Consider the following 72,089-nt stretch of genomic DNA (forward strand, 5'->3'; position numbering starts at 1 on the left):
CAAAGAACTTCAAGATTGTAAAATTGATTCAATGTTCATAACCTTGAAAGCAACATATTTTATTTCAAAATACAGAGAAAGGAACAAAAACATATCCAAACAAGATGCTACAAAATGAAAGGTACATTAGTGGTAGATAACAACTTCCATTGCCTTATTTTTCCTTGGATGTTGGGTGTATAATCAGACCAGGATCTCTGTCTATATTTGCCCCCCATTTCTTAATCATTTTTGGGTAGCTTCTTTAGATGAGCTTTTAAGTACACAAATTCCAGCTTTCTTCTGAGCTATCTCTTGATCAAATTCCATCATTATTTTTCCTGATTGACAATTGGGTTCAGTTTGAATTTCAGTATCAATCTCTTCGGTGACAATGGTTGTATCTTGATTTTGAATGCTTCTTGAAGCTGTGATTGGAGTAGCATTCACTAATTGCCCATTGTTTCCCTTGATTTTAAAAAATTTAACGTAGGTAACTCCAAGGTTATATTTGTCTCGTTTCTTTTTAAACCTGTAGACTAGGCTCGAATTACCTTTCCTTTTGCTTTTTCATTTCTCTTTTTGCATTTTTTAGTTTGAGAGAAGTATCGAGAGTTAAATTTGTCATACATACTTCATATTTCTTGGCTTTGCCTTGTTTCATTGACGCTATCAACTTTATTCTTTCAGTTGACTCCCAAATATTTGATCAAAATGGATTGACTATTGGCATCCACTTCTATAACTTTGTGAGTAAGAAAATCTTGAACTCCTTATTTGAAATTGCTATAATTTTAATAGAGTGTCCTTGGATTCCAGCATGATACTCACAAAAGACCCTTTTATTATGCCATCTTAGGTAAGGTTGTACCAAAGGTTTAGCTAGACATGGGGCAATAAGTTGGGCTTCATGTAATTTAGCATATAACTTGTTGCATGAGATTGAAGGAAAACATGGTAAAGATTCCCTTGAAATGACCGTTTCCTTGCTATTGCTTTCCTGAAAATGTTTGTTTTGAATGTCTGACTTTCGACCATCGTCTTGACTTGAAAATTTCTCATTTTCAATCAGCTTTGAATTTCAGAGGGTCTTAGGTTTCCCATTTTCGAAACATAACAACCCTTCTACCATAAGGTCTTGAACCTTTAATTTTAGCATTATGCAATTTTCTATAGAATAACCAAAATCTCCATAATGATAATTGCATGGATTCTTGATATTTTTCCAATTTGGATGTAAATAAGTACTAGAAGGAATGAGTGTCATAAGACCACTTTCAAATAGAAAGGGTAACAACTCTGAATACAAAATTGGAATTGGAAAGAGATGTGCCATCATTTTTTTCTTTCTTACATTTTTTATCCATTTTCAATGGGACTTGTTCCATGTTTCTCTTCTTTGAACCAACTTCAATGTCCATGTTATCTGTCATATTTCCTGATTGTAAAAATGAGTTGGATTTCTATATTCCACAACAGTTCTTGGTCATTTGTCATCATATCATTGAAATCCAGACTTTTTCCTGAGGCCTTCATTTTTCATGCTCAACAGGGTCTTTAACATTTTCCCCATATAATAAAGTAACCATCATACCCATTATCTTAGACATTTGTTCCCTGGACTCAACTTGTAATTTTCTTGTTTCTTCAAGCATTTCTCGTTGGATTTCCATAAGTTGTTCTTAGATTTTCTCAATCCTCCCAACTCGAGCTAATATTCCATTCATTGCTTTCAATCTTTTAAAGACCTGTCCTGATTTTTCAGAACTCCTGGTTCCAAAATATTTCACTGATTATTCCCATGCTTTCATGATTGATACATGCTATCATGCTATGCAGAACATGATTGTGAATTCAAAAGTGTATATGTAAATGTATGTATGAAAGGTGTAATTCAAGAGTAATTATCTTAAAACAACTTCCATTGAACACAAAAAGGGCTTTTCAATACATCCAGAGGATCATTACATATAAGGGATAGCTTTCCCTCCTAGTTTCTCTATTTCCTTAAAAAGCCAAGTTAATTTCCATTTATGCTCAAGAATCATATTGACATCCTGCTTCAGTTCACTCGTGAAACCAGCTAAGTTCATCAGCTTGTGGGCTACCTTACTTGCTTGAGCAGCAACTTTCTTCAAGTCATCTTCTTTTCTCGAACCTTGCCTGTCATTTCCCGAAGTTTTAGACAATATTGTTCATTTTCCTTTATCAGATAACCTTTATGTTCAAGAAGTTCTTGTACCAGATCTCCATAATCATCCACTATTTTCAGTAATGTGTGAATCTGAGCTCTAATGGATTTAATTCAACATTAATTTCATATTGATTGATAAGATATGAAGTTTCCATATTGGTTATGTTCTTCTTCAATATCTGGTTTTCAACTTGACATTTCTCCAAATTGGTGATAGTTGCATTGTATATTTCTTCAGCAATTTGAAAATCATAGGAGAATTTATTTGCTTGATCCTCATGTATCTTTTTCCAGTAACCAACATCAGTCTTCAGTTTAATGATTTCTGTCAACCATTCTTCAGGAGTACCTCTGAGTCCAACATCTTTGAAGGTTTGACTTTTCAAAAATCATCAAGCATGGCTTCGACTTCTGTGCTCAATTTCTTATTTTCGTCTTTCCAAAAACGTGCTTTAACTTCATAAAAATTCTCTCCCTTATGACTACTCCTATTGATGCTTTTACCATAAAATGCTTTTGGCACCAGTCTAACATGATTTTTGCATGTGTATTCCTCCATTATTTTGAAAGCTTCTTCCAGGTATCCTGCTTTGGCTACTTCATAGTTTATTTGATCATGAAACCCTTTATCCATAATGAAAAACTTTAATTATGATAATCACTCTTGAATCAACACCCTTAATAAAAATCATATCCTAACCTCATGCTTTCTAGTTCCATGCTTTGTTTAGGAAAATAATAATAAATAAAAGACTCAACATGTTTTATAAGACCAATCAGGTTAAGCTCCATTTAGACTTCAATTCTTGGTTTGCTATATGCTGTTTTGGTCTAGAGTAAGAAGGGTCAACGAATTGTCCTTTGTTGGTGTCCCCTTGGACTGCCAAGCCCTCAATCCTGGTCCATTACTACTTTTGGATTAAGTTCAATTCGAAGGAACACACTTCCTTAAGTCCATACGGAGGTGAAAACCACACGAGGAACATAAGGTGTTAGCTCAAAGAATGATCCCCTATCCCATACAAAGGTGAAAACCACACGAGAGATTAGTTTCTCATTCACTTAAATAGGATAAGAGCAGGGTTTTAGCTCATGTCATGAATACAGTGCATAATGGGTGAGCATAAAATAAAAAAATATACTACCTATTATTCTATTTTAATGACCCAAAATAAAATTTGGTTACACATAAAAAATAAAAGTTAGTAAAATAATAAATATAATTATAATAAAATTAAAAAAAATTATTATTTACTACAAAGACATATAATTAATAAATTGGTGGTTGGACTCTTATTTAAAAAAATTCCCAGCAAAGTCGCCAAGCTATCGAGACGTTTCTCTGCCCTGGCGACGGAGAGTGCAAATAGTACACCCCATACGGTGTAATTAGTCTCAAAAAAGTAAGTGTTTATCCTCCATGAATCAGATGAAACCAAATTGTAGAGTCGCCACCAATCTTTTAATTTGGTGAGATTGGTCACCAAAATGTCATATTATTTTAATAAAAATTCCTAAGAATAATATTAAAATAATACAACTCAGGTATGCTTTACCAGAAAAATGAGTTCGGGAGTCGGTTACATATGAAAAAGAATTAGCATTCCCACAATGCCCAAAATTAGTACCGGTATTTATTAATTAAATGTCTTTGTAGTAATTATAAATTTGTTATTAAAAATTTAATTTAAAAATAATATAAATATTAAATAATTACTAAAAAATATTAAACATGAATATTAGTAGTCCTATTATTATAATTAACATTAACTATATAAATCAAATAATAAACCTAAAATACTAATAATAATCAATCATATAATAATTTTATACTTAAAACATATAATATTGAAATTAATTAATTAGAATTAATACTATAATTATGTATTAATTATGTAATTTACTCTAATTTACTAATAAGGTTAAAATGTAAACTTATTAATATGTAGGGACTAAATATATAATTAACCTAAATATACATATATATAAGGACCAAATTATAAATATACAAAATACGAAAACCAAATTAAAGAAATGCAAAACCTGATTTCAGGACCAAATTGTAAAGCTTACAAAGCCAATGGGATTACGTGCGTAGTTGACCCATGTAGAAATTACAAATATACCCTCCCAAAATGACGTCGTTTGGGAGAGGGTATATATAGCCCAAAACCGCCCTCTAAGGACATTTCTCCCATTTCTCTCGTCTCTCTCTCTAAACCGAGAGAACCCTTCATTTCTCTCTAAAGAACCGTCGCCGGCCGGCAGCCTTCCGCCACCGCCGTCCGTCACCGTCGGCCACCACCCACGGTGGCCGAAATACACCAAACTTACCCAAAATAAAGATCCGAACCCCCTCGTTCTAAATCTGGACATACTTTTTCCTAAAACTTAGCCAAACGTCGTAGATCTGGCTATTTACCTTCGGTGTTTGCCTTCTCTGGTGGCGCGTGGAGGCGCGCAGTTACTCTGACTACGATGGTAAGGTTTTCTTTGCTCTCTTTGCTTTCGAATACCGTTGTGGATCGTTGTGGTAGCCTTTTGTTTGTTGTCTCTGTTCTATTTGGTTCCTCTTTCTTGCTCTCTGTCTGTGTTTGTTCTTCTCTCTCGTTGTTGTTGTTTGCTTGCAGGTTCGATCGAGTCCATATAGGGCTCAGTGGTGCTTCCTTTGACCGGTCACAAGGATGTACTCCGGTGAGTCATCGGACCTATGGTGGTGACTCACCATAGAGTGTTACGTTGTGCGGACCTCCTTGATCTTCTGGAGCCTTCCATTGAGGCGGTGGAGTCGTGACAACACTGGATTGGAGCTATAGAGGCGGTGGCCGGAATAAACCCTAGGGTTGCTGGAATCATCTGGAGCAATCTGGTGCGTCAATCTTCATCTGGATCGAACGATGGAGAGCTGTGCGACGCTGAAACAGTGGATGGAAACTCTAGCAGCTGGTGGGTATCTCACGTGGGCTTGCTGAATTGGGCCTATGTGCCTTGTAATCGGCTGCGTGCCTTTGTAATCGGGCTCCCAAATTATAAATTGGGTCTCCAAACTTGTAAATGGGCCTTCGGACTTTTATAAATAATAATATTTATAATATATTATTATATATAATAACATATATATAATAATCGTCACTCGAATGAAAACAACCGTCGACATTCTCAACTTGTCTTCTTCCTCCTCGATCGAAACCCATATTTCCCCCTTAATCTGATGGCTTTGAGCTACGGTATTTTGGGAGAAAAGTGGTGAGACAAGTGAAAGCGTGGAACAAGAGAGTTAAATCAAGGAAGGGGATTGTGGTTTGGGTTTGAGATTTGTGCAAATGATTATTCCATTTAAGGAAATTATTAACCTGCTTTGAGAGAAAGTGATTGAATTTGGAGAAATGGAAGAAGAATTTGAATGGGTTGATGAAACACTGTGGATTTTGTGGTGGTATTTAATGGTGAATGATGAAACTTGGTCGGTTAATGAGGAAGTTGCACGTATGCTACGAAGAAACATACGGAGCTACATATTGAAATGTAAACTGAGATTATTGCTAAAAAGCCTAAAGAAGCTGCATATTCCCTCATACATTCAAGAAAATTTCCAAACCACATCGAAATTTAGAGAAAATTCAAGGCAAAAGAACAAAATGAGGGATACAGAGGTAAACGTTTAGGATGTTTGCATTTTGGTCACCCAACTTTTGAAACTTGCAATACAGTAATCGAATTTTTAATTCATTTTAATTTCTATCAATGTCGTTATCTTCTATTAGTTTTTGTTGATGTGATAATTAACTCCGTTAACTCTCTGATGTCGCAGCTTCTTCTTTTGATTCTCCTCCACCTAAACTTGCCTTTCGGCTCTTTCTTTCTCGGTTTCTGCTACTGCAAATCCTCAAGCTTTTGGATTCTGTCTTCTTCCATGGAAGAAGGTGAAATTACTGCAAAAGGCTAAGGTTCTAAGCTTCAATCTTAGCACCTTTTAACTTTAATCTAATTTTTTTTCTCAAAAAGAAAGTAAGCATTATTCATTATTTACTTCTCAAAAGATGACGGGATGTTGGTTTCACCATTTTGGGCCACGCCGCTTTAATAGTTTCAACAGATTTTCATTTTCAATTTTTGGTTCATGAAAGCCAATTGAACTCTTTTTACTTGTAAAATTTTCTGGTGAAATTAAGCCTATGATTTTGACTGTTGAAAGTGTGGTTGTGGATTATGGGAACAGGGCCTAAGAATTGTGTCTGCAAATTTCCATGAAGCTTTCCTCATGTTATCATAGTTTTGATCGCCTACGACCTCTTAATCTCATCATTTCACCTTCTTCCATGGAAGAAGAAAGAACCCAAAAGCTTCATGGAAATTTGTAGACAATAGTTCTTCTTCTTCTTCTTGTCATCGAATCTATAACTTCATTTCTACTTTTTTTTTTTAATTTTTAGCTAACTTTTTCTTATTATCGTCTGGTTAATTTTCAACACATATTGCCATGGATTCTCCAAACTATGATAAACAAAAGGTATACTATATTGATGATATCGTATTTTAGTTTTTCAAGTGTAATCTTAAATTTTTACCCATATTGCATTAAAAAAAGAACAGCAAAAATCAGTAAGCAGCAACAAGTCATGGCCACCATCTCCTGCCATTACCGTGACTGCCATCCCCATTCCTCTACCACTACCTACTCTAACAATTCTAAAAGATCAGACCAACAATCACACGCAAAAAAAAAAAATGTAATCTTTTATTATTTTTAATTTTAATATGAGTTATTAATTACCCAAACCGGCAATTGTAAAAGGATCTTTTCCTTCCCCAATATTCGAATACAACAAAACCTTTAAAGGTTATTCTCTTTCTTTCTTTTTCATATCATTTTGGTAGCATTTTTGTACTTCATTTTCTGTTGTCGAAACAAAATAGGAAAAGGAGTATTTGTTTACCTGAGCCGTCGTGTCTCGCCGAAACTGGGATCATTGAGAGGAGGAGTTGAAGATCGATGGTCATCAAGCCGATCTAACACCAGTCAGATTATATTTATCGGTGATCGGTATATTTCCCGATCTAACATCGACCATATTATATTTCTCGATCTAACACCCGTAGTAGTAAAACGCACCCCCTGAATCGCGCTATATGTTGATTTGGTGCCACGTAGGGTATAGCGCCCCCTGTACCGCGGTATACGCTGACATCGGTTACACGTGTGTATGCGCGCCCCCTGATCCACGCTATAGGCCACGTAGGGGTATAGCGCGACCGCGCTATACCGAATTATATTTAACGCGGTCCCTGGTCCGCGCTATATCTTTTATCTGAATAATTACATATAGCGCGGTGCAAAGTACCGTGCCTTATATGGTTATAAATATCCTATTCCGCCGGTTAAGTTTCTCACATCTCCTCGCATCTCTCCTCTCAACGTATAAATTAATACAACAATTTCATCAACGAGTAATAATTCTGGCAATCTTCTCATATTTGATTCAGAAGTTCGTGCGATTTTTCGTTAGAAGGTAATTTTGTTATAATTTTTTAATTATACTTATTGTTTATAATCATTATTTGAAAAAATATTATTCTAATTATTTTCAATTAATTTTTATGTTTGTAAAATTGAAAAGCGGGAGCATACGTCGAAATAGTTTTGCGGTGCAAGTAATAATATAAAATTATATTATTTAATTTATTTACGTTGATGTGTAAAAAAGTTATTGTGTTATGTTTTCGTTCATATATAATTTATATAATCAGGTTTGTTTCAGTTATTTTTTTTGTAGATATAATATTGATGCACTTTTAAACTCAAAGAATGGCGCGACTTTCAGCTATGTTTATTATGATGGTGAAATTTGAGAAGATGAAACCAGCGTTGTTTTCGTATCAAATGAGCATGTTAAAATATCATTCAAGAGAAACATAACTCTTGAGGAGCTGATAACGAAGATTTCGAGGAAGATTCATGTTGGAAGTAGTAGAAGAATGTCGTCGTTGTAGTACAGATTTCCAACATCATTGTTCCCATTAACTTATACAGCGTTCGAACTTTCGAACAATGATGATGTTCAAATGATGGTTGAAGCTCAAAGTAATTATTCAGACGCCCGCTATTGAGATGTATGCACATTTTGTTCAAGTGCGTCCTGTTCGGGGTCAATCATGGGCTGGCTGAACAAGTTGACAGCCCAACTACAGTAATGTGTAATGATTTTAATGCCATAATGGGGAGACATTCATCCGCAACTCCTTATGATATGTACCGAGGTGGGTCCACGAATAATCCGTATAGCAACACCGCGTCCAGTTCAAGGGGAAGACATTCATCTACAAATTTCTTTGACCTTAATATGGAGATGTCATCGACGCAACAATCTGTGCAGTTTCCATTTGACACGATGGCTTCAAGCTCCAGGGAGAGGCATTCGACTGCGAGCTTTTTCGATCTCAATGTCGATATGCCTTCTAGTTCAAAGGGAAGACATGCAAGTAGTAGGTTCTTCAACCTAAATGTGGAGCGCATGGAGGAACCATCATCTCCACCAGAAGAACCGCTTCGTGAGTCTGGTGCGGATGGTGTTGAGACTGGACTATTCATTCACCCAGAATCACCGTAATTCAACTCCGATGATGATGATGTAGATGAAGTTCCAGGAAATGTGACCTAAACTGACCCTCCTGCACACATGTATAAAACTGATTATGGTGCAATGTACGAGCCAGAATTTGCGGATATGCCTATCTCGGTGACTATGGATATTACTCATAAATAATGGTGAGTTATCTTTAGGCATGGAGTTTTCAAGCAAAGAAGAAGCGATGATGGCTATCAAAAATTACAATATCCGTAATTCTATTCAGTCCAGAGTTAACCGATCGACGACCGAAAAATATGTATGCTACTGTGCCCAACTGGAAAATAGATGCAATTGGATGGTTCGCGTATCAAAAATGAAGAGGAAAAAAACATATGGGAACTAACAGTATACAACGGTCCTCACGCATGTTGTGCTGGAGGGGTCAACCAAGATCATCCCAACTTGGACTCTAAAATGATATGCCAAGCCATCATGCCCATGGTAAAAGCAAGCTCTCATATAGTTGTTACAGTGTTGATTTCAGCTATACAATCGCAGTATGGGTCCACTGTCTCCTATAAAAAAGCTTGGTTGGCAAAACAAAATGCCATTGTCAAACTTCATGGCGAATGGGATGCATCTTACAACGAACTTCCAGGTTGGTTTAGGCTGGTGTGGACGTTGAATCCTGGGACTATTGTGGACTTCAAAACCTCCTATGCATACCATAATGATCGAGTTCTTCGCGATCGAAGCCAATTCTACTGGGTTTTTTTGAGTTACCCATAGTGCATTAATACTGCCAAATACTGCAAGCCTGTGGTCCAGATCAACGAGACTTTCTTGTATGGAAAATACAAGCAAGTTTTATTATTGGCAGTTGTCCTAGATTAGTTGCAGATCTACAAAAAAAAATTGTTGCATCAAATGGAATGTCTGTAACAAGCTTCTCTAGAAGGCATGAAATGTATCGTGTCACAGAGTTACCGCGACCTCTTTAAGGGATTGAATGTCGTTAAGAGTAAATCTAAGGGACAAATGTGCGACAGTGGGTTTTTTCAAGCTCTGAAGTATCCATGCTCTCATGTGATAGCGGCTTGCTCGCACACACGTCAATACTATAACCATTTTTTGGATCTCGTATACCTATATATATGAAGTTTTTAAGGTATATGAATTTGAGTTTCCCCCCATAGGTAATGACAAAGACCCTGATGAGGTTCAAGATTGGCTTCCAATTGTACCAAATCCGAGTTTATTGAGGGAGCGTTGTCGTCCAAAATCTAATCGAATTCACTGCGATATGGATATTCGAGAATGATCTAGACAAGATAGAAGATGTGGGAATTGTAGAAACCCATGACACATGAGAAAAACATGTCCACTTCTGTTGTCATCAAGTAACAATTGATGAGGAAATGATGTATTTGTTTATCAAATAATAATTCTTGTACTTTAATTTGCATTTACTTCAAGTTAATGATAACCAAATTAGTATTTGAATATAATTTTAAATACAAAAAACTTACAATAAGTATTAAATGGTAAATGATAACCAAATTACAATAACTAATATTAAATGGTAATAAACAAAATTAACTGAAATACATTAAAAAAAGTCTAACAAATTTAACAAAATAAAGTAAGTATTAAATGAGAAATAATAAAAAATTACAATTTAACAAAATAAAGTAAATACAAATATAATAAAAAAAATCTATCGATGCATGCAATGCGAATGTGTTTCGCAGGGCGGTGGCTGTCGGTCTCGAGGAGGATTTCTTCGTATCACTGGTTCTGAATCCTCGCTGTCATTATCATCACCGTCATCGTCGTCATCGTCCTGAGCAGATATATTAGGTTGATGAGGAGCTGATGACGATGAAGCACCTCCATAGAATAAGGACCCTGGAGGTGTATGACTGACTATCCCACCGCCTTTAAAAACTGGGAAAACTGGGACATCGTTGAGTGTGTGTCTGTGCTGCGGCCATGGGTGATGAGGATGAACCCACCAAATATCTAGTATATGAACCTTAAGTCGGATTTGCAAACATAACCCTAATAGCCTCCAGAGGGGTCATCTGTGACGGTGGCGGCGGCGGGGTCATAAAACCAGGTGAAGGCGGTGGCGACGACATCTGGTAATGGAAATGCGATGGCGACATCATATATGGTTGCGATCATAAATGGCAGCGGTGGCTGCTGTGAAGGTCCTGCTGGTGCAGCTGAGGATGAACCGGAAGCACTTGCTCTCCGTTCAAGAGTCGAGGGACGATGGTGCTGTGTCGGTGAACGTCTCTGTCGACGTCGAGGAAAGGTCCGCCCTCGTGCATCATTGGGAAGTAGAAATGGTTTCCCGTTACTGTTGAACCACTCATAATAACCCTCAGCAACCATCAAGAAGTCAGTAAAAATAGACTCTCTACGGGGAAGGCACCGATGTCGTTCCTCCCATAACATGACCCACTCATGATGCCTCACCAGCCAATCTGTATCTGTCTTGCCGCGTCTATCTAAGCTATGAAACTCGTCCATATTGCGAGGTGCTTCCGGAATTGGTTGAAAACAACCAAAATGTTGGAGCATGCGATCAGTGGAGTTCCACTCGACGGTCGCATAACAGATCAGAGGGACCATCGCCATCCAACATCTGATGGACCCCTCAACTCAGGTGGGATCACCGCCCTCACATCATCAGTAGAATATGACACCCATTCAAACTAAAACAAATAATATATAATTTTTATCTAAATAATAATCTAATTATATAACTATAATCTAAAATCGATTTTTAAACATTAAAATTCATACCTGTGCGCCAACCTTCTGATCGATTAGCACTCTAATTTTTTCTAAATCATCAGGTAGCTCTGATGATTTTTCCTATCAGTAGACCACCTATTCAAGGAAAAAAATTTATTATACGTTGTATAAAATTATTAATATACAAAATCAGTTTTATAATTACCTCGGAAGTAGTGGAAATATGAATGGGTTCTTCACAACGGGACATAAAAAGGGCAATCAATACCATGCCCAAGACTGCAAAAGTAGGAGACATCTCGATAGCATTACGCCTGTAGTCAATGGCTCCACACATCTCCCTGTACAGCAAAGCCAAAACTGCCAAGCCCCAATTGAATGATCTGGCGAGACGAAAGTCGCTAAGATGTCGCAACCACATGCAGTGAACTAGGTTGCGCGATTTGTCCGGCATCAGCAACCCTCCTATCAACTGCAATATGCATGCCCGTGCATACATCTTAACCTCATCCTCAGAGGCGTTATGCTCAACTCCCGAAAATTGGCATCTAACCAATTTAACGGTATCCTACCTCGATAAAACTTTCCTGGACACGTCCTAGATTATCCTGGAACAAAGTAGTCCAAGAACGGAAGCTATCCCTGATATCACATCTCCATCCACCAGAAGCCCAGGTGCATAGAAACATCCTCAACGTGATGCACTTCCGTACGGAAGATGAAATGTGGGTCTCCGGCCTCCACCGCTCTACTAAGGTAGAAATAAGGTCGGTTCTATCTTACAGTGACCCTGATATCTACCTATGTAACCAAATCCAGCCTCTACTAAATACGCAAGACACGGCTAGGTATCACTAACTTAAGATTCCTAATAAAAGGATCTAATACACGGTCTTTCTCCTAAAAATAAATAATTACAAAAATTAATTCTTAATCTAATAATCATGCATTAAATAAATCAACTAATTATTACTAATAATTTAAATTAAATTAAAACGTTAAAATGTTACCGTATCAGCAAGTGTCGAGATATATGATTTCCATCAAGCGAAGTAGACTGCCTTCATTATATATCTGCAAAAGAATTATATTAGTAAATATTAAATAAAGTAAAATACTTAAATAAATTAAATACATAATATTAAAAATATTATAAAATATACTTTAAACAGAGAGAGTATTTGAGAGAATTTGAGAGAATTTGGTGTGATGAAAGTGATTGAGGATGGGGGTATTTATAGGGAGGATTGGGGTGTGTAAGGGTGGGTAATTAAAGGTATAGCGCCCCCTGTACCGCGCTATACCTCACGTGTCAGATAACCAGGTATAGCGCGGCCTCTGATCCGTACTATACCCCTACGTAGCATATAGCATGAATCAGGGGCCACGCTATACCCACGTGTAACCCATGTCAGCGTATAGCACGGTACAGGGGGCTCGCTATACCCACGTGGTGCCAAATCAGCATATAGCGCGGGGCAGGGGCGCGCTTTACTGCTACGGGTGTTAGATCGGGAAATATAATCTTACCAGTGTTAGATCGGTAAATATACCAATCATCGGTGATTTTTCGGGAAAAACTCCCCAAACTATGATAAACAAAAGGTATACTATATTGATGATATCATATTTTAGTTTTTCAAGTGTAATCATAAATTTTTACCCATATTGCATTGAAAAAAAAGAACAACAAAAATCATAAAGCAACAACAAGTCATGGCCACCATCTCCCTGCCATTATTGTGACTGCCATCCCCATTCCTCTACCACTACCTGCTCCAACAACTCCAAAAGATCATACCAACAATCACACGCAAAAAGAAAAGAAAAATGTAATCTTTTATTATTTTTAATTTTAATATGAGTTATTAATTATACCCAAACCGACAATTGTAAAAGGATCTTTTCCTTCCCCAATATTCGAATACAACAAAACCTTTAAAGGTTATTCTCTTTCTTTCTTTCTTTTTCATATCATTTTGGTAGCATTTTTTTACTTCATTTTCTGTTGTCGAAACAAAATAGGAAAAGAAGGAGTATTTGTTTACCTGAGCCGTCGAGTCTCGCCGAAATTGGGATCATCGAGAGGAGGAGTTGAAGGATCGATGGTCATCAAGGCTGATTAAGGAAGGATTATCCTGGATCTAGGTTTTGTTTTTGGGATTACATATAAAAGGGGAGTTTTGGTTTTGCCCTAGGTCGGTTTAGGCTCGTTTGACTATCATGGGCGGAGTTTGGAGTGAAGAGCACCACCATGGCAGTGTTAGGAGCTCGTTGGTTAGGTGGCTTTATCGAGGGATGCAGCAGCATGGCCTGGGGAAGAAAAAGAAGATAACGTGGGTTATATTAGATTTAGTGTTTATTTTACATAAAAAATTAGAAAGTATTTAGCTAATACATTGAATTTTGGGATATTTTTTCTCAAGCCATTATACTCTTAGCGACAATTTTCATTTTAATCATTAAATAATGTTTAATCTTGAATTTATTCTGAATTGTAGACCCTTTATGAAAATTCCTCCCTTTTGTTTCCTTTGTAATTACTCTGATTAAAAAAGAGAAAATGGATCTAGTACCCTTGAACCTTTAGCGTGCTTTTACACTTTAGTCATTGATCTTACTTTTTAATTTTTCAAATTTTATGTCATGATTGTGTAAATTTACCAAATTTCTTATTTTGTTCTGTAATCCATTTAGATTTTTAGGTTGAATTAAGATATAATCCCTCTAATTTACCCGTATTTTTGCAGTTAGATCATTTTCCTAATTCTTATCTTTTATGTTTGATTTCATTTTTTATTTTAATTTGGTTCACTGTCTTGCAAATTGTCTAATTAACTTAGATCTAGTCCTTGAACTATTTTGATGTTTTAATTTAGTCCTTATATTAATTTTGTTAAGTAAATTCATGTTGTAATTTGTAAATTATAATTTTATTTCTATAATTTTAATTCATTCTTGCTTGCTTATTGATTCTTTAATTTTAATTGTTTTAATTATTGCCTTTAAGTTTAGTATATTTCTTTAATTAATTAGACTTTAGAATGAATCTTTTAGATTTAATTCTCCTTAATTTAGTCCATAGTTGGAGCCTTAGACTTCAAATTTAAACCTTTGAACTTAGATTTCACACTTCAATCCTTAAACTTAAAAATTAGGGAATAATCTGAATTAGCTTCCACATTTAACATGCCCGGAGGATCATTTCAATTATTCGATGAAATAATATGTAAAATTAATTAGGTTATTAATTAGAGACTATGCTTTAGGTTTAATATCACTTTAGTCCTTTAATTTAGGGAGTAATCTGAATTGGTTTTATGTTTAACATGCTCGGAGGGCCATTTCGATTATTCAACTAAATAATTGGTTAAAATCAATTAGGGTTAATATGAAAGATTACATTTTCAGGTCTAGTCCATTGGGTTCTCTAAATTTCATAATTTGACACTTTAAGTTAGAAAAACCTTAATCAACTCGCCTAGTATAATTAGGTCATAATTGGTTGCTTGATTGCATTTACTTTTAAAATATAATGCAATGTTCACTTATTATGGAGTTAATTATATATCTCCCGCATGATGCTCAAGGTGACTATTGGTAATTCTTGAAGTAGGTCAACATCATTTTCAAAAAACCTTCACGATTCTTTAATTCCTGAGGCAATGTTCGTTTTATTGGGGTCAATAATTGAGCTTTTGCATTCATGCTAGGAGACCTTCATGATTATTTAATTCTAAGGCAATGTTCGTTTTATTGGGGACAATAATTGAGCTTTTGCATTCATGCTAGGAGGTGAATATTATAGGTCTCAATAAATGAATATCATTTTCTACTTTGCATCCATAATAATTTTTAGATTAAATAAAATTTTGAACTCAAAATTTCCAATTTTAAAATATAGGGTAATCGACTAAGTACCAAATTTTGGGCGTGTAGGAGTGCTAATCTTTTCTCACGTACAACCGACTCCCAAACCCGATTTCTAGTTTTTGTAGTACTCAAATTTGGTATTTTTGATAAAAAAAATGTTTTATTAGAATTACCCAATTTTTGGTATTCCAATTCACCTTAAAAATGATTGGTGACAACTCCCAACATTTCATTTCAAAAATCTCATATTTTCTAATATTTTCAAAAACCATCATTTCTCAAAAGTCGAACTATTTTTACCTATACAATTTAAAAAAATGGTGTCGACAACTTGACGACTCTACTTGGGATGTTTGTTTTCTAAAACAAAAATTGAGATTTGATGCATGAGTTGATTACCCTATATTCGTGATTTAGAAATTTTGAGTTTGAATTTATTTATTTTACAATTCATTATGTTCTTTTTTTAAAGAAAAGGGAAAATATTTTCTCTTTGGTTAATGCTTTCACTTGTGTGAATATATTTAGAACTATTGAATATCATAACTCTATACTCGAGCTCCGTCCCATTTCACCTAAGTATGGGAAAATGCCACACTACCAAGAAATACTGGTTTTCCTCATGTAGGTATGGTAAAGTACCTCTGGAAAACATTCTAGGTGTCTATTCGGATATTGGTTTTCGTGACACGCATTTAGTGGTGTTATCCCCTAAATTGAATTTGATTCGTAAAGTCTCTAATGGGCCAGAATCGAAGTCTTTATTAACCTTATAGGTTGTAAGGACAGTTTAGGAACCATTTTCTAGAACCAAACTTCATATAGAGAATTTAGCAACATCTTTCTAGAAACGTGTGAAAGCCCTAAGAGAATTAGAATGCATGTGGTTAAGAATTTAATTTCTTTTGCATGTTTTATTTACAGTCTCATGATGAGTTGTATTCAATTATTGTTTAATTTTTAGTAACTCATATTTCTTTAATTATCATTTTTACTAACTTGTTTTTCTTTTGTCATGTTTCGTGTTTTGTTGTGTTTTCATTTTTGCATAAACATGACATTTCACTCAAAGGTATTGTTCTCTAAGATAACTGGTGATTTAGAAGGTTCTTGAAACGACAATGTCTTTCATTAGGTTAGGTAAAATTTCAAAGATTCCTCCGTAGACAAAACAAAAGTAACAAGAATCAGGATAAGAGTCCACCTACTGAGGAGATAAGTCGGACTCAAGATGATTCAACACCGAAGACAATAGCTAAAGGTCATGAATTGGCTCAAAAAACTTCACCATGGGAGAGAAAGTATAAGCTCTACAAATTTTAGAAGAACCCAAGTCTGACGAAGGACGATGCACCATCCAGATACTCGCAGAAGTTTAACAACTAGAAGATGGACCAAATTTATCTATAGCCTTTGATTTTTGTTTTCCCATAGTACCGAGACATTGTCAGTTCTTCAAGAATTGTTCTAGGAATAGTTATTTTTTTGGACCAGTATCTTTTGCATTTGCATCATGTATTTGTATTTACATTGCATGATATTATTTAAGCATTTCCACTTGCATCAATCATAAAAATATGGGAGTAACTCATTGAGGATTTCGTGACAAAAACCCTAAAATTGAGTTGAAGCCATTCTGATTGTACTTAGAGAAATTTGGAACAATGAATGAGATATTGGCACGCGTCAGTAGGATCAAGAGACTCCATGATTAACTTTTTAAGACTCAATAAGAAATCATCGATGAAGCAAAGAAGTTTCAAGATGAATCTAGAGAGAAGATGTCCAAATTGATGAGGATGATGAATGTTGTGATCTATGGAGAGAAACCAATAGAGGATCCCATTGTACAAGAAAAGGCAAAATCTTTGAGTGAGAATTTGAATGTTGGTTGTTAATGAGACATCAGCAGATAATCAAAGGACTGTTAAGACATAAGGCAACTCTAGTCAACTTTAGAAATCAAAAGTGTTCTTGAAAGACGCTGGTAAAGTGATAATGAATGAGAAAGCAATGAAAGATGAAGATCTTGTCGTAGGAGATAGGCTTCACACGAAGAAAATGGGCATAAAACATTTAAATGCCAATAAAGAGGGCTAGAAAAATAAATAAAAGGAAGGCACCACTTATCCTAATCCCGGGGACATATTCAGATTTGCTGGAATTTCTTCTCAAGAATTGCCTTTTAGTTCCAATTCCACCAAAATCTCACATTTATCGGTGTCCAAGTTGGCAGGGTACAAAAGACTCATGCGGATATCACCTCGGTTTTATTTAGTCATTACATGGAGGATTGTAGGTCCGTAAGATTAAAGGTTCAAGGGCTCATTTCAAATGAGCTATTATGCTTTAAAATGGAAAACCTAAACTCTCTAGAAGTTTGAAATTTACCGATGAGCCTAAGGAAACAAAAGAGCGAGGTTAAGCACTTGTAATCAACTGTTTTGATAGACCACAAATGATTCAAGAAATGAAACTTCAAGATCAATCTCCTTTATCTCAAACCCGTCATTTTCCAGGTTCTCTAGTGTGTCATGATGAGAAGAAAATGAAATCCAAAAAGCCTTCATTTGATATTTCTTCATTACTGTACAATGAGAGATATTCTAAGTTCTTTGAAGCTCAACTAATTATACCACGTCTGTTAAACCTCCAATGCTCCCATTTCTAAGGTGGTACAATGAGAAGATTTCTTTTAAGTATCACTCTAGAGTTCAAGGACACTCTATCGAAAGTTGCAATAATTTCAAACGATAAGTCTAAGTCCTTTTAGATTGTGGAGTTATAGAGTTTGATTCCAACGATAATTCTGTTTAGTCAAAAAATTGGAAATCAATCATAGGTTGAAACAGAAGAAAAAGAATAACATGGAAGAAGAGAAGAAGAAGAATAAGAAATTGAATATTGAAGCTAGAAGGGTAAAGATGAGGTAGTCTGAGATTGCCCCATGCTACTAAGTACGAATTGGATTGAAGTAACCAGAGAAATAAATCAAACACCCATATGTATGATGAGTAATTGGAGATTTTGATGTGAACCAATAAGAAGTTGTTTCATCCACTATCAAGCATGTCGGTAATTTGCATGAAAGCATATTGTTTTGTTTAAATTTGTCTTTTGTCTTATCTTAGTTTATTTTTATGCTTTAAGGATGTTTAAACGAACATGTGTTATTTTTTGGGTTATGATCAATGAACAAACTTTAATCTTGAAGTTATTTAAATATCATTTAAATTAAATTCTCTCTTGAGAATCAAAGTTATAGCCTCTTTGGAAAGTGACAAGTTTAAAATCTCGTAAAACAATGACCATTGATCCTACTCCAGAAAATACACCAAAATATCACACCATTTTCTTACAAAGATCAAGATAAGCCTTCTCCTCTCATGAAGAGATGATTGAATGACTTGACATTCAAGTATTTATAAGATCAGACAAAATGGGCACTTTGCATATGAGGTTGCAAAGCTATTGGTTACTACTACTATTGAGGCGTTCGATTATGATCAAAATCTTTCCAGATGAAATAGTGGAGTAGATGAATTTAGTCTAGGTCAGTTGCTTACGAAGGATAAAATTTTCTGACTCTTAATGACACCTACACTATAACAGATTCTTCTCGATAAATTTAAAAAATCTTGAAGCTTAATGCTCAAAAGTTAATAAGCGAGTGTAAAAAAACGGGGTCACTCCGCTGAAAGAAATAAGATGATAAATTGGAAATAAATTCAAGCAACTATTGAGGTAAATCTAAGCTTCATGAAATGGTTATATTCAAAATGTGACATTAATTACGATGTGATGAATTCCCCAAGGTAAGGGAAAGAAATGAAAAAAAAAACAAAAAAAGAGAAGAGAAAGAAATGATGATGAGTTTATGTAGTTTAATAAAGGAGGTAATGCCTAAGGTTTAGATTAAGGTTGAGTTTATGAGGAAGATTGACTAAGGAGTTGAGAAACACCTTTTATAGTCAACTTCACACTAGTACTCATGAATTTTGTTTTTAGATCACTATTTTTGCACTACCTCTGCCGAAGGAGTATATGAAGCTTGAACAAATGAAAGATTTCAGAGAACTGAAATAAAAGTTCTCTAAAAGGTCTAGAAATTGTATGCTAGTTGCTTTATTTTGTCCACATCCATTTAAAATACCAAGCCAAGAAATAGGTGCATATCACAATATTCACAAAGACAAAGAAACAAATGAGGACTCGATGACTAAAACTTTAGAAAAATAGGAAGCCAACTTGAAATCGACCCATCAATCTTGATACTTGTCAAATGATCATAACTTGAAAATTTAAAGAACAATTGATTCTTTTGATATTCAGTGAACTCATGTTTTGATACTTGCTTTAATTTGTGAGCCTAAAAGGGGTATTACTTTGTTTTTTTAATAAAATTTTCAAAAAGAAGAAAATATTTTCAAACAAGATAATTTTCCCTGGAATGATACCTTGGAAAGGTCTCTCGGAATTAAAGCTCAAAATCAGAAAATGGGGGAAAATGAATTGAATGCTAAAGTAATTTGTCACGGGATGAAGACTCAATAAAGAGAAAGAATCAAAGATTTACATAACAATAAAATTTATAACACTAAAATAACATCATGAATATTTAGGTATTTGAAAAATAGGAGCATACACATTCATTTTTTTGTTAATCTTGAATACTTAACAGGAATTTAGAAGATAAAAAAAGATTTCATTTCACGATTTTGTTAGAGAGAAGAGGATTTCAACAAAGATCCAGTCCACACTTTCACCATTGAAAGAAGAGGATCTAAGAAAAGAATTAATGACCTTGAGTCACTTCCTTTGGGGACTTTGTATACATATCAATGACATATAATAATATTTTACAAGTTTAAAATTCTTCAAAGAGAAAATACACCAAACATTTCAAGTGGAAGGGTTCATAATGAGAAGAAGTTCATAATGAGAAGAACTTGTTCAACTTTTGCTCAATTCCATCACAGAAGGAGGTGGATCAACATTTTCAGTGGAGAGTTCATGATGAAAAGAACTCGTTCGATAAGGCAAAAGAAGTTCATAATGAGAATAACTTGTTCAATATTTACCCGATTCCATCACAGAATGAGGTGTATCAACATTTTTGGTGGAGAGTTCATAATGAGAACTCGTTCGATTAGAGAGAAGAAATTGATAATGAGAAGAAATTGTTCAACCTTGGCTCATCCATCACATAAGGAGTTGGATCAGCATCACCTCATTTCGCTCTATTCCATCACATAAGGAATTCGATCAACATCTTCTCGCTCGAGATAGTTTCCCTCGAAACACAAACTTCAAAATCTTTTCAAAGACTTCATCTCACTTGAGATTGTTTATTTTAAAACATATTTCATCTCACTTGAGATTGTTTTCCTTAAAACATATTTTATCTCACTTGAGATTATTTTTCTTAAAATAGTTTCAAGATTGTTTTCCTTAAAATTGATTTTATATCACTTGAGATTATTTTTCTTAAAATAGATTTTATCTCACTTGTGATTGTTTTCCTTAAAAAAAGATTTTATCTCACTTGAAATCATTGTCTTGAAACAAATTTTATTCCACTTAAGACATGTTCCCTTGAAACATAAACATAAATATTGTTTCTCTTGCAACTGTCAACACACGTTTTCGTCCTACTAGGATTCAAACTCCTAAAAATAGGATAGAGTTCTACTATTATTTAAACTCCTAAAGATATGATCCACAAGCATTATAAATAGTCATTGTAACTCACTATTTTAACACATTCGAAAGAGGATATACGAAATACCAAGCAAAAAATTACAAGCAACTCGTAGCCATTTTTCGAAGCATTTATATTTTGAAAGGTAAAGTTCATACCTTCGCATGTTATTTTTCCTTACCCTTGCTGTGTTTTGATTCGAAAGAAAACTGAGAGAAGTGTTTTTTGGCCGATGAACGGGGGCGTTTTCGAGATCTATTTTTGTAAATCTAGTCCCTGAGGCTTGTGTTCTTAAAAAACTATTCGGATTTTTATAAACGGGTCGTATGGATCCACGTGTTTTGTCGTGTTTTTCTTCGATTGGCTTTTAATTTTGACCCCTAATTCATTTTTTATTTTAATTTAACCCTTATTATTTATATGTATATATATATATTATATTTTATTTATTTATTTATTTATTATAATTTTTTCTTTGCGTTATATATATTATTTTTCTATTATATATATATATATATATATATATAATATATTATTTTTTATCTATGTTTACTATTTACTATTTTTTTACTATATTTTCCTAAATATATATATTTCTTACTTCATTTTATTTATATTTCTATGATTACTATTTTTTAGTTAATATTATATGTATATTATTTTCATTTATTTATTATTATTGTTACTATTAGTATTTTATTTATACATACATTTTATATTTTATATATTTTTATATTTTTTTATTTTATTATACTATTTATTTATTTTCATTATATTTTTAGTTTCTTTGCTTATGATTATTTTCTTTTTTTAAAAACACTTTACCTTTTTATTCTTTTTGTATATATATTTTTTTCTTCATTTATTTTATTTTTCAATTTCATTTTTTAAAATATTGTTTCATCCAATTATTTTATGTTTATATTATTGGTTTCATTTATTTCCTTGGTTTACTCTTTAGTTTTGTTACTTTCTTTTATTATTATTATTTCTTTTAACATCTTATTTTTTTTTAAGGGTATTTCCGTAAACTCATAAGGGTAAGTAATTCGGATCAAATTTTACCTTTTAATTTAACTTGCAATTTTTCTTATCAAAGATAACTGGAAATTACGTAGTACCGAAAGGGCAGTTCAAGGGTGCTAATCCTTCCTTGACCGTAACCGACTCCCGAACCCGACACATCTTTGAAAAGATGCAGATCAGGTAAGAAATAGGGTATCCGATCAACCCATTGTTTTAATAAATGATCGGTGGCGACTCCCAATCCATATTTTTCAAGGCGAAACCCAATTCTGGTGCCCAACCGAAAGACGGTTACGACAGCTTGGCGACTCCGCTGGGGACACAGGTAAGTGAGTCAGGCTAAGGTAATTTCCAGTTGTCTTTTTAATGAAAATGGTAAGTTTAAATTTTAAGGTAACATTTGATCTTATTACTTACTTTTGATTATATTTTTAGTAATAGTTGTACTGACCGTTTTTTTAATGATTTCAGCCCTTAAAGATTTTTCATCCAAAGGCTCTATACCCGAGCTCCGAACCGTTTTAAGTGGGGGTGAAAGCGACGCCTTCGTGTGAATTTATTCATCGTATGGGCCTAGCAAGTATCCTTCAGGATTCATAATACCTTATGCCTTCGTGTGAATTATTCCGTATGGGCATAAGGAATGTTTCCTCGAGTTTAACTTAGTCCACACAAGCCTGTGATGGGTTTAGGACTAAGGGTCTGGTAAGCCCAAGGGGGCACGGTAAGGAGAACTCGAGTACCTTTTTTTAGAACATAAACCCGGAGACTACAAGGAGTTAGGGCCAACCCCAAAACCTCGTTTTAAACCTTAGGATGCCGAAATTATTTTCTGCTTTACTTTCTGTTCAAAACATGTGAACTAGAAATTTATGCTGTTAGGACTTGATCAAAATCAACTTGCGGGATAGAGATCATGTCCGGGTAGGAATAATAAGAATGTGAGGTAGATATCATGTGGTGGACTTTTATTTTCATGATTGCTTTGATTATTATCTTTACCTTACTAACTCTTTTCATTTTTTTTCCTCTCTTTTATTTTATTTCCATCATCTACATCATTCAAAAGAGGTGTTGATCCACCAAAAAATGTGTTCGTTAACCATTAATAATCTACATTAATGGACAAAGGTGTTGTAATACAGGAGATTAAAAACCCCGAGGTACGACTATGGTCCGAGAAGACTCAGAAAGAAAAGGGAGACAGTCTTCAAGGAAGTTATGTGTCAGAGCTTGTTAGCTATGCCTCTATCAGCGTAATACAGAACAATGTGCAAGAACTTCGAGACATCTGGGACAGTTGGAAGAATGATCGAAAACAAAAGTTCAGTCAGCGGTATGGTGACATTGCACTTTTGCTTCATGCTAAGACCGGTGAGCCCTTAATCAGAGCCTTGGTTCAATTCTGGAACCCGGGATACAGTTGCTTCACTTTTAACCAAGAGGACATGGTTTCTACCATCGAGGAGTATACTACACTATTGCACTGTGAAAGCATTAAACTGGAGCGAGCCTACATCAAACACATCAAGAGTCAGCCTTTTAAGAACAGACTGGCTAATATTGCAGGAGTTGATGAAAAGTGGGTGACTGGCCGACTCCGAAACAAAGGTAACAGGCAAGGAATTCAGTGGATCCACAAAAGGAAACTAATGAATGACCACCCTGATGAATGGAAGACTATAGACCTTTTTTACACTAGGACTATATGGCTTGATCATCTTTCCGAAGATTTTGGGATGCATTGACTTAGCCGTGGTGGAACTGTTTGATCAACTTCCGAAACGAGTCAACCCAGCACCAACCATCTTAGTCGAGACCTTTCGGTCTCTCAACCATTGCCGAAGAGCTGGCGGAGGTAGATTCATTGGATGTGTTCAGCTCCTTCAAGTCTGGATTCACAGCCACTTCTGGAAGACTAATTGGGTTGCCTATCGCCAATTTAGCACTACGTATTCACCTTTGAGAGAGTTCATCACCATGAATGGCATGAAGGAACTTCAAAAGAGAAGTGGATGAAAGTCTTCACTCATCTATCAAGACTGAGATATTACTTGGACAGCCCCCTGGTTGTTCCTCAGTGATGGTCTTTTCCAATGTGGGGACTCTGACACTATGACCTTACTTGAACTTTGGGGTGCAGTTGGGTATGCTCTATTGTTAGCACTTAGACATTATGGGGCACGTCAGTTTGTCCCAGTAACATGCGGACTAGCTAAATCAGAGTTTGAGTATCACGGTGACAACTATAAGAAGATGATCAAGGAAGTAGTCGATTCATAGAAGAAAGTATTCCGGATGGATGTGGTAACTGCCAGAAACATGCTTGCTCCGGACTATGTGGAGTGGCAAAAATTGAGGAAAAATGACAATATTTTGGTGCCAGACTGTGAGGACACCCGAACCATGGAGGAACATCCCAGGCCCATCCCTTCTGGAATTGAGATAGCCAAAACAGAGTTTGAAGCTGTGAACAATGAGTAGGGAAGAGGATAAAGGAACTTGAGGCTGAGCGCTATCATTGGAATCTAAATGCCGAATCTCAGAAATATCGAGCAGATAAACTAGAAAAAGAACAAAAAAGGATCCGTTTAGAGCTCGAAGAATTGAGAAAGGGGTATCAAGATAAAGTCAAGAATAACTCCAAGTTGAAAGTGGCTACTAAATACTGGAATGAGAGAGCTTGAAAGGAACAGATGAAGACTGCCCAGAGGCACTTAGCAGGCAGTCAACATCAAAACCAATGCTTGAGAATCCGGATGGCTGATCTGGATAAACAACATGAGAGAGATGGCAAAACAATAGCTGAGTTAGAAGCTATTGTAGATGGGTTCAAGAAACAAGCAAGCAAGCTTCAGATAGTTCCCTTCGACGGATGTTTACAGTGGCGTTTCCATTAGGAGCAAGCATAACAAAGGGTGAAGGCCAGAGACGCAGTCATCCGAGACTTCCTGGATCAAGTACAGAAGGCAGCTCGCCATCTACACGGCCTGGCAAGGGAAGCTGGAGTTGTCCAACAAGGCATACAACCAGTGACAAATGAAAACAGAAGACTTGTCAACCTGCTAGAAGCTGTTCGGGGTCTAGAGGATTTAGTCTGAATGTACCTTTGATTGTTTTTATGTCTCTTACAAGATAAAACATTTTTGTCGAAATAAGGATTATTTATAATGGACACTTTTCTGGATCAATGCCTCGAACATTTCATGCATTTTTTTCATTTTGAGTTGTGCATCTACATTCATTTTTAAGCATTTCATAAACATGAAATTTCTTCATGGAGGATTCGATGAATTGGTTTTAACCACATGACACCACATGGAAGCAAGATTGTAACATCAAAAGAAAAAAACTGAAAACAGTACAGTGGGAGCCTGATCAGCTGATTGTAGGACAAAGCCTGCCAGGATGATCTAAGAAAGAATCCCCATATCCTAAGGACTACGATGTTGAAGTTGTTAGGTGTTACCACATAAGAAGCCCCAAACATTCCTCTGAGAACTATAAGGCGCTGAAGCGCAAGATCCAAAACCTGATGGATTCAGGGCATACGACCGAAGGGGGCATGGGCATATACCATTTGTACTTAGAGAATTGTTTTGTTTAAACACGTCTCTAATCTTTCATCGTTTGCTTAATCTTTTAAAGGATTGAATTTATGCTACTTTCTAAGGTGGAGCAATTGAACAAATTCTAATCTTTAGTTCTTCGAATATTAAATGAATTAAGGATTCTTTTAATTCTTCAAGAATTATAGATTTTTGACATATGGCAAGGTTAGACCTTCTTATCTTGTCTCAAACCCCAAAACAAAATACCTTAATTCTTTACCCAAAATAACTCATGGTCATTACCAAAAAGACCAAATTTTGATATTATCTCCCTTTGAAATTCTTGAACATTACCTTTATCTTTTTGATACAACCATACCTTTCTTTGAGTCAATAAGATCACACCACTGTCTTTTTTAGACTAAAAAATAACCTTTCTTACCATTAAAACCCAATGGATTGATTTGTTCATTTTAACATGAGCATTCTTATAAAGAACCAACTTGGGGCATCTCGCGGGGAGCCTGAACATTGAGACATCTGGGAAAAAAAAGAAGAAAAATTAATTCGAAATAATTCTATCATGCATTAATTACACTGTTTTCATGTGAATAATTAATCTTGAAATCTATCCCCCTGGGATACCTCTTCTGTAAGATTTACATGTATGAAATGAGAATGACTTTCTTTCTTTATCCCTTCACAACAGGAGAAAAAAATATATCCCTTATGTCCCCTTTTGAGCCTATAGTATTTTTCTTCTGATTCAACCCTAACCAAGGATCACCCTCTACACTGGGGGGCAAGGTGGAAGAAATATGCTCACATGAGCGAAGACATTGATTCAGATGAGATACCAAAAGGTGGACCAAATGGCAAGTGCGAAGATCTAATCAAGAACAAAAAAGAAAAGAAGCAAAAAAGCAAAAAAAAAAAGAAAAAGAGAAACAAGAAAAAATCAAAAGAAAAAGGGACAAAAACACATGCAAAGATTCCCTAAAGAAATGGTGCATCAAGCTTCAAACTATTAGATTGATCAAGCACAATCATTCCCGAATCACTGAATCACTTCACTCGAAGATCATAGAGCATCAAGAGAGAGAAACATTTTGAGCAGGATTGAAGACATCATAATGAATTGATCCTTGGTTCAACACCCTGAAACACTTGTTTGAAATGGCACATCAAGCTTCAAACTATGAGATTGATCAAGCACAATCATTTCTAAATCACTTCACTCGAAGATCATAGAGTATCAAGAGAGAGACATTTTAAGCAGGATATGATTGAAGGCATCAGAATGAATTGATCCTTGGTTCAACACCCTGAAACACTTGTTTGGGCCTATTTATCCTTTTCTTTCATAATCATGAACCCTGACCTACATTACGTGCCTTAAAGTCCCTTCTAATCATACATGGATTTCAAACATAAGAGATTCTTCAGATTCATCCCGCCCATCAGGATTAATCTTGTTTGCAAAAAACAATGTTAATGCATGGTAGAGAAAATAACAAAGGGGGTTCAAGACGTAAATCCTGAATAACATCTTGAAACCAAAGGAGGGTTCGAGTTGAAAACCTGAAAAGGCGACTCGAATATAAAAATTGTGCAACTGAGGCGATTACACAAATTCCTTGATACGTCATCACACAACCGAGTGACACGAAGGTTGGGAGTCAGAGAACACTTCCAGTAGAGGAGCATGCAAGCTACCCCATCAAACCGTTGAGCATCAAATGCCAAACCTATGAGCATCAAATGTCAAACCTTTGAGCATCAAATGCCAAACCTTTGACCAAACATAATAACCTGAGATATTTTTTATCCTTTCCTTACTTAACCACTTCCCAAAAATAGATTTGATCTTGGCACTTGTCAAATAACTATAATTCATTGAATGATTAACAATATAATTAATTCTTTGATATTCGATGAACTCTAGTTTATGATTTGTCTCAATTGTAAAACCGTGAAAGTGACAATATTTTGAAAACTTTGGATCAAACATTTTTCAAAACTCTTTTAATTGATATTTTCATAACTTTGAAAATAAAAGAGAAAGAAAAACATTTTTTTTTCAAACAAGACAGTCTCTCTAGAGTGGATCTTGGTAAATGACATGTGACTTTTAGACATAAAACTCATGCTCAGAATCAATACTGAAGCAAGAAATGAGGAACATTTGGGGCATATTTGGAGATTCAACATCAAATATTGGGGCATTTTTGGATTCAACATCCTAATGCAAATTATCAGACCTTTTTCAGGAGATAAAATATAACCAATTCATGTTACTTGCGTCTTATGCATATATTTTAGAGCATCATATTTATCATTTTCAATATACATAATTTTTTGCAGCTTTTAGAGTCAAGTTTCGACTTCAAGACGAAGGATACTCGATTCAAAAACACCTTTAAAGATTCATGTTGGTTGCTTAACTCAGCAGCAAGAAGCTACACTTCGACCAACTCGACAGATTGAAAGTTTCTCTCGAACTCACAATTTGCTCGAGAGTAGATTTCAACTTCACAACGAAGGATATCTAGCTCGAAGCCAACATCCACGATTTCAAATCCACGACGGAGGATATCGTGCCACTCAAGACAACACAAGTTCAACTTCACAACGAAGGGACCGCTAGTTGTCAACAAACAACTTCTCAATTTCAGAGCCAATTTCAACTTCACAATGAAGGATATTGGACTCCAGACAATGCAAGTTCAACTTCACGACGAAGGGACCGCTGATTGTCAATAAACAATTTCCCAATTTCAGAGCCAATTTCAACTTCATAGCGAAGGATATTGGACTCCAGACAACGCAAGTTCAACTTCATAATGAAGGGACCGCTGATTGTCAACAAACGACTTCTCAATTTCAGAGCTAATTTCAACTTCATAACGAAGGATATTGGACTCCAGACAACGCAAGTTCAACTTCACGACGAAGGGATCGCTGGTTGTCAATAAAAAATTTCTCAATTTCAGAGCCAATTTCAACTTCACAGCGTAGGATATTGGACTCAAGACAACGCAAGTTCAACTTCACGACGAAGGGACCGCTGGTTGTCAATAAACAACTTCCAAATTTCAGAGCCAATTTCAACTTCACAGCGAAGGATATTGGACTCCAGACAACGCAAGTTCAACTTCACAACTAAGGGACCGCTGGTTGTCAACAAACAACTTCTCAATTTCATAGCCAATTTCAACTTTACAACGAATGATATTGGACTCCAGACAACGCAAGTTCAACTTCACGACAAAGGGACCGCTGGTTGTCAACAAACAATTTCCCAATTTCAGAGCCAATTTCAACTTCACAGCGAAGAATATTGGACTCAAGACAACGTAAGTTCAACATCATGACGAAGGGACCGCTGGTTGTCAATAAACAACTTCCCAATTTCAGAGCCAATTTCAACTTCACATAGAAGGATATTGAACTCAAGACAACGCAAGTTCAACTTCACGACGAAGGGATCGCTGGTTGTCAACAAACAATTTCCCAATTTCAGAGCCAATTTTAACTTCACAACGAAGGATATTGGACTCCAGACAACGCAAGTTCAACTTCACGTCGAAGGGACTGCTGGTTGTCAACAAACAACTTCTCAATTTCAGAGCCAATTTCAACTTCACAACGAAGGATATTGGACTCCAGACAATGCAAGTTTAACTTCATGACGAAGGGACCGCTGGTTGTCAAAAAACAACTTCCCAATTTCAGAGCCAATTTCAACTTCACAACAAAGGATATTGGACTCGAGACAACACAAGTTCAACTTTACAACGAAGGGATGGCTGGTTGTCAACAAACAATTTCCCGATTCCAGAGCCAATTTCAACTTCACGACGGAGGATATTGGACTCGGAACAATGCTACTTACTTGGATTTCAACTTCACGATGAAGGATATCCAATTCCAGGCTCAACTTCACGACGAAGGGGCCACCCGCGGTTTCAACTTCACGACGAAGGGAATCGTGCACACAAGCATCATCCATCTTTAGATTGGATTTCAACTTCACGATGAGGGATATCCAACTCAAAGAAGGATTATCTGTCAACAAAGACCTTCGAGTTCGACTACGCTAAGCTCCAAGGCACATCATTTATAGTATAACTCAAGGCTAGAAGGGTTATCTGCCATCAAAATTGTCGAGTTCGATTCCATTCAGCTCAATGACACATCAATCGCACTATTTTCCGGTTGCAGTCGAGGTTTTCAAGTCGAGAAGAGGACCTGGGTTAGCCGTGCCTGAGTGACAAGCAACTATTTTCAAGCAGCATAGCTTAAGTCAAGAAAAAGCTATCTGTCAATGAAGATTTTTCAGTTCGATTCCGATCCAATGTCTTTAAACCGAGAAGAAGACCGAAGGGCAACGGGAAGCCACGTGCTGATTCAAATTCCGAACTACAGCTTCAATTTCATATTATTTCAAGATGAACTCGACTTCACGATGGAGGAGTCATCCGTAACTCAATTCGACAGGGAGTTATTGAAACATCAGAGTCAATTTTCAACTCCACTGAACGAAAAGTGTGTCTTTTAATCTTTGCCCTATCCCCGTTACACGACTATCGGCAAAGAGGGGTAGCTGTCAACACACTTTTTCGTCCTAGTAGGATTCAAACTCCTAAAAATAGGATAGAGTTCTACTATTATTTAAACTCCTAAAGATATGATCCACAAGCATTATAAATAGTCATTGTAACTCACTATTGTAACACATTCAGAAGAGGATATACGAAATACCAAGCAAAAAATTACAAGCAACTCGTAGCCATTTTTCGAAGCATTTATATTTTGAAAGGTAAAGTTCATACCTTTGCATGTTATTTTTCCTTACCCTTGCTGTGTTTTGATTCGAAAGAAAACTGAGAGAAATGTTTTTGACCGATGAACGGGGGCGTTTTCGAGATCTATTTTTGTAAATCTAGTCCCTGAGGCTTGTGTTTTTGAAAAACTATTCGGATTTTTATAAACGGGTCGTGCGGATCCGCGTGTTTTGTCATTTTTTTCTTCGTTTGGCTTTTAATTTTGACCCCTAATTTATTTTTTATTTTAATTTAACCCTTATTATTTATATGTATATATATATATATAATTATATTTTATTTATTTATTTATTTATTATAATTTTTTTTATTTTTCTTTGCGTTATATTATATTATTTTTCTATTATATATATATATATATATTATTATTATTTTTTATCTATGTTTACTTATTTACTATGTTTTTTTTACTCTATTTTCCTAAAGTTATATATATATATTCTTACTTCATTTTATTTTATATTTCTATGATTACTATTTTTTAGTTAATATTATATGTATATTTTTTTTCATTTATTTATTATGTTACTATTTAGTATTTTATTTTATTATACATACATTTTTATATTTTTATATATTTTTTTATTTTTTTATTTTATTTATACTATTTATTTATTTTCATTATGTTTTTAGTTTCTTTGCTCTTATTATTATTTTTCTTTTTTTTAAAAACACTTTACCTTTTTTATTCTTTTTTGTATATATATTTTTTTCTTCATTTATTTTATTTTTTTCAATTTCATTTTTTAAAATATTTGTTTCATCCAATTATTTTATGTTTATTATTATTGGTTTCATTATTTCCTTGGTTTACTCTTTAGTTTTGTTACTTCTTTTATTATTATTTTTTTTTTAACATCTTATTTTAATTTTTTAAGGGTATTTCCGTAAACTCATTAAGGGTAAATAATTCGGATCAAATTTTACCTTTTAATTTAACTTGCAATTTTCTTAATCAAAGACAACTGGAAATTACGTAGTACCGAAAGGGCGTTGCTAATCCTTCCTTGACCATAACCGACTCCCGAACCCGACACATCTTTGGAAAGACGCAGATCATGTAAGAAATAGGGTATCCGATCAACCCATTTGTTTTAAATAAATGATCGGTGGTGACTCCCAATCCATATTTTTCAAGTCGAAACCTAATTCCGGGGCCCAACCGAAAGACGGTTACGACAGCAACAAAATGTTTTCTTTACTTAAAACAATTTTGTAAATTTTCATGAATTTACTTCCCTTGAAAATCAGATTCCATCTCTATTGAGATCAAAATATCATTTTCAATCTCACATGAGACAGCATTATTTCTAAAATAATAAATCCTCAGACTTACTAATTAAAGGTAATTGTGTCTTTAAAGGACCAACATTCAAGGTATTGGGACAGATCAAGCAAGAAGATTTTTAGATGATGGTTTAAATCCTACACAGAAGGAAATAAACCAAAATTTCTAGTGGAATGGCTCATAATGAGAAGAACTCATCCGAAGTGGGAGAAAAAGTTTGTAATGAGAAGAACTTGTTCAACTTTTGCTCGCCCATCACATAAGGAGATTATACCAACATCATCATTTCACTTGACTCCATCACACAACATTTCTAGAGAAGAAGTTCATGATGAGAAGAAATTGTTTAACCTTTGGTTCATCACACAGCATCTGTAATCACCAATTTTTACCCATATTGCATTAAACAAAAAAAGAAGAAAAAATCGAAAAGCGTCAACAAGCAATAAGCCATAGCCACCATCTCCATGCCATTACCGTGACTGCCATCCCCATTCCTCTACTACAACCTACTCCAACAACTCCAAAAGATCATACCAATAATCCATACAATAAGAAAGGAAAAATATAATATTTTATTATTTTTAATTGTAATATGGGTTATTATTTATACCCAAACCAATAATTGTAAAAGGATCTTTTCCTTCCCTAATATTCAAATACAACAAAACTTTTAAAGGTTATTCTCTTTTTTTCCTCTTTTTTAATATCATCTTGGTAGCATTATTGTACTTCATTTTCGTTGTCGAAACAAAAATATGAAAATGAGGAGTGTTTGTTTACCTGAGCCGTCGAGTCTAACCGAATCTGGGATCATCGGGAGTAGAAGTTGAAGGATCGAAGTTCACCTAGGTTGGTTACGGAAGGGTTATCCTAGATCTAGGTTTTGTTTTTGTGATTACATATAAAAGGGGAGTTTTAGTTCTGCCCTATGTTAGTTTAGGCTCGTTTGACTGTCATGGGCAAAGTTTGGAGTAAAAAGCACCACCATGGCGGTGGTAAGAGCTCGTCTAGTTAGGTGCCTTTGTTGAGGGAAGTAGCCGCATGGTCGGGGGAAGAGAAAGAATATAATGTTGGTTATTTTAGATTTAGGGTTTATTTTACATAAAAAATAGAAAGTATTTAGCTTATACATTGAATTTTGGGATATTTTTGCTCATGCCATTACACTTTTAACGTCAATTTTCATTTTACTCACTAAATAATGTTTAATATTGAATTTATTTTGAATTTTAGGCCTTTTATGCAAATTCTTCCTTTTTTTCCTTTGTAATTACTTTGATTAAAAAAGAGAAAACTGCTCTTGTACCCCTGAACCTTTAGCGTGTTTTTACACTTTAGTTACTAGTCTCACATTTTTTTCCTTTTTTAGATTTTATGTCATGGTTGTGTAAATTTACCATTTATTATTTGTTATGCAATCCATTTAGACTTTTAGATTGAATTGAGCTTTGATCCCTATAATTTACCCGTGTTTTTGCACTTAGGTAACTCTTCTTATTCTTATCTTTTATTTGTGATTTCAATTTATTTTAATTTGGTCACTGCCTTGCAAATTGTGTAATTAACTTAGATCTAGTCCCTAAAATATTTTGATGTTTTAATTTAGTCCTTAGATTAATTTTGTTAATTAGTCATAATATTAATTTTGTTAAGTAAATTCATGTTGTAATTTGTAAATTGTTAATTTTGTTTCTTTAATTTTAATTCATTCTTGCATGCTTATTGATTTTTTAATTTTATTTGTTTTAATTCATTTGCCTATAAGTTTAGTATTTTTATTTAATTAATTAGACTTTAGGATGAATCTTTTAGATTTAATTCTCCTTAATTTAGTTCTTAGTTAGAGCCTTGGACTTCAAATTTAAACCTTTTGTTTTAGATTTATCACACTTCAATCCTTAAACTTAAAAATTATGGAATAATCTGAATTGGTTTCCACATTTAACATGCCCAAAAGACCATTTCGATTATTCGACAAAATAATATGTAAAATTAACTAGGTCATTAATTAGAGCCTTTACTTTATGTTTAATATCATTTTAGTTCTTTATTTTAGGGAGTAATATGAATTGGCTTCTGCATTTAACATGCTCGGAGGGCTATTTCGATTATTCAACTAAATAATTGGTTAAAATCAATTAGGGTTAATATTAGAGAATACATTTTCAAGTGTAGTCCTTTGGATTCTCTAAATTTCATAATTTGACACTTTAAGTTAGTAAAACATTGATCAACTCACATAGTATAATTAGGTTATAATTGGTTGCTTGATTGCATTTGCTTTTAAAATATAAGGCAATGTTCACTTATTAGGGAGTTAATAATATATCTCCCGTATGATGCTTAGGGGGTGACCACTGATAATTCCCAAAGTAGGGTAAGATCCTTTTCAAAACCCCTTCATGATTTCTCAATTTTCGAGGCGATGTTCATTTTATTTGTGGTAATAATTAAGCTTTCGCATTTATGCTAGGAGGTGAATATTATTGGTCTCAATAAACGAATATTCTTTTCGACTTTGCATCCATAATGGTTTTTAGATTAAATAAAATTTTAAACTCAAAATTTCTAATTTTAAAATATAAGGTAATCAACTTGGTACCAATTTATGGGCGTTGTGGGGTGGTAATCCTTCTCCACGCGTAACCGACTCTCGAACCCGATTTTTGGTTTTTCACAGACTCCAAATTTGGTATTTTTGATAAAATAAAATGTTTTATTAAAACTACTCGATTTTTTGTGTTCCAATCACACCTTTAATATGATTGGTTTGCGACTCCCAACATTTCATTTCAAAATCATTTCAAAATTCTCATCTTTTCAAATCTTTTCAAAATCCCACAATTTCTCAAAAGTCGAACTATTTTTACCTATACGGTCAAAAAACAATGTCGACATCAAGAAAGAGAGATTTAATAAGAAAAATTTGTTAGGTGCTAGCTTTGCAAGTGAAGTTGGATGTTTGCGGAGAGAGAATGAAGTTATGGGGTTAATATTCGAAACAATGAGCAACTACAGAATGACCAAAATACTATATGTCACTACAAGAAAATATACCTTTAATGACACACAAACGATGACACGCGCTAATTTATTACTTGCAAAACATATGTGTCATAAAAAATGCCATGGTTTTTAAAATCTGAACGATTTATGACTTACAATAATGTGTGTCATATTTAATAGTCATAATCCAAAAAATTTAGAAAAACACGGAGTACAGATGAATTTTGTGTGTCATCTTTAGGAGTCGTATTCTAATTCCGCCCCCTTATTTTTCATCCTTAATTTCCCGCTTCTACTTCCCCCCTGGTTAACAAAAGTTAACGCCGTGTTTCCCCCATTTTTCTCTGATTTCCCTTTTTGTCTTTGTAACCTCCCAGTACCGGTTTGACATTTTCACCACAACGCAGTCGAGGGAGTCAAAAATCAAGGGTTTCCACAAGTAATTCGCGTTCTCTATTCCAACATTTGTGGGTTTGTTGATTTCTATTTTGTCTGATTTAATGGGTTTGATGCTTTTACTTCATATATGTTTTTTTGAATCGAAATTTTTGCATGCATGCTTGTTTTATTTTCTATTATTTGTTTAATCGCTACTGATTTGTTCATTTCATAGGTTGTTTAAGTGGGTTATTTCGATTTTTTTCTTCAGTGGACTCTTATGCTAGTTCTTGGTCTCTTTTTGATTTTTGGGTTTTGATGGATTATGTATTTTGGTTCAAAAATGTTGAACTTTGATTGCCTTGTGATATATGTTTTTTATGCTTGTTGAAATGTTTACAGACATATATTGTTTTATTTGACTTGAAGTATCATTGTCCGACATGGACAAACCTAAAAAAGAATCCCATATCCGTTACTCATTTCTGAGTCCAAGCGATATAGGTCTGAATGACCCTACAATAGTATATATTTCGAGGATTTTTGGAAGGTTATATTATATTTGGGATTCTTTTATTTAAAAAAATGGGGAGTCAGGGAGGTGCCTCTGCTTCCCAGTTCCCACATATGTATTTCATTCGCTAACTAGAATGGTTCCAAGTTTTTACCTAATTTCCATGTTTCATATGGATTTACTTTTGGTTGCTTATGGCTGATGGTTGTGGACTTTTCATTAGTGAAGAGGGTTTAAATATATGGGTTTGTCCTTTGCATTGGTACTTAATGTTTCACTAACACAACTTTTCCTGCCTTTTTCTGCTTTCTATGTTGTTTGGATTCTTCTTTTCATTTGAAGTATCGGTATCTGAATTTTATGTCGGACATATAGATATGTGGATATGACCTCCAAAGATCTTCTAAATGCATAGAAATAACTTTAAAAAATCTAATAATACATGTATTCGACACTCATACTTACGTTCGAGTGGCATATTTCCCTTTTTATTGTTTTGCTAGTTAAACTAAACACTCCCTCTTGAAATTTAATTTTTGTTTTTGTTTTTGATAAATGTAGGTTGGCATAACTTTGGCACGGATGCTATCATTGGATGGAACATGACATTCCTTTGCTGAGTCTCTCTCAAGAAATGCCCCATACATAATATCCACAGTTCTCTGGGTATACTGGTTAGTGGCATCTTATCTTATTAATTATTTTAGTCGAATTTTGTAACTATATGTTGCTCCGACTTTTCATTCTTTTCTTGAAGTGTTTATTTCTAACATTTTTTAATGTCACATGGGTACTAGCATATGACTTTTAAGAATATTCTGTCTAATATAATCGTTTCAGACATGTACTCCTATCTGATGCTCACACCCGAATTCAAGTAACGTAAAATACGATTATTAACTTAGATAAGAATACATTCTTTGAATGATGATTAAGAATATAGGCAATGAGGCTTTCTCATGTTACAACCATGTGCTTCAACTTAAATTACAACAAGCACAAGACAGAGATTTTGAGGCTAACACCAAGAACATTAGAAGATATCGAATAGGCTAATATCAATAATTTATCTAACATTGCTAGGGTTTGTTCCAGTTTCGAATAGGTTTTTTAGATTTTATGAATGGGTCATAACCCTTGAACATTGTTTTATAGCATAATACAAAATGAATTTGTTAGGGTTACTTTGTACTCGGTAATTTGGGGTAAACATTTTGTTCTTCATATCTTACATAAATATTTCATCAATCATCAGTTATAAAGTTGTAGTTTTGCTAATACTTTATAATTATTTAGGTTGGTAAGTAATGGTCGATGGATAAAGCATGGATTTCGTATGATATGTTATCTGATGCATATGAAGTGGGTGTAAACACCTCTCTAGACTTTGTACAAAGTAATGATCCAAATTCAGATCTTATTTGATGTCCTTGTATACATTGTATCAATTTGTGGCACCACTCAATTCAAACCGTGCGCTATCATTTGTTTGCCTATGGCTTCGATGAAAGTTATAAGGTTTGGTCTTTCTATGGAGAAAGACAGCCTGAGTTTGATTCTAGATGCCCTAATAAATCTATTCCTCCCGACTTTGATTATACAAGAGATATGCTACATGATGCCTTAAGAGATGTAGAAAAAGAACCCAATTCATTGAATTCACTTCTTGAAGAATGTGAGAAGCCACTTTACGTAGGGTCAAAGTATAATGCACTTAGTGGATTATTGAAATTATAACATATCAAGGGTCAATTTGGGTGGTATGAGGCTAGTTTTGAAGTATTGTTAGGTGCCCTAAAAGATGTCTTGCCATTAAATAATATAATACCTAACTCCCTATATGATGCTAAGAAATTGCTAAAAGGAGTACGTCTACAATATGAAAAAATTCATGCATGTGAAAATGATTTTGTTCTATTATGGAAAGAACATAAGGAATCTTCTCAATGTCCAACTTGTGGCACATCTTGTTGGAAGAAGAATACGAAAAATGTACATTCGAAAGTTTTATGGTATTTTCCTCCCATCCCTAAATTTACGAGAATGTTTTCGTCACCAGAAATGGCACAAGACTTAACTTGGCATGCACAAGGTCGGGCTAATAACGGTATGCTAAGTCATCCTTGCGATTCCCCCTCTTGGAAGCTTGTTGATAGAATGTGGAAAGAATTCAGAGAAGAAAAATGGAATCTTAGATTAGCCTTGTCCACTGATAGTATCAATCCTCACAAGTCATTAAGTTCCAAGTATAGCTGTTGGTCGGTTATCTTAATAACTTATAATCTACCCTCTTATTTGTGCATGACAAGAAAATTCATGATGTTGACTCTATTGATATCAGGTCCAAAACAACCTGGTAACAATGTTGATGTCTACTTGGCACCATTGATAGCAGATCTAAAACTCTTGTGGGAAACTGGCGTGAAGACATATGATGCTTATAAGAAAGAATACTTCAATCTAAGAGCAATATTACTTTGGACTATAAATGACTTTCCCACATATGGTAATCTTTCGGGGTGTGTTACCAAAGGTTATTATGCGTGTCCAATATGTTTAGAGAATACTTGTTCATAGTGGTTGCCAAATTCGAAAAAAGTATGCTTTCTTGGTCATAGAAGATTCCTGTCACTTCAACATCCTATTCGTAAAAGAAAAAAATATTTCAACAATCAACAAGAGGATGGTGTTATAAAACAACCATTATCAGGTGAAGAGATTTACGACTATCTGACGGGGTTTGAGACTTCATGGGGTAAGAAGACAACGTCTAAGAAGAAAACGTCAAAGAAGGAAAAAAAGCATTGATGAGAAAGCTAAATTTTGGCACAATAAATCGATTTTTTTTGAACTTGAATATTGGAAGAAGTTTCCCGTTCATCATCAGTTAGATGTTATGCACATAGAGAAAAATGTGTGTGAGAGTATTTATGGGACATTGTTGAATTTACCTACCAAGACGAAGGATGGGTTAAGAGCACGACAAGATCTTGAGGCGATGGGCATTAAGCCTGAATTACAAACTTAACCAAGAGGGATTCGTACTTGGCTTCTTCCTACATGCTACACATTGAATACCACGGAAAAACACTGGTTTTACAAGACCCTCTCTACCATAAAAGTGCCTGATGGGTATTGTTCAAATTTCAAGAATCTCGTGTCTGATGATGTATCAAAGATGAATGGTTTGAAGTCTAATGATTGTCATGTACTGATGCAACAACTTCTCCCTTTTGCAATAAAGGGGTGTTACATGTGAAAGTGAGGAAAACAAATATAGGTTTGTGTCATTTTTTCAACGTGTTGTTTAGTAAAGTCGTTGACGTTAATAAGCTAGGCAAGTTGCAAAGTGACATCGTATTAACTTTTTGTTTGTTAGAGAAGTATTTTCCTCCTTCGTTTTTCGATGTCATGATCCACATGATGGTGCATTTAGTTAGAGAGGTGAGGTTATGTGGCCAGGTTCATTTTAGGTGGATGTATCCATTTGAGAGATACATGAAAACACTCAAAGGCTATGTACAGAATCATCATCGACCTGAAGGTTGTATTGCAGAATGTTATGTGGCAGAGGAAGCCTTAGAATTTTGCTCAGACTACTTAAAAAACATGAAATCAATTGGCAATCCTCATGAATGTGTTGATGAAAGAACTCGTACCGATAAACCTTTATCACGGGGTACAATCGAGGTTATAGATGCTAAGCTACTTGATGAAGCTCATCTTTATGTATTACAAAACACTGCTGATGTGGAGCCGTATATAGAGTAAGAACCATTATGTCTTCTTTATACTCTATGTAATGCATTAAACTTTTTCTAATTTCTAATATGATTCTATCTTCAAATATTATTTAGGCAACATATGTTGGAATTGAAGGATCATAACCCCTGTGCCTCTCGAAATAGTAAATGGTTGCAGACTCAGCACAGTCGAACATTTATTAGTTGGCTTAAGACCAAGGTTGATACATATTTCGCTAACGGGGAAGAAATTTGTGAGAGTGTTCGTTGGTTGGCCAAAGGGCCAAGTTTTGCTATGAAGAAATATAGCAGTTTTGCCATAAATGAGTATCGGTTCCATACAACATCTAGAGATGAATCAAGAACAACTCAATGTAGTGGAGTATCTCTAGTTGCACATGCTATGCATATTGCTAGTGCAAAAGACTCCAATCCCGTGTATGGAGTTGTTACTTACTATGGTCGTATACAGGATATATGGGATCTTGATTATCGCATATTCACTGTTCTTGTTTTCATGTGTGATTGGGTTGATAGTCGTGGAATAAAAACAGATGATTTTGGATTCATAGTGATTAACTTTGCTAAGCTTGATCACCAATCTGAACGCTTCATATTAGCTAGTCAAGCCAAACAAGTTTTTTATGTTCAAGATCAACAAGATGTGAATTTGTCTGTTGTCGGCTTCACACCACATAAGATGTACTAGTATGGAGCAAATGGTGAAACTGATGATATGTTGGCATACCATGTTACTTTAGATTTTTCACAAGACTCCCCTTTAGTAGAACTTGATGATGATTTCTTGTGTAAACGCCCGGACGGCAAGGGCATATTAATTTAAAATATTTTGTACAAAATAAAATCTTTTTGAACTTTTTGGTATGTTTTTATTTCAACATCTGTATGTTATTAATTCTGTCCAAATTGCAAGAAATAGCAATGTACTAACTTTTTTTATTTGAATCATGTTGAAACAGGTTGTACTTGGTACCATGGAATCGGATCAGTCTTTGAGTCATGATGAAGACTCTAAACAAAGAGGTCCGACAATAAAGGGGAAAACTACTAAAGGAAAAGTTATCATTACTTACAATAAAAAGGGTGTTCCGATTGGCGTTGAAGCAACGAAACTTGCTTCCTTTGAGGGCATAGTAGCAAGATCAATGGTGCCTATCACTTATGCCATTTGGCGAGATGTTGAACAGGAAAAAAAAAAGACTTATGGAAATACATTTTGGTAAGTCTAACATCTGATCTTAACTTCCAATTAATCTTTTTTTTTGTTAAAAATAATATTTTTTAAATTAATGTTTTATGTTTCAGATGAATTTTGAACTTGATCTAAGGAGTCGGAAGAACACCCTTCAATCCATTGGGACAAAGTGGAAGAACTTTAAGCATTATCTATATAAGAAATTCATTGAGAAGTTTAAGAATGACCCTAATGCAAATCTGCTCAACCTTCCAGAGATGTATCCTTATTTAAAGATAGATGAGTGGAAGGTTTTTGTATCGCAAAGACTTTTAAATAAGTGGGAGGTTAGAAACCAGTCTGTATTTGTTATATATATTAGTTTTAGAAACTAGTCTTGACTGTTTTAATGTTTCTAATGCAGGAAATAAGTCAGAAAGCTAAAAAATGCGTGGACAGCATAGATAAAATCATCGGTTGAGTAGAAAATGATATGCTGGACTAACTCTTGATATTGTATGTAGTAAATTACTTGAATACTTTAGATATGCAGTTGTTTATGTTAATTCATTGTTGTTATTCTTTTTAATTTAGATGCAAGAAACGGGAAAGGAGGAAGACAAGATTGATAGAGCATTGTTGTGGAAAAAGGAAAGATAAATGAAAAAAAGGAGGTTATGACCCGAATGTCTAGATTGTTGTTGATAAAATGGTAAGTTCCTATAAACATTCCTACTTTATTTATTTTCATCTTATTGTTATAGCACCATATGAGCTTTAATCCTTTGAATATTTTGAATATGAATATTTGCTTTCACTACAGGAAGAGATGCAAAAGTCAGAAACTTTAGGAGAGGTCAGTTGTGGAACAAATGACATGCTTACCCAAGCCCTAGGTACCCAGGAACAACGTGGGCGTGTACGAGGGATGGTCGAATTTGTAAGGCCACACCAATACTTTTACTTACCCAATACGATGAAGAACTACTTAGATGGTGAGAAGAAAAAGATTGAAAAAAGGTTCAACCAAATTGAAGGTGCAATAGAGAAACTACAAAAAGGGATGAATCATGCTTCTGAAGGCGCAAGTTGCCAAGGGTGGGGCAAAGCAGATTTTGAAGACAACCCACCCGAGGAATTACTTGTAAGTCTTATTAAATTATAGTATGAATTAAATGTAAGTCTTGACTACAACTAATACATATATAATTTGCAGGATACTTCCTATTATCTTGCAATTGATATTGCCTCCATTATAGTTGCCAAAGGAACGATAGTGAAGCACAATGATCTATCAAGTATTACAAAAAATATCAGTTTTCTTTTTGACTTTTTAGAATATTGTATCTTAGTAATAACTTTATATAACAGGTGAAAACATTGAAGTAATAATGGACATGAGTGTGCAAGGAGACGTTTTACTATCGTTTCCACTAGATGAGGAGTTCATTTACAAGGTTAAAGATGCAGTGGGGTTTCTAGTGAAGTGGCTTAGACATCTAGTCATTCGATGCTCTGATTTGGTAATATTTTCATTTATTTAAAGAAATTATATACGTCTAATTTAAATGATATATTTATATTTTTTTGTAGGAAAAAGTGTTAGCGTTTATGGGAAAAAATGTGTGAACGGAGATGAAGTAGAAAGTAATAAAGGAAAAAAACGACAAAGAGAACTTTTTGAAAAGGAAGAGGAGAAAGGAGAAGGGACACTGAAGACGGAAAAAGAGAAAGAAAAGGAAGAGGGTAAAGGAGAAGGGACACTGCAAAGGAAAAAGGAAAAGGAGAAAGGAGAAGGGACACCGAAAAGGGAAAAAAGAAAGAAAAGGATGAGGGAACACCTCAAAGGAGGAGGAGGAGAGAACAAATGAGGACAAGGCTAAGAGTTGAAAGCAACCGTGTTTTGAAAGTGTTTGCACGTATGGTTGATATACAACTTAAAAATATGGAGTCCGTGAAAGTGCAATGTGAGGACGATATGTTTGTGTACGAGAATTTCACGTACATAACTTGGGAATATTTTGAAGTGGTTTTTACTGTGGATGAGATGATCAATTCTGCGATTACTTGTTATATGATGTAAGTGCATAATTTTAATTTTATTCAAACACAATATATTTAATCATCGTACTTGTCTAATGTTAATATATAGGTACTTGTTTGAGGAAATAAAGAATGAGCCAAAAATAGAACATGGAATTTGTTTTATGAGCCCGTCTGCAATCTCGCCATCAGGACGTAAGGCAAAATTCAAAAATAGCGATGAGGCAATTCAAAGCGTTGCAGATCGATTGTCTCTAAGAAAGGACAATGACATCGTCCTAGTGCCATATAATCCCGGGTTTGTTTTTTCATTTGATTATCAATATATTTTAGAAACTTATTTTGGTTTTTCGTTTTTATATAAGACATTGGGTGTTGGTGGTGATAGATATAAAAGCAACAAGTTGTTATTATCTTGATTCCTTGGGGCCCACCAATGTCCATCAGCAGTTGAAGCAAGTTATTGATGCGTAAGTAACATAAATTATCAAAACAATTATAGTATATTCTTTGATATATTTCATCAATTTTTATAGGACAATGAAATTGTACACTGCTCAAAGTGGATCTAACAAAAAGGTTAGCCTCAATTGGATCAATGTTTTGGTGAGGACTTCGAACGATCATTCCTTGTTTAAATTGCAACTTTCAATTTGAATAATCATTTATTGTAAATTGTTTGTAGTGTCCCCGTCAGTCGGGAGGTACCGAGTGTGGATATTATGTTTGTAAGTTCATGAAAGAGATAGTCGAGAATGGACTTCAAGTGCTGGTCAATAAGAATGTAAGCAAACTTTTCTGATACACATCTGTCATATCATACATACACATTAGTCATACAACAATCATATGGACTTGAAGTAGGATGATATTATTGGAAATTCATCTACGATAACATCTTGTCTATTCATATTAATAAGAATTGTCATGCTCTTTTTATTTCTGCTGAAAAACTCATAGTTAGATGCTATTCTAGACTTCTAGTTATCACCTTGTAGTTTGAAATGTTTTTTTATTTTGATGATTCACGTTTCTGTATAGAATGGAGGTTATCGTTTATAATTTGAAACAAACTTAAAAATCTTGTGAATTTAACTTAGTGAAAGATTACATTGATGGTAAACTTCTTGTTATTTGCTTCTACTTATAGATTCTGTTGTAAGTAATGAGTGAATTCTTGAATCTAATTACACGTTTTACGCATATGGCAATCGATACTATTTTTTGATATATGAATCAATGTGTAAAGGAACAATTTGAAATGTTCGGTGGAGTTGTGAAAGCATTTGACACGTACTAGCACTTAAAATCCAAAATTTTATTTTGTCAAGTACTCTAGACGTAATAGGGACTCTCTTGTGGTGATAAAAGGTCAATAAATGATTGTCGAGTTTTATGTCCTGTAGATTCAATAGTTCTAGATGATGCAATTGTTACTTTCACTTTCTTGTTGGATACGAAATGGACAAAAATTAGATTTTATGATCAATAAGACATATTGAAGCTTTGTGAGTTTGATGAATTTAGGAAGCAAAAGATAATTCATTTTCGCACAAGGAATCGCCAAAAGTTAAAAAAATTAGAGCTCTATTGTGGAAGAACATGAGGTTGATTCAGTTGTTCATGCCATATATTTTTTTTATTGAAAGCATATACATCGTTGATTTTCGCATCGTATAGTGCATAATGTTATTATTTGTGGTGATATTGTTGTGAACAAAGTTGTTACTTTTTATAATGCTATTGATTTGATGACTTTGCATAATGTTATTATGCTTCAAAGAATGCATATGTAAAATTGGTCATTTCATTTTAGTACTCCTTAATAGTTCATTATATACTTCAATTTAAATAAGTATAAATTATATACTTATTTCATATTTTTTTACTTAGGTTGGCGATGGGAAAGAAGAATACACGGATGATCACATTGATGATATTCGCAAAAAATGGGTATCTTATGTGGCAAGCTTTATTGTGCCTTGATATTTTGTATCGACATATGATTAATACAATATTTTTTATAACTTAATGTGAATATATTGTATGCAAATGGATTGCTTATATATAATATGATACATAGATTAAGTATTATGGGGCATTCAATGTGATTTAGTTTGATTATTTGTCAATCTACAATATAAATAATATATATATATATATATATATATATATATATATATATATTTTATATATATATATATATATATATATTTATATATACATATAATTTATGAAATACAATCACGACAAACCAACGTTTGTCGTCTTTTTTAATGATGTGTGCTTCAATGACACGCAATGTAACTCATACATGCGTGTCATAAATTTATGACACACAAATATATGTCAAGCAGATTTATGACGGGGACTTCAATGACGCGCAATGTAAGTCATACATGTGTGTCATCTTAATTTATGACGGGAGCTTCAATGACACCCAATGAATGTCATTAATGCGCGTCATAAATATGTGTCATAAATGCGCGTCATATATTTATGACACACAGTTGCACGTCATCTGAAATTCATGTCGGTGGCTTCAACAATAGGCAAATGTGTGTCATCCGCACCCATAGATGACGCACAATGCGCGTCATTAAAGGGGTTTTTTCTACTAGTTTGTAAATATATGTCTGGTTTTTTCTCTTAGGAGCTTCTTCTATTTGGCATCAATGTGTGTTTTTTAGATCAAATTCTTTTTGAGGGGTAAAAAAGTTTAGATTAAAATAACCAATAAGAGAAATAATTCTTAATGGTTTTTTTTTTGGATAAAAATTTATGGGTTTTGAGGTTTTTTTTTCTTCTTCTCATTTTTTGGTTTTGCTTGGATTGAATTGAAACAAGAAGAAAAAGAAGTTGTCATGTCAAAGAGTTAATGGAGTTAACTGCCACGTCACAAAAAATTAATGGGAGGTAATGGCATGGACATAAATGAAAACGAACTAAAAGTTTGATAATTATATTGTAAGTTTCAAAAGTTAAGTGATCAAAATATAAATGTCTCAAAAGTTCAGGGACTATATATACTTTACCTTTAAATATATTCTTCACATGTGGACTTTTAAACCAAAGAAAGGTTGGATATTAATATTATATTATTATGTAATCATCTTCCTCGGGAAGCAAATAGGCTCCCGATTCAATGAGAAAAAACAGGAAATTCATTGAAACAAAACGACAGCCCACCCATCATTTGCCCTGCCCTGCGTGTGCCCAATCCTTGCCTCTCTTGCTTTCGCCTGCATTTTCCTTAAACCCTTCAACTGGCTTATATTTATCTACTTTTTATTGTGCTTTTGTGTGCCTAGTATTTTTATTTATAGTAAATTTATTTGCTCATACTTAAGTATAACATTTATATGCGCTATGATATCGAGGGTAGTTTGGCGGTTTTTTTTAAAAATGAATTTTAAAAGTGTGGTAATTTTTTTTTTAAAAAAAAGTGTTATTTTAAAGTGTAGTTTAAAATTTAATTGTTTGATATTATTATTAAAAATTAAGTTTGAAAAGATAAAATATTCATTATACACATTATTTTGTAAATTAAAAATATAGAAATTATACTATAATATATAAAATATACCACTTAAATTATAATAAAAATATAAAATATGTTTTAAGATAATTTATTAATAATATTTTTTAAAAAAGTTAATATTAAATTATTAAAATAAAATATACATACATAATTGACCGGAGCCTATGCATTATTAATAAGGATAAAATTATAATTTGCTCCCAAACGCAAAGTTAAAAATGAAAAAGCTACAAATCCTGGCTTTTGTAATTGATTTGAAACTATTGTTTCGACCGTTCATTTTTTAATCGTTTTATATTGCTTTTGCATTCAAAACAAGCTTTTTAATTAAAAATGTGTTAGAAAAGCCACACCAAACTGGGCCTTAATATAATCAAAATCAGGTACATAATTATCTTTTAATAAATTATGTATTTAGTTATCTAATTATCTTTATAATTTTATTTTAATTAGTTAATTATTTTTTAAAAGTTATAGGTAATATTACATTCTGATTTCATTTTATCTATTCATATTGTTAAAAAATAGAAATGTTTTTACACCCAACTATATGAAGCATAAGAATTGTTTGTCAACCAGGTGTAGGTAAGAGTAGGTGTGCTTATCGAGCGAGTCAATTGCGAGTTGGGCAGTGCTCAAGTCGATTGTGAGTTGGGCATTGCTCGACTCATGCTCGTTAAAAAAATTGTTGCTCAACTCATGTTCATTAAGCTCGTTAAAATTTTGCTCGACTCGTGCTCATTAAAAAAACTTATTGCTCAACTCGTGCTCATTAAGCTCGTTGCTCGTTAAGCTTGTTACTCGTCTCTTTGCTCGTTAAGTTCATTACTTGTCTCATTGCTTGTTAAGCTCAACAAAATATTTAACTTATTTTTTATATGTAGGTAAAATTTACTAATATTATATAGAGTTTAATATAAACATAATTAATAAATTTTAAAAAAATTATCAAAAGAGCGCATGTAACAAATTGAAAGTCTAAACTTCAAAATGATAATCCACATATACATTAAAATAATAATTGGGGTTTGATTTTTGGGTATAGTAAAATAATAATTATTAATTACTAATTTAGTATTTATTAGAATTAAAATAATAATAGGCGACAACTGTCGGATGCAGTCAGGAGGGTAGAGTCGATTACAGTCGACGGTGCCAGAAGGAGAGGACGACCAAGGAGGAAGTGGGTAGAGTGCTTGAGATCTGATTTGAAGGATTTAGTCCTTACAGAAGACATGACCTTAGATAGGAAAATATGGAGACTTAAGACCAGGGTAGCCGAGTAGTGTCGGTCACAGTCATAGGGTGTAGCATCTCTGTCTTCTTTTTAATTGCCTTTGTAGTAATTTTCATGACCTCTACTTTTTTATACGTTTATGTCATTGGAATTTATGAAGGCTTAGAACTAGGGTAGCGGAGTAGTGTTGCCTTAGTTTAGGTTTTAACCCATTTGACTTTTATTTCTTCTCGTAGCTTGTTATCGCTGACTTATGTGTTTCCTTCTCTGCATATGAAGATTGTTCAACTATGTATTTATTTATTTATACATGCATTGTATTTTATCTTTATTTTTAATTTTGTAACTGTCGGAGGTCTTCCACGGAAGCTGCTCTCAACCTGACGTTGGGGGCAGCCTACTATCCTACCTCCCCCTTACCCCATTGCATATGGGAATAGGGTTTTGTTGTTGTTGTTATATTAGAAAAATAATATATTAGTCATTATGTCATATTTTTATTATCTACTAGTAAATTAGTAATTTTTGAATAAAATAATTTTTTATGATAACTATTAAAAATTATAAAAAAAATATAATGAGATGTTCGCGAACTTATCGAATTGAGTTGGAATTTACTCGATTCAACTCTTTAAGGTCTCAAGTCGAGCTTGAGTTCGAATCGAATTAATTCGAATTAAGTTTTTGTCGAATTTTGACAGAATCAAATTCGAACAACTCACAAACTGCCCAATTCAATAAGCATCCCTAGGTAAAAGGTTGAATTCGACTGGTTGGACTTATATATCAACGGAAAAAATATGGATTTATATGCTGAAATTAAACTCGACCAAATTGATTAATAAATTAGTTCATTTCAGTTTGACTTATTTTTTCTTTCGCACACTGAGCATATTTAAATTTGTATAGTTTTATGTTTGTATGTGTTTTATAATATCTAAAATATGAATTTATATGCTGAAATTAAGTTTTAGAAAAATATATTAATTTCTAAAAATATTTATTTTACAGCTGTTTAATAAAAATATAAAAATATTTTAACGATTTAAAACTAATTTATATATTTTTTGAAGATTCCTATTTTTCTTATTAATATGGGGTGAATATAAGGTAATTAACTCTATTGAAAAAAAAAAACTCCCAACAATTTAACATTATACGTTGCCACCTTTAGTATTTTTGGTGTTAAAATCTGAAACATCGATTAACAAAAATTCTTTCACTATCAAGATCATTCCGTTTGAGCCAAAATTTTTATTATGAATAGAACTTTATGTATCAAATAGGATTTTCTTATACTTTATTATTAATATTTTGTATAACTATCGATATCTAATTTATTAATCAATTAATTTGATTCAATTACGATTCTTCTAATCTAATTTGTTTCCATCACAAAAATTCCTATTTGCATTTTTATATCAGATAGGATATTGTTTCCACTTTTGTTGACATGATATTCTGTTTTCCTGTTCTTTTCCTTTCCCCCCAAGAGAATGATGACTGAGCAAAATTGGAGGATCGTTTCAGTGAACACTGTCCGGTTTGTTGTTTAGTTCTGTTGATAATGGGAAGTCACAGTTTTGACTTTGAGGATTCAAAATAAAATTATTACTATTATTATTATTACTATTATTATTATAGATTTAAAAAAACACAATACATATGTTTCTAATTAAAAATTAATATAAATTTCTTTCTTTGTTTCTCGTACTATTGTTGTTGTTTTTTCCATCTTTATTTTATAGAAATATTCTTTTCATACTAATTTAAGAAAAAATGGAATATTTCATTTCATTGAAATAACTTTTAGGATAAATTATTCGATTATTAAATGATTTTTAATTATCGATCTTTTAATTTATAGAAAAAACAACATAATTATTAATAAAATTTATTCAAACGTAGTTGTTAATAAAATTATTTTTTTTTTGAATTAATCAATGGTATCCAATCTATTGACCGACTAATTTAGACTGAATACTACAAAGGTGAGGGCGGACCCTCCCAACCCAATTTGCTCCTTTCGCAAACTCCATGATTCAAACTCATGATCTTGTTTAAGAGACCTAATGTCTCATCCCGACTAGCTCGTTGTTGGTAATAAAATTAAATTTTTGATCAAATGATGAAACATGTGATTATCCAATTAATGGAAGGTAAAATTAAGTAAAGAAGGCCGGGGCGGGTGGTAGGATTCGAGCTTGGGAAATAAAATGATGATGATAAGCAATTTAACCTGTGTATTAAATAATGATAAGCTGTATATCTCCAAGTATAAAATGCCAGTAAAGTTGGAAATAAAATTGACAGAGGGAGGATTTGAACATGGGTATTAAATAATGATAAGCACGCTTTCAACACTACACCAACTTGTGTATTTAATAAATTACTAACAGCATATATTATATATCATATATTATGGGTAATGCCATAACTAGAAAAAAAATAAAAAGAGGACTCAAACCTAAATAATTTAGAAAGTATGAGAGCACATAAACCATCATTTATAATTTAATTATTAATTTATAATTAAATACATATATATATAAATTAAAATGTAGTTAGTGTGAGATTTAAAATGAGTTTAATATTTTATATTTTTAAATTAAATATAGTTTTTACAATTATTTTTATTAAACCAAATCTTAAACAATTATTGTAAACTTAATTATTTTTATAATTATATATATATAATTAAATCGAATCTTAAAATTTTTAATTTTTTTATTAAAAATAATTATAAAAATATTATATTAAACTCTAACATGTATAACATTAAACTTATTTTTAGTATATAACAAATATTATATAGTATGAGATATATAGCAGATATTGTCCTACTAACAAATCAGTTTTAGTAGCCGTCCTAATGGTTAAGGCGTGGAGATCGCTTCTGAGAAAGTTTAAAATCCTAAAGCCTGCACTTGTTGGCGTTTCTACCGAAATATTACCCTTAGACTTAATAATTATTTTTAATCCACCTTCTCCCATAATATTATTGATTTAGTACCCTTTCTGACACGGTTGCAATAAAGCGCGGATCTCAGCCCCGCCTTCGTGGGGTTATTTCCGAGCTGGTGCCACGTAAGGAAATGCATGGATGGCCACTGAACGTCTGACACGTACGAAAGGCGCGTATCATGATCAACGCCTTCCATTATGCACGTTGAATTATTGGGTACTCTATTATTACCCGAGCCTGAAAACTCAACTTTTTAACGATCCCCTCCCTATAAATAACCCCCCTGAATGCAAACTTCTATCAAGCTAAGTAGATTTTGTTATTTTTTTATAAGGTAAAACTATTTTTTATTATATTATATTTATTTTATATTTAATTATTTGAATACAATTTATTGTATTAATTATTTTGTATTATTTTTTGCAGTTGTAAAATTAGAAGGCGGGATAACCTCGAGACAATTTGCTAATACTGTAACAATATGAAATTGTGTTATTTAAATTATTGTGAATATTTTAAAATTTTTTGGATTAGTTTATATTTTAATTCATATACTTTTTATTTAATTAGGCATATTTCAACTATTGTTTTTGCGATATAAGACTCTCAATCTTTCAAACTCTCAAAATGACGCGTATTTCAGCTATTGTTTACTATGATGAAGAAATTCTAGGAGATGAAACTGATGTTGTCTTCACATCAAATCATTTGTTCACAATATCCTTCAAGAGAAACATCACTCTTGAGGAGTTGATCACTAAAATTTCAAGGAAGGTTCATGTTGGAAGTACTATAAGACTGTCCTCACTTCAGTACATATTTCCAACCTCAGTATTTTCGTTAACTTGTACAACGTTCGAACTCTCCAGCGAAGAAGATGTTGCTATGATCAGAATCATATTCAGACGCCGATACACATATGTATGCAACATTTGTTGAAGTGTTTGCGGTTCGTGGTATGTCATTATGCTCCCACTATAGGGTGGCTCAATAAGTTGATCAAGTTGACAAGTCAACTCAAGTAATGTATAATGATTTTAACTCGTTAATAGGAAATCCACATCATGGTGTCATCCCATCAAGTTCAATGGGAATACATTCATCAGCAACTGGTTACGATCTGTATCGAGGTGGCTCCAAAAAGAATTCGTATGGCAAAATCGATTCCAGTTCAAGGGGAAGGTATTCATTTGCCAATTTATTTGACTTGAATATAGGGATGCCCTCGACGCAGCAATCTGTGCAATACCCATTTGATATGATGCCTTCAAGTTCCAGGGGAAACATTCAACTACGAACTTCTTTGACCTCAATATCGAGATATCTTCAAGTTCAAAGGGAAGGCATTCAACTACCAGCTTGTTCAACCTAAATGTCGACATCGTGGAGGAACCCTTATCTCTACTAGAAGAACCGCTTCATGAGCTAGGTACGGATGATGCTGAGACTGGACTATTTGTTCAGCCAGAATCACTGTAGTTCAACATGGACTCTGATGATGATGATGTAGATAAAGTTCCCATAAATATGATATACACCGAACCTCCAACACACATGTATAAAGCTGACTATAGTGCAATATACGGGCCAGAATTTACAGATATGCCTAATATTGGTGACTACGGATTTAACTCATCATTTAATGATGGTGAAGTATATAAACGAATGAAGTTTTCATCCAAAAAAGAATCAATGATGGAAATTAAGAATTACAACATTCGTAATTCTGTTCCGTCCAGAGTCAATCGTTTCACCACTAAAAGGTATGTCTACTGCTGTGTCCAACATGATAATGGATGCAACTGGATGGTTTGTGTATCAAAGAGGAAAATAAAAAATAATATATGGAAACTAACAATATACAACGATCCTCACACATGTTGTGCTGAAGGGATCAACCAGGATCATCCCAACTTAGACTCTGACATTATCTGCCAAACCATCATGCTCATGGTCAAAGCAAGCTCCCATATAGCTATTGTGGTGATGATTTCAGCTATGCAGTCTTAATATGGGCACACCGTCTTATATAGGAAAGCATGGAAGGCAAAGCAGAATGCCATTAAAAAACTTCACGGCAAGTGGGATGCATCTTACAACAAACTACCAAGTTGGTTTAAGGTAGTGCACAAATTGAATCTTGGGACAATTGTAGGCTTCGAAACTTGGCATGCATACCACAACGATCGAGTGCTTCGTAATCAATGCCAATTATACAAGCTTTTTTAGACTTATCCATAGTGTATTAACGTTGTGAAATACTACAAGCTCATGGTCCAAATTGATGGGACATTATTGTATGGAAAATACAAGCAAGTTTTACTATTGTTAGTTGTCCAAGATGGTAATCGCAATATTCTTCCAATTGCTTTTGCCATTGTTGAAGGAGAAAATACATATTCTTGGGCTTTTTCCCTTAGAAAATTATGCTTACATGTTGTCACGAGGGAAACAATTTGTCATTTCAGATCGCAGAGTTGGGATTAAAGCAACAATGGATTCTTTAGGTCTAATGTGGTAACCACCTTATGTCTAACATTGTTGAGTTAATCGATCGACAAAATAGCCAAGAGGGGGTGAATTGGCAATAAATATTTTGGTGGAAGCTTTTGAAGGAAATTGAAAATAATTGCACAGTGATTTATAGTGGTTTGAATACCCCAAATTCTTGAGAACACTCTCTCCCAAAGATAAGAATACAAATTTCGCAAACTTATAGAAAAACCTCACAAGGCAAGATGTTTGCACAATTCTAGAACAAAGAAAGAACACTAAAGAATGAATACAATTGAGCACAAATGGTGTTCTTGAAAGAAAAATGAATATTGAATGAAAATAGGCTTGAAAATGCTCAAACGATAAGTTCAAGGCTTTCTCTTTGATTCTCTAGCTTCTCTTCTTGAATTCTTGTTGATCAATGGCTCCTAATTTTGTTTAAATACACCTTGAATCACTTCTGAACGTTGGGGATCATTGGTGAAGTCAATAGAGCCGTTATTGAGTAATTATCATTTAAAAATCTTGTAGGAGTGTGAGTGCATCAGTACACTCTCAAGGGTGCATCGGTATACTATGTGTAAAATTCAAATATTTTGACCGTTAGTTGACCTAGTGCATCGGTACACACTTGGGGTGCATCGGTACACTAATTACATTCGATGTTTTAAAAGAGCCAGGAGTGTATCGAAGCATGGTATATACATCAGTACATAAAATGCATTCGATGTTTCATTAAAATCAGGAGTACATCGATGCATGGCTGTGCATCGGTAGACAAAATGCATTCGAATTAGGGTGTGCATCGATACATCAAGGAGTGCATCGGTACATCCCTTTATAAACTTGATTTTTGGCTCGATTTTGATTTGAAATACTTTGTAAAAATTGTTTCAAAAATATTTTAAGTTTACAGCAAAATTTTACACTTTAATAAGGATTGAAATTGATCTTGGAAAAACTTGGAGTAATATTTTCATATTTGAATAATTTAATCAAATATACTTTTAAAATGATTATAAAATCTTTAAAATTCAATAACACTTAATTTGTTATATCGAAACATCAAAATATTTTCAACAATCTCCCCCTTTTTGATGTAACAAAACATTTAAGAAATTTTAAGATTTTCTTTGAAAATAATTTTTGAAATCAATTTTGAAATTACTCTCCCTTACTATATTCTCCCCCTTTTTGTTAAATCAAAAAGACTATATATATGTTTTTAAACAAGATTAATACTCCCTTTTTAGGAAAATAGCCAATTTAAAACTTAAGCTGCTAAGATCACAATCAAGAGAAATGTTAGCCATTAGTTTCATCAATATTCATAAACAATGTGTAATGGTAAATTTGGTCATAATATGTCTAAAATGTGAATGATGCAATAATTAATAAACCAATATAAACATGAAGCTCAAATTGACCAAACCAAATTTAAATATTCAAAACCAAATATATATATAAGTATGTAAGTTCGAACATCCATATCATTCAAAATTTATCAATCCAAACACATCCAAAATGTTTTAACAATAAAATAAATCCTAAGTTCAATCCAAGAAAACTAAAGCAAGACAAGGTCTAATCGTCCATCAGAGGATCTGGAGGTGATAAATGTGCCCATATATTGGCTACATCACGTGTAAAAACGTTGACCCTTTCGTCCATAGCGTTGAAATGATGATTCATCACTTCGTTGTTAGCAGTAAGATGGGACTCGATAGATGAGAACCTCATGTCAAGATTCTCCATAAACGATCGAAAAGTATGGAGGCATCTGAATATCTTGTTGTACCGGCTTGTCTTCAGTTATGTGTTCGTCAATATCACGCATAAAAGCTTCAAGCTATGGATCATCATCCGCTGCCGGTGCCAGTGGAGCTCGTGAAGAACTAGCTCCCTGTGTTTTCTCAATGGAACAAACCCATTGATCCTTGTCCATGGTCCATCCTAATTTCTTTAAGGATGTGAGATTTATTTGGTGCTGGAGAGGGATGTGAATATCAAGTGAAACCTTAAGCTCGAGTTTGATAAACAGATTACTAAGGAGACAACAATAAACTAAAGTTTCGACATTTTTGGATGGGACAACATTTGCGGTATCTACTAATTCACCGAAAATGATCTGTGGCAAATTGATTTTCTTGTTATGTTGGATACAATGTATCCACCATAAATATAAGACTCTAAGAGAGGAGTACCTACCTCTGGATGGTCTAAACCACCAAGAGATGATCAAGTGAAGGAATCGCTCGTGATGAGTTCTTAAGGTACTTACACTAGCCTTAACTCTGTAGGGTGTAGCCAAAATCTCTCTTTCATTATCTAGACCCACGTTATCTAACCCAAAAGTAGTAGCGATTGTGTCGGAGTCGATATAAACAAATTCACCTAAGAGATAGGATCGAATTCCTATGGTTTCAGTTCGACGCTTGTTTTGAACACAAACTGCATTAGAATAGAAAATGAGGACCAATTGGTGAAAAACAATAGGCTGGAGCTCAATTAGTTTATCAAATTTCCAAGAATGTAGGGTAGGGAGATATTCAAAATTTATATCGACCATTACTTGGATAGAGGGGATACGTTCTTCCCAGATTTTGTATGACTGAAATGAATTAATAAACCTATGATAGAGTTCTTCTCTACGACGACCAGGTTGGTTAAAGAAAGAATTAGGAATAGTTAATTGAGCGTTTGGGTTTGGATTTTGAGGTGGAGGAGGAATAGGATGTCAGTTTTGGTTTGAACGACTAGATGACGTCCTAGGGCATTTAGAGTAAGACAAGATTCAAGAAATCGGAATAGGATAGATACCTGTAATTTTAAAAACATATGTATACAACAATATCAATCCGAAAACTCAAATGAGTCCTCAATATTTCAAGGTTCTCTAAAAGAAATCCTAATGGGTAATTTTGAAAACTATGTTTTAAAACAATGTTTGAAAATCAATATGGAGTTTTCAAGAAAACACAATTAAATCAAAAACAACAATTTTAAAATCAAAACATTTTTTTATTTCGAAATTTTGAAAAATTTGATAAAATCTTATGTTTTTGATGAAATTGGTTGTAGAATCTAGTTTAGAAACATAATGTAAGTAATTCCCGATATATAATTCATCCTAGAACTAATTAAAACTAGTCCTAAGTTCTAAAACAATAAAATAGTGGTTTTAGAAAAATTACCTTGAAAAATTTCGGATTGAGAGGAATGTGATGTTTGCAAGGATTTATTGATGCAAGCAGGATTAGGAGTTAAAAACAAGAAGAATTCGACTATATTTTGTTGATTTAAGAAAGAATAGAGATTAGGGGATGAGAGGAGGCGTACGACGGGTGAGAGTGTTTGTTTTAGGTTTTGGCAAAATAATAAATTTTAGGGATTATAAGCCTAAAACCTGACGAGTGTATCGGTACACTGCATAGTCTATCAATGCACATTCAAGGAATGCATCGGTGCACCTTTATAGTGTATCGATGCATATTCAAGGAATCCATCGGTACACTTTCATAGTGTATCGATGCATAGTGCACAAAATGTTAAAATCCGTTTTAAACACTTAAAAATGATAAATTAATTAGCTCTAGTGGTATTGGAAAACTCATATATCGAAAATTAATAATGTTCAATCAATCAAATCTATCATTAAATTTTATTTGAAATATAATTAATTTTCACTAAGAATCATAAACTCCCCTAACTATTAGCAAAGAATGCAATCAAATATATTATTTTTATAAGCATCTTTCAAAAATAATTAAAAGTGCTAAATTTATTTTAAACACTAAGTCAAGGTAGGTTTGTTAAACCTAATTCTCTCCTAAGTGTCCAAAAATTTCTTTATCTAAAGGTTTTGTAAAAATATCCACTAATTGATGCAAAATATCAACATATTCTAGAAATCTCCTTTAGTGACATGATCTCTAATGAAATGATGTCTAATTTCAATGTGCTTAGTTCTAGAGTGTTGGATGGGATTTTTAGTGAGACAAATATCACTAGTATTGTCACACTTGATAGGTATGGTACCTACTTCAATTCCATAATCTAAAAGTTGTTGTTTCATCCATAAAACTTGGGCACAACAACTATCGGCTGAAATGTATTCCGCTTCATTGGTAGATAATGCAACATAATTTTGTTTCTTTGAAAACCATGAAATCAACATATTTCCTAGGAATTGGCAAGTACCAGATGTGCTTTTCTTATCTATTTTTCATCCTCTATAATCCGCATCAAAGAAGGCATGCAAGCTAAAGCTAGAGTCTCTAGGATATCAAAGTCCTAAACTAGGAGTGTACTTAAGGTATCTAAAGATTCTCTTAACGGCTAGTAAATGTGATTCCTTAGGGCATGATTGAAATCTAGTACATAAGCAAACACTAAACATAATGTTTGGCCTACTTGTGGTTAGATAAAGAAATGAGCCAATCATGGATCTATATAATTTAATATCTACACATTTATCTCCTTCATCTTTGTTAAGCATTGTAGAAGAGCTCATTGGAGTGGTATGAGGTTTCCGATTTTCCAATCCAAATTCACCTTGCATTAGCTTTGAAAAATCTTGGCAAAGAGCATCATTAGTAGAACCAAATATTATATCATCAACATAAATTTGAACTACTAATAAATCTTTACCTTTTCTTTTTAAAAATAATGTAGTGTCAACCAGTCCTTTTGAAAAACCTTTTTCTATTAAAAAATTTGACAATCTTTCATACTTAGATCTAGAAGCTTGTTTTAAACCATAAAGAGATTTTGTCAATTTAAAAACATGATCTGGAAATTTTAAATCTTCAAAACCAAGAGGTTGTTCCACAAACACTTCTTCTTTTATAAAACCATTTAAAAATGCACTTTTAACATCCATTTGATATAATTTAAATTCATTGAAACATGAAAATGCTAATAACATTCTAATTGCTTCCATCCTAGCTACGGGAGCGTATATTTCATCTTAATCTAAGCCTTCTTCTTGAGTATAGCCTTGAGCAACAAGTCTAGCCTTATTTCTCACTATATTACCACTTTCATCTAGCTTATTCCTAAATACATATCTAGTACCTACAGTAGATTTATTACTAGGCCTTTCAACTAATGTCCACACTTTACTCTCTTAAATTGATTTAACTTTATTACATAGCCATAATCCAATGTTCATCATTTAATGCTTCTTTAATATTCTTAGGCTCTATGCATGAGATAAAGTCAACATAATTACATATATTTCTAAGAGAAGATCGAGTTGTTACCCCTTTGGATGGATCACCTATAATCTCACCATCCTTGACATAGTTGTACTCTCTTGGGTAATAGACTTCACTTTCTTCAATGGTTGGATTCTCAAGAACATCATGAGTTTTCTCATCTTTCACTTCTTCCTTTGATGATGATTCTCCAACGTCATGTCTAATGTCATGTGTATTTACAATACCTACATCATCAACACAAGAATCCTTCCTCAGAAGGGATTATCATCGAAAACAACATGTATAGACTCTTATACCACTAAAGTTCTTTTATTAAATACTCGATAAGATTTAGAATTTAAGGAATAACCCAAAAAAATTCCTTCATCACTTTTAGCATCAAATTTGCCAAGATTTTCTTTACCGTTGTTTAAAACAAAACATTTACATCCAAAAGGATGAAAATAATTAATGTTAGGCTTTTTATTTTTGAAAAGTTCATATGGAGTTTTCTTTAAAAGTGGCTTAATCATTACTCGGTTTATAATATAACAAGCGGTATTTGTGGCTTCAGCCCAAAAATATTTTGGCAAATTATTTTCACAAAACAAGGTTCTGCCATTTCTTCTAAAGTTCAATTTTTGCTCTCAACAACTCTATTTTGTTGAGGAGTTCTAGGTGCTGAAAAATTATGGCTAATACCATTAGAATTACAAAACTCAGTAAATCCAAGATTTTCAAATTCAGTGCCATTATCACTCCTAACACTAGAAGCGGAGTAACCTTTTTCATTTTGGATTACTTTTGAAAATGTGATGAATTTTTTTAATGTTTCATCTTTAGTACTTAAGAATAGAACCCAAGTATATCTAGAATAGTCACTACCAAGAAAATACATATTGTTTTCCACCCAAGCTAGTAGTCCTAGTTGGCCCAAAAAGATCTATATGGATCAATTGTAATACTCTACTAGTTGATACATTATTAATGGATTTAAAGGAAGCTCTTTTATGTTTTCCTTTAGCACATGCATCATAGATTTTATCATTATCAAATTTTAGCTTTGGCATTTCAATAACTAAATCTCCTTGAATTAGTCGTTGTAAAACACTCATGCTAGTATGTCCTAGTCTCATATGCCATAACCAACTATCATGCTCATCCTTAGCAACTAGGCATATGTTAGTCATATTTATGGAATCTAAATGCACCATGTATATGTTTCCTATTATATGACCAACAAGCATAATCCGATTAGATGCAATGTTAATGACTTTACAACCATTAGTTTCAAACATAACATTGTATCCTTTATCGCATAATTGACTAATACTCAATAGATTATGCTTTAATCCATTCACATATAAAACATTTTTAATTTGTATGGAAGAGGTATTACCTATAGTACCTATACCTTCAATGTGACCTTTTGAATTATCACCAAAAGTCACCTCTCATCCATTTTTGTCATTAAGCTCTATGAACCGGCTCTTGTCTCCAGTCATGTGTCTTAAGCATCCACTATCAAGGTATCATGAGTTTGAATTTGTTTCTCATGCCTTGTAGCAATGCTCTTTTTCCTATTAACGTAGATTATTTTTTGATTTTTGGTACTAATTTCTTTTGGGTCCATATTCATTAGTCTCTAAAATCCTAGTCTCCTTGGGTACCCATTTGTGTAGGATATCCTTATCATTAGTAGTAATGAGTTCTTTAGGAACCCATATACTTCTAACGATTTTTTCATTAGAGGTTATTTGGGGACCTTTATGATTGTAGTTTTTAAAGTTTTTTCTAAAATAGTTGGATTTTGAATTTTCTCCTTTTTCAAAATGTTTTGGTCCAACTCTATCGAAAGAAGCTTTAAGATCATCAATTTCTTTTTGATGAACATCGTTGACCTTTGAAATAATTTATGCAAATCAGAATTTTTTCTATCAAACTCATCTAGTTTGATTTGCAAATCTTTAATTTTACTTTCAAGTCATTGTTGGTCTTGGACATAAGATTATTTTCGTTTTTAATTTTGAAATATTTTTCTTATATTTTGAAAATAATTTCTCATAATCCGAGGCCAACCCCGTATATTCCTCCACTAACTCATCAAAAGAATAATCTTCAAAATCGGATGAGTTAGAGGTTACCTGAGAGCTTTCCCCGATGGCCATCAAGCATAAGTTTACTACTTCTTGTTCCTCTTTATCGGATTGTCATCTCTCCATGTAGCTACGTGAGCCTTGTGTTTTTTCTTCAATTGACCCTTCTTCTTCAATTGTGGGTAATCATATTTGACATGCCCGACTTTTTACATTCGTAGCAAATGATAGGGTCTTTCTCCTTCGATTCAGTTTTGAAGCCTTCATTTCGTTTGAATTTTCTTCCTCCGTTGGGCTTCATCAGTTTTCTGAACCGTTTGGCAAATAACGTCATTTCCTCGTCATCGTCATCTTCATCAGAATCACTCTCATATTTTGTGGATTTGAGACCAACTCCAACATTCTTCTTCTTCTCTGTCTCCTTCTTTGCCTCTTCTGTCTTTTCGAGGTCTACCTCATCTTGAAGCATCATTTCATGTGTGAGGAGAGAACCAATTAGCTCATCGAGAGTCAAGGATTTTAAGTTTTTAGCCTCGATGATCACCATCTTCTTTGATTGCCAAGATTTTGGAAGAGAGTAAACTAACTTCCTCACAAGCTTCTCGTTTGGAATGAACTCTCCATATGATTTGAGACCATTAATAATCGTGGAAATCTATTTGTCATAGCTTTGATATCTTCATTCGGTTTCATCCTGAAATTTTTATAGCTATAAGTTAGAAGACTAATTTTAGATTTTTTTACCTCGTTAGTGCCTTCATGAGTGACTTGTAGTTTGTCTCATATCTCCTTTAGTGGTTATACAAATGAAACTCTCTCGTATTCATCTGGTTCAAGAGTACAAAAATAATATGGATAGCCTTTGAGTTGAGCTAGAACATTTTTGTCTCTTCTTCACTCCACAATCTTGAGTGAGTGGAAGGTATGGTGTATCCGTCTTCCACGATATTTTATGCTCCCATGTCACTTTCTTGAGTGAAGTACCTCATTCTATTCTTCCAATAAGCATAATTAGCTCCATTGAAGAAAGGAGGCTTGTCGACGGGTATTGAATCAAGATCAAAGTCGAAGTTTGAAGTGGAGGCATTGATACTTGAATGTCGATATAACTCTTCCCGAATCGACTCAAGAGAAGATTAAACCTTCAAATGAGTGAGACTCTGATACAAATTGTTGAGTTAATCGATCGACGAAATAGCCAAAAGGGGGTGAATTGGCAATAAAAATTTTGGTGGAAGCTTTTGCAGAAAATTGAAAATATTTGCACAACGATTTAGAGTGGTTCGACTTTCTCAACCAAAGTCTACGTCCACTACCTTAGCTATCTACACTAAGGATTTTCCAATAAATTCACTAATTTGTTCTTTCTTTTGAGGATAAAGAGTAACCTTACAACTCCCTCAAGAATTATACCCCAAATTCTTGAGAACACTCTCTCCCAAAGATAAGAATACAAATTTCGCAAACTTACAGAAAAACCTCACAAGGCAAGATGTTTGTACAATTCTATAACAAAGAAAGAATACAATTGAGCATAAATGGTGTTCTTGAAAGAAAAATGAATATTGAATGAAAATAGGCTTGAAAATGCTCAAACGATAAGTTCAAGGCTTTCTCTTTGATTCTCTAGCTTCTCTTCTTGAATTCTTAATGATCAATGGCTCCTAAGCTTGTTTAAATACACCTTGAATCACTTCTGAACGTTGGGGATCATTGGTGAAGTCAATAGAGCCGTTATTGAGTAATTATCATTTAAAAATCTGGTGGGAGCTTGAGTGCATCGGTATACTCTCAAGGGTGCATCGGTACACTATGTGTAAAATTCAAATATTTTAACCGTTAGTTGACCTAATGCATCGGTACACAGTTGGGGTGCATCGGTACACTAATTACATTCGATGTTTCAAAAGAGCCAGGAGTGTATCGATGCATGGTTTGTGCATCGGTACATAAAATGCATTCGATGTTTCATTAAAATCAGGAGTGCATCGATGCATGGTTGTGCATCGGTACACAAAATGCATTCAAATTAGGGTGTGCATCGATACATCAAGGGGTGCATCGGTACATCCCTTTATAAACTTTATTTTTGGCTCGATTTTGGTTCGAAATACTTTGTAAAATTGTTTCAAAAATATTTTAAGTTTAAAGCACAATTTTACACTTTAGTAAGAATTGAAATTGATCTTGGAAAAACTTGGAGTAATATTTTGATATTCGAATAATTTAATCGAATATACTTTTAAAATGATTATAAAATCTTTAAAATTCAATAACACTTAATTTGTTATGTCGAAACATCAAAATGTTTTTGACAAACATAGATATTATATCATACACATTATTGCTAACTATCATGGAAAGTTTAAGAAGAATTATGAGCGCCGATTACTTGTAAGCATGGGTATGTCAAAATGCCTAATTTTATTTCACAAGCATTTCCATTTTTTATGGAAACTTAACAGTAAGTTCTACATTTGAAACTCAGGTTACAAACTATTATCTGAAACATTTGAGTCCATGCTTCAAGATTTGCAAGGAAAGAACGAGCAAGGATACTATTACATTAGCCTCATCATAAAAGAAATGGGGACAAATATATATGATAGTGGATATCGATATGGACACATGACAACCAACTTGGTTGAGGCTGTCAATTTGACCTTAAAGGGGACACGCCATTTACAGTAATAGCTTGGTTAAAATGATTTATTTTCATTTGGATGAGTTTTTTTCCAATCTCGGAGGAGAGGCTCAAACTTGAATGCAAAACGGTCATGTCTATCGCCCAAGATTAGTTGCAGATCTATAAAAAAGAATTGTCGCATCAAATGTAATGTATGTAATAATATTCTCTAGAACCCATGAATTACTTCGTGTCACAAAGATGTCACAACTTCTTTAATGGATTCAAGCTAACTTGTTCACAGTTAATCTACGAGACATGTGTTGTGAATGTGGGTTTTTTCAACCTTTGAAGTATCCATGATCCCATGTCATAGCAGTTTGGTCTCATATCTGTCAAGACTATAACCGATTTTTTGATCCCGTATACCGACTTTAAAAAGTATTTAAGGTATATGAATTTGAGTTCCCCCCATAGATAATGAGAAAGACCCTGATGAGGTTCAGAATTGGCTTATGTTTGTACCAGATCTATCTTTATTAAGGGAGCTCGGTCGTCCAAAATCCACTCAAATTCATTGTGATATGGATACTTGGGAGACGTCTAGAGAAAACAAAAGATGTGAGCATTGTAGAAACGTAGGACACAATGGGAAAAAATGTCCAATACTTTTGTCATCAATTAACCATTAATGTTGTGATGATGTAATTGTTTGTTTATGAAATCTAAGTTTCTGTTATTTAGTTTTCATTTAATTTCAATTAATGTCATTTGAGCATCACCGAGCAATGGGCTACTCAAGTGAAAATTAAATAAAAATATTACAAAATACAAGAAAATTATACAATTCAAACAATAAAAATAACTAAATAGAAACATTAAATGCAGACGATACAATTCCAACAATTAAATAATAAAAACATTAATAAACAAAATAAATAAAAAGTCAATAATTAAATAAAAACTTTATAATTACCGGTAAACAAACAAAATTAAATAAAAGCATTACAAACAAAACAACTCTATCGATGTCTGTGTCTTGAATGTGTTCCGCAGGGCGGTGGTTGTATGTGTCGATGAGGATTTCTTCATATAAATTAGTCTTACTCATCACTCTCATTATCATTATCATCAGGAGCAACTATATTTTGTTGATGAGGGACAAATGATGATGTAGGACCTCCATAGAATAATGACCCTAGAGGAGAATGATTGACTATCCATCACTCATAGAAAACTGTAAAAACTGCAAAAACATTGATATCTATGAATGCAAAAACTGCGCCAAATGTGTGTGTATGTAGTGAACCTTCACCCGCCAATAAGCAGCATATGAACCCCACACTGGATCTACAAGTATGAAAGTATAATATCCACCAAGTGGGGTCATAAAACCCTGTGGCAGTGGCATCTGACCCAACTGCGGTGACATCTGACCTAGCTGCGATGGCATCTGATATGGAAGCAGTGGCATCTGACCCGGCTACGGTGGCATCTGAAATGGACACAATGCCATCTGATATGGCTGTAGTGTCATATAAAATGGTTGCAAAATGTAAATCGATGTAGACTGTGGCTGCTCTAATGGTTTCGATGGTTATGATGATGTTGTGACAATGAACGTATTTATCGGTGCCGATGAATGCTCCCTCTTCGTGCTTCCTCGAAAGTAGGAAAAGTTTCGTGTTCATGTTGAACCACTCATAATAATCATCCGCAACCGAATAATGATCCATATAAATGGTTTCGTATGGGGAATGCGTCCACATCGATCCTCCTATATCATTACCCACTCGATGTGCTTCAGCAACCAATCAACTTCTTTTTTGCCCCGTCTATTGATGATATGCATATCATTGAGATTCTTAGGTGCTTCCAAAATAGATTGTACGAAACCAAATTGGTTAATCATGCGATCAGTAGGATGCCACTCGACAATAGCATAACATATCAGAGGGACCACGGCATCCAGACATCTAATAGGCCCCTCAAGAGATATGGGATGCAAATCCTCATATCTTTAGTAGAATAAGGAACCCATTGAAACTAAAGCAAATATATATAATTCTTATCAAAATAATATTCTAATTATATAAAAATAATTAAAAGTAAATAATAAAATTTAAATACATAGCTCTATACCAGCTTTCTAATAAATGAGTAGCTGAATTTCTTCCAATTCATCGGTAAATCCTGGTCATCTTTTCTTGCAATTGACCACATATACAATGATTTTTTCATTATATACTCAATAAAATTATTTATATACAAATTTTGTAATACCCCAAATATCATGTCTTGAACTTTAGTGAAAAGTTTTAAAATTTGAGGATTTATTTGATTAAATGATAAAAGATGAAGAAATGATTTAGAATAGTGTTTTAGACTAATTTGTATTAATGGATGAATAAAGAGGGCATTGTGACCCTTTAAAGGAAAATGAATTTAAAATTTATTTTTAGTAAGGTATTAAAGTAAAAGGGAAAGGGGGAAAGTAAGTTACAAAAAGCCATATATTTTCTTCTTTCCCGTGGAAAAGCTCTCCCCCATAGCCAAAGGTAAGGTTTCATTTGGCTAGTTTCGTCTTTCGTTTTTGGTTGGTTTTTGAAACATTGATTATTATACAGGCTTAAGGAAGGATTAAATAGGATCAAAACTAAGAGACGGATGAAATATTAGAGATTTAAGAAAATGGGTTTTGGAATGATATGTTAAGATATGGGATTTTATTGATGTTTACTCGTAGATTTGACTTGTTAAAGAAGTAAATGTGAGATTAGAAGTATTAGATTGGTTTAAAAACATGTTAGAAAAATGATATGATTCTTAGATTGAAATGTTCTTGGGAGATTTTAGATGTTTTAAGAAGCTAAATGAAGGAAAGTTAGTAGGGATAAGTAGATAAGAGTTGAATAGTATTGTTGGGTGTAAACATAAATTTGACCAAATTTGGGTAAGAATCGGACTGAAAAATGGAAAATATGGGTAAGGGTATCGGTACTGATAGAACAATACCAATACTATAGGCTTAAAATTAGAATAATCAGCTGAACAATATCGATACTGATGCAAATAGTATCGATACTGGGAGGGGTATTGATACTATGGAGAAGGTATCGATACCATGGATCCAGAATGTAGTAATGATATCGATACTGAAAGGGAGTATCGATACCACAATATAAAAGTATCGATACCATGGTAGGGGTACCGATACTATTGAGACAAAAATTATAGTATAAGTTGAAATTGTTATAGAAATATAAATAATAGTATTTGTGAATATTATTAAAGTATAATATTACTAACATTTATTATGGTATATGTATTTAATGGATACTTGTGTAGAGCATAATCAAACTCCCGAGTCAAGCAAAACGAAAGGCAAAGATAAAGTAGATGAGTAGTCAGATTTGCATTTTGGATATAATAGTGAGGCAAGCCAGGTTAGTGCATTTATTATGTACTTATATGTTATGATAGTCATAGAGGTATGATTGCTTTATATATGTATGGTGATTACCAAATGGCATTGTCTGTGCAAAAACTAAGAAATTCATAATAAGTTTATGAATTTCCGTATGGGCACTGTGTGTGCAAAAACTAAGAAATTCATAATAAGTTTATGAATTTCTGCATAGGACTGTGTGTGCAAAACTAATAAATTCATAATGAGTTTATGAATTTCTGTATGAGCACATTGTGTGCAAAATTAAGAAATTCATAATAAGTATATGAATTTTTGTATTGGTAGTGGGCGTGCAAACCGCGTAAATTATAGTAATATTGGGAAATGATTGTATTGACACTACATATGTAAACTATAGAGTGTTTATTGAATTGAAAGAATTAATGGATATTAGAATTGTCATGGAATACTTGTGTTTAGAATTTTGCTTATGATTATTTAGGCCTTACTAAGAAATTTCTTAACGTGTGTTAATTTCACTTGTAGGTTTTAATACAAGCAGAGTAAGGAGATCTTTAGACATCAAAGCAAGTGTCGCCTTATCAGTAACAGTACGACATCCATGTCAACTTTTGATGTATTTAGTTGGCATGTAATATATTTAGTAAAAATGCTCTGAAAAGTATTGGGTTTACCATAACGTAAAAGGATGATATATTTGAACATTACTTTTTGTTTATCTACATAAGCTTAATGCATGTTTTATTATTATTAAATTAAAATGTTTTATAAAAAGAAATAAATTTTTACAGGTTTTCAAATGAGGAACAACTTTAAAAGTGATGTGACATATGTATCTCGTGTACGGAAATATATATGGGAGATGGGTGTTACAAATTTAGTATTAAAATTACCTTAACAATAGTGGGAAGACCAACGGGTTTTTCACGACCGGACATAAAAAAGACATATGATACCATGCCCAAGACTGGAGAAGAAGAAGACATCCGCCGATAACATTTTTTTATAATCAGTTGTTCGATAGATTTCTCTATACAAAATGCCAAAACTGTGAAGGCCCAACTAAGTGCACCAGTAACGTGAAAATCTGTGAGGTGATGCAACCATATACAATGAAGTTGATTGCGTGATTTTTCGAGCATCATGATCCCTCCTATGAGTTGTAATATGCAAGCTCGTGCATACATTTTAACCTATTCCTCCTAGGCGTCGAAGCTCAAATGTTTAAAAGTTGTATCCAACCAATTTAATAGTATTCGAACACCGTTGAAATTAGATGGGACACCTCCAAGATACATCTCGCACAAAGATTTCTAGTTACCATTCGCTACCCCAAAAATACATCCCTATCTACCGAAAGCCTTAAATGTATGGAAACATCCTCCAGCGTAATAGTGCACTCTCAACACGAAAAATGGAATGTGTGTGTCTATGATCTGATGAATGCAATAGGTCATCAGGTATATGGTAAAACATAACTTCCCTTAGCAAGATAGACATCATTAGATTCTAGTGATGATTTTACATTCCCTTAGTTGAGTCTTCATTACAAACAGAATTTACGGTCTGAAGGAACATTCAAAGATATAGATTCAGAAGATTGAATTGGAGAGTCTAGTGTATTCCAAAAATAGTGAAATGTGTACATATCCTTTAAAAACATTAGTAGTTTAAAACATATTTTGAAATCACATTAATACCCTCCAACCGAACAAAGATATGTAGTTCCCTAAAACTGCATCGATAAGGACTTACCCTAGGCCTATTGGGCATAGGTTCCAACCTAAGGGAATATCTTAGAGCCTGAGAGCCTACCAAAGGGAGTATCATAGGGCCTAAAAGCCTACCCAAGTAAGTACCTTAGGGCATTAGAGCCTACCTAACTAAATGCCTTGGGGCCTTAGAGCCTACCCAAGGTCACCTTAAGTCCATAAGGAATTACCACCTTGATCAGAGTTGAACCTCTATACTCCAGAGTCCTACCCAGACAGTTTCCCAATAATCGGTTCTAAAATAAATAGTAGATTCTATGATCCCTAAATCAAGAACGATTATTTTCCATTGAAAATAGATAACCATAGATCACATATCATGTACCATAGTTCATAAACATTAAATCAGTACATCAGTAAATCAGAATATCAAACAATTAAAAGATTCAGTAAATCAGTAACTTCGGTAAATAACATTTTAGAACACATAAAATAAACATATAGAACATAGGGAACACACTTGAAGATCCAATTATTTTCTGGAGGTACTTAGTAATTATCAAGTGGCGGGAAATATGAAACTTCTGCAAACTGATTGAATTTCATAAATGAGATCCTTATAAAGAGGGTTTAATAACTAAAAGATTCCTCAGTCATTCAAGAAGTGATTTATCAAGATCATATAGTATTCAAATATATCATCAAGGTATTTAGGAATTATTGCATCAAAATTTATTTAGGATTCAGACATTCCTAAACTGGTTCCATCAATCAGGCTTATAACGGCATTTTTGTCATTTAATTCCTAAAAAATATGATAAATCCATTTAATAAGGGTATGCAGTGATTTACAGAATTTTAATCGCATTGTACAATTCCCATCAAATGCGACACTTATCAATTATGTAGGTAGATAAACTTCGCGAATATTCATTTCTTAAAACTAGATGCATTGCAGAATCAAATTGGTCACCTTTAGAACCATCTTTATACGGATCATAAGGAGACGAACAAATTTTTAAGAAATATTTATTTACTTCCTATATTTTAATAGTGTTAGGGATGATCGACCTACTTAGGTCGTACTGTAATATCCCAAAAACCAGGTTAGTGACTAAAATTTAAGTTTTTGAAATTTGGTGATCAAATTATGAAAATTTGAAAGTTTAAGGACTTAATTAGGAATTTTATTTAAGAGGATTGATTTGTAGATATGAAAAGATTGAAGGGTTCAATGGTCATTTAACCACCAAGATAATTATTTTGTTATGGTTATATGTAACCACGTGGAAGAAAAAAGGTGAAAAAGGAAATTCTGGAGTATTCTCTTCATCTTTCTTCTTCTTCTTTCCACCGTGACACGATAGCTAAGGTAAGTTGGTCTCAAGTTGGTTAATTCTTTAGTTTTAAAGTTGGTTTTGATTATTGGAGTGATAAAAAAGTTTAAGGAAAGCTTGAGATTGCTTAAAACTCAAAGAGGATTAAGTTATATAAGATTTAAGATAAAGAGTTTTTAAGGGAATTATTGAGATATAATTAATAAATAAGTTTTGAAGCTAAATTTGACTTGTCAATAGTTGAATTAAGAGATATGAAGTGATAGAATTAGAATTAGAACATGTTGAAAATTTGGTATGATTCTTGATTTTCATTTGGAGAATGTGATTTTGAAGATAAAGAGGTATTCAATGCATAGGAATTGGTTTGTGTATGCATATTTTAGTTAAGAATATTAAAGGGGTTAAGACATGAAGAATTTGAGTTAGAATGCGTGAATTTTCGGGTTCTAAAAGTGAAATCTGGGCTTTGAGTATCGGTACTGCTTCAACAGGTACCGATACATCAAGTCTAGAATTAACAAAGGCATTCAAAGGGTATCAATACCTGGGAAGGTAGTATCGATACCATAGGTATCGATACCATAAGGAAGGTATCGATACCAGGAAATATCGAATGTAATTTGGGTATCGATACCCAAGCTTGGTATCGATACCATAGCTAGAGAAGTATCGGTACCATGCTTGCGGGTACTGATACTACTCAAAGAGGAAATTGTATTTAGCATTTCGATTAACTTGAATTATTAAGGTTCAAATTATGATATTCATATCGATTATATGTATATTGTATATATCGATCAAAAACAAGTCCAATACGGTTCGAAGCTATAAGAGTGTACAAGAGTTGTACGTATATGTATAGACTAGTGAGGCCAGGTGAGTGCATAATAGTATGAAATATGATTTGAAGGAAAAGTTGACTTGTAATATGTATGTTTCTGACATTTTTCATATATGATTGTATGAATAGAATAATGATTATGATTGTAGTGTGTGAATTTTCCTTGTATGTATTACATGTATGAGACTTATGTGAATATAAAAGAATAAAACATAAATTATATGAAAAGATATTAGTCATATGATATGACCTATGCAAACATATGAGAAATGATATGAGCTATATGTGTTACATGATATATGTGATATATGGAAAACATATGTGAACAAGAGATGTCAATGACATACATGTTTATATGAACACATGAGAAGTGTTATAAGCTATGTGAGATATGAATGTGAAATCATATTAAAAGTGACATGTACATGTGAATATGTCTATGCGATATAAGTGATATGAACTTTCATAAATACCCATGTTATGTGATATGAAAGCTATAGGTATAGTTGGCATGCCAAGAGTCGAGGGTTACATAGGTCCTTCGGGAAATATGCATAGATCCTTCGGGAGATATTTCACATGCCACTCAGTGGACCCTTATAGGAGCTGTGGTGACAGCATATTTGCATAACCTCAATGTACTTGCATATCTTTAGTTCTCACATGTGTACATGGGCTATCTAAAAGATAGAACATGAGTAAATTATATGTGATGTTATGTGTTTGTTTGGTGATATGATATGATATGATGTGTATGAGTGTTAAAGATAAGATGATAAGATAAAAGGGATTAATGATAACCTATATGAAAGTAATAAGAACGTAGATAGTGATATATGTGCATATGAGTATATGTTACAAGAAAGAATTTATGCTTTCGTATGATATGATATCATTAGTTATTCATGCATTGTTAGAAGTTAGAGTTTACATTAGATGTTTATATGCCTCACTAAGTCATCAACTTAGCATGTGAGTGTTTCACACGTAGGCTCCGGAAAGCAATAAGAGAAGCTAAGAGGAGCAAGACAGATCAACATTTCCTTTATGAAATTCAGGTCAGAAAAGAAATGGATATGATTATGTATTTTGTTATATTGAATATAGTTGACATGTACTAATAAAATTTAGTTGATTACGCTCTAATATGTTTTGTAAAACCAATTAATTTTAAATAAATGAAAAGTAATCATTTTCTTGAATTACAAATTTGAATTTTAGTCATTTGTAAAGAAAAATGTTTGAAAAATTAATGTGACACTCATACTCGTATTCGGGTCAGATACGGGTTGGGAGTGTTACATTTAATGGTATCAGAGCTAAGGTTTAGCCGATTCTATGCTTAAACCGAAGTTAAAATAATTTTAAAATGTGTACATGCCAACATAAAGTGAAAACTTTCTGATCTGATAGGGTAAGGAATATGTTGTTTTGCTAATAGAATAAGATTAGTATGATATGGTAGAAATCTGATTATGAGAATTTACAAAGAAAAACGAGAGGTGAACATGATGGTAGTAGCCATTTACCTACCCTGGTCAGGTAGATAAAGAGCGGACACCTCAGGAAGTGCATCGTAAGATCAAAGGTTGATTTCAGGAAGTTGAAATCATGTTAGAATGACGTTAGAAGGTCTCTACTATTTTGAATCGGAAAAGTAATAGTGAGTAGTTTCATTATTATGGATAAGATAGAATATGGTGGACGAGTGTCACCATAAGAACGTAAAAGATTAAATGATGTGGTTAGAATTTATAGAAGAGTTCAAGAATAAGTGCATCAGTGAAAAGTTTATACGATAAATGAAACCGAAGTTATGAATTTGAAACAAATGAATATATTGTGTATAAGTAAGAGTGTGGATATGATAAGGGTTTGTATTCTATATGGAAAGAGTTAGCGTTGGCTAACAAGTTTATATGATGGAA

This window comes from Hibiscus syriacus, unplaced genomic scaffold (assembly GCF_006381635.1).
Source record: "Hibiscus syriacus cultivar Baekdansim isolate YM2019G1 unplaced genomic scaffold, ASM638163v2 tig00112281_pilon, whole genome shotgun sequence".
Classification (NCBI taxonomy): Eukaryota; Viridiplantae; Streptophyta; class Magnoliopsida; order Malvales; family Malvaceae; genus Hibiscus; species Hibiscus syriacus.